The 60,948-nt window shown below is 37.6% G+C and overlaps 1 protein-coding gene across 1 annotated transcript; it reads right to left on the minus strand.

Moving 5' to 3' along the window:
- Window positions 1-36,045: 36,045 nt before the first annotated feature.
- TVP23C (trans-golgi network vesicle protein 23 homolog C) lies at window positions 36,046-60,541 on the minus strand. The gene is made up of 7 exons (XM_049776969.1): window positions 60,435-60,541; window positions 56,965-57,047; window positions 55,398-55,542; window positions 53,829-53,918; window positions 50,287-50,418; window positions 42,544-42,672; window positions 36,046-36,960 (listed from the first exon to the last, which is right to left on the minus strand). Exons 1-7 carry the CDS (start codon window positions 60,444-60,446, stop codon window positions 36,934-36,936), a joined length of 618 nt encoding a protein of 205 aa, XP_049632926.1. The 5' UTR covers window positions 60,447-60,541; the 3' UTR covers window positions 36,046-36,933.
- Window positions 60,542-60,948: the final 407 nt, after the last annotated feature.

Below are 60,948 nucleotides of genomic sequence, written 5' to 3' on the forward strand. Positions count from 1 at the left end.
TCCAGGTGAAAAATAATTTGTTTTATCACTGTAAGTAATATTTTTATTCATTAGAAGGGATTATGTAGAACCTAGGATCAGGGAAATGACCAAGACCACCAACTACAGAAGATACTGAAAGAACAGAACTTCTAGAACCACAAAGAAAGACTTCATAAGCTCCATTCCCTGACCAGCACAGATATAGAGATCTCTAGATATAGAGGTCTGATTTTATCACCCATGACGGAGCAGAAGTCTTCCATATACCACAAAAGCACCGAGGGGAGAGTAAATGAACATGCAAGGAGTCTATAATTCCATGACAGTATACTTCAAGGATGGAGAAACCCTATATCTCTTAGGCCAAGGGAATTCCCTTTATAATATCCCCAATATTTACTGTGCCTACGCAGGAAAAAAAAACACACATAAATAATCTTTCTTATTTATCTATTTATTTTTTTTGACTTCTTTGTTTTGGTGTGGATATTAAAGTTGTTGTCTCCAATTATTTTTCTTTTTTCTTTTTTTCTATTTGGGCTCTGTCATGTTTTTATTTCAGGACCGTGGCTATTATGTGGTGCTTGTCTTTATTAGTGCTCTTTGGATATTTTATTTGATATTTCTTTTTGTATTGTTGTGGTGTTTCACTTCCTTTTTTCCTTTCTTCTTTCAAACTGAGGATGAAAGCCTGCCTCTAGAAGGACTCTGCCCATTTTCGGCTTATTTGATTTTTACCCCATTTTATTGTTTTTCTTTTCTTCAGACAAAACCACATAACTTGAACTATCTAGTTCCATCTCTCAAATAGAGGGGGAAATAATGGAGGATACCAAGACCAAACAGATGTATGATGTAGTAGTAAGCTAACACAGAGGGGACCACTCATTCTAGAGTCCAGGGGGGGAGGGCAAGGGATATGAGATGCAAAATGGGAATGGGGATGGAGGGAGGAAAACTTTGGTGATGGGAATTCTCCTGATTCAATGTTAGTATGTACCTACCTGTAAAAGATATGTAAGCCACTATGATCAAAATAAAAATTATATATTAAAGAAGAAGTGATTATGTAGAAACATGGCTAAGAATAAATTCATTTGAAAAAAAGAGTTTCATGATTGACTAACAGTGTCTGACAAGAGCACCGAAAGGAGAGCAGCACTGAAGAACCCTTTCTCAGACCAAATATACTGAAGCATTGAGGAAACACTTGAAGGCCAGATGGTTTATTACTGGAGAGACATGAGACATTGGAAGAGGCATTTTCCCTTATCTATTTTTTTTATGGAATAGTGTTCTTCAGAGACTTTGAACTAACTCTCTTTGAGGGGGGGGGGGGGTTTGGAGATCCACACCTGGTGATGCTCAGGGGTTCTCCTGGCTATGGGCTCAGAAATCTCTCCTGGCTTGGGGGACCATATGTGGCACTGGGGTTCAAACTGAGGTCAATCTGCATGCAAGGCAAACACCATACCGCTGTGCTATCACTCCAGCCTCTGAACTATTTTAATTTTTTGCTACATCTAGCAGTGCTCAGGACTTCCTTTTCACTCTTTGATCAATGATCACTCCTGGCAGTGTTCAGAGGATATTATGAGTGCAGGGGTTAGAAACCTGTTTAGCCACATTCAAGACAAGAGCTATCTATACCTGCTGTACTATTTTTTAAGCCCAGTTTTCTCAATATATATTCAAATCAGATGCAGATGGTGTTACCTGCAGTATATAAAGGCAAATTTAAAAATCATTGAGAATTGACTTGAGTGTAATTTAACTCTGTCCAGTGTTTATTGCAGGGATATTTATGCTAACAAACAACACACTTGTTCAATCTGATGCCAGGCAACAGCCTGGCAAGTGAGACAGCCACTCCAACATCATTGATCATGATTACTAAAAGTTGTGTCTTGGAGCTTTATCCAAAACCTATTGAAATTTTTGTTTACCCATTCTTATTCTGTAATCCAAGGCCATGTAGAACACATATAACAACTGTTTATTCTGACTATTCTAATCTATGAATTCAGTTTGTGTCTTTCCACACTGATTTGAATGAAGATCCTAGGACCTGGAATTGTTTGCAAGTCATTCAGTGTCAGATCACCTAACCCAGCGTTTATCAACCACTGTGCTGCAGCACACTAGTGTACCGTGAGATATTGTCTGGTGTGCCATGGGAAAAAATCTAATTTCATCCGTAGTATGCAGTTTCAGCTAACAAATAGACCAATCATTTGTGAACCAAAGCCACATGTTACGGACTATAAATGGCTCCGGTGTCACTGTTACACTGACAGGAAGAGACATCACAGTAGATCGCTGATGCACAGAAGAGCACTGATGGATCTGGACTCTGGAGAATTATCACAGATGCAGCACAGAAGAGCGCTGAGTGATGGATCTGGATGGAGACATGAGCAGAAGAGTGCTGAGTGTGACAGGCAGTGGCTATCTGAAAGAGACAAGTGCAGTAAGTACTGAGTGACAGTGAGACAGATATTGCAGTGATGAACAAGTTTTTGAAAAGGAAAGAACTTTCTTTGAATAAAATTCAGAGCCAGATGAGAGCCCAAGTATGAGTGGGGATCATAAGAAAGCAAAGATGGTTAGCTCAAGCAAATTCTCTGGCACAAGGCAATATAGCAAAAATTATATTTTATTTGGATTTGCTTTCACCAGAGATGCAAAGAAACCAACTCCACTGTGCGTGGTGTGTGGTGAGAGAGAGAGAAGTAAAATGTCTTCCATAGAGGCAGGCAGGAAAGAGGCTGGGAAGTATGATAAATGGGCCTCAGATTCCAAAGCCAGGACAAGGGAGAGATGTGACTGGTAGCAAAAGTTGATGTAGGAAATAACACACACACACACACACACACACACACACACACACACACAGTGAGAAACTGGTTCAGGAATTCCAATACATAATCTTCAGCTCCTAAGAAGCTTGGTGGGAAGTCTGGAAACACAAGAGAGCTTTTACCTAAAACCCAGAGTATTTATTAGGAAGGAATAGACCACACCCAGAGGTGAGATTAGGTGGTACTACATTCAAAGATGTTTCCAACCAATGAGTAACAAGGCGTATACTGAGTGGGATGGGATCTGATTAATCCCACATCACGGAAACTGGTGGTATTGGTGGCAGAAAATGTGCACTGGTGAAGTATTGGGTGTTGGACATTGTATGACATGACTGAAATGCAATCATGAACTGTAACTGTAAATTTCATGGTAATTTAATTAAATTATCATAAATTTCTCTAAAGAATTCATTTTTATCTTTTTATTAATAATAATTCCTTTAAGCACAAGTGGTTACAAAAATGTTCATAGTCGGTTTCCATCATCGAATAATTATTGGTGATGGAAAAATTACACTAGCAAAAATTTGATTTTTTTTTAGAAAACTAACAAATGTATACAGATCAAAAATTAATCAATAAAAACTTAAAACTTGAATACAGTAACTAATAATAAAAGTAACTGAATCAGGATGAGAAGGATGATACTAAGTTCATTAGACAAATAAAATAAAATCTGAAGATAACAAAATCCTAGCAAATAAGATCCAACGTCTCATTACCATGTCCAAGTAGATTTCATTCCATATATGCAAGGATGGTTTAACATATGCAAATCAATCAACATCCTAATACACCATATCAACAAAAGAAAAAATCAATCAAACATCAAAATCAATCAACATCCTAATACACCATATCAACAAAAGAAAAAATAAAAATATGACCATATCAATAGATACAGAGAAAGAATTTCATAAGATCCAATACCCATTCATAATAAAAACTCTCATCAATATGGGAATGGAAAGAACTTTTCTCAATATAGTTAAGGTTATTTACCACAAATCCAACGGCAAATTAAAGTCAATGGAGATAAATTAAAAGCTTTTCCTCTAAAACCTGGTACAAAACAAGGCTGACCCTTCTTAGCACTTCTATTTCACATATTACTGGAAGTACTTGCCATAGTATTTAGGCAAGAAAAAGATATAAAGAGCATCCAGATAGAAAATGAAGAAGTCAAGCTCTCAGTATTTGCTGATGTGACATGATACTATATTTAGAAAACTCTAAAGACTCTACCAAAAGAAAGAAAAAATTTATATAGCAAATTGGCAGGCTACAAAATTAATATGCAAAAATCAATGGCCTTCTTATACACAAATAATGATAGAGAAGAAAAGGACGTTAAAAAAAAACAATCCCATTCACATTAGTGCTACACAAACTAAAATACTTTGGATTCAACTTAACTAAAGAGGTGGAGGACCTATACAAAGAAAATTACAAAAAACATTGCTTCAATAAATACAAGAGGACACAAGAAAATGGAAACACATATCCTATTCATAGATTGGGAGAATTAACATTATTACAATGGCAATAACCCCTAAACCATTGTACAGTTTTAATACAATTTCTCTAAGGATATCCATGACATTCTTCAAAGAAGTGGATCAAACACTTCTGAAATAATAAATGGAATAATAAATGCCCAAGAATAGCTAAAGCAACTCTTAGGAAAAAAGAAGATAGGAGCCATCACTTTCCCCAACTTTAAATTGTATTACAAAGAAATAGTCATTAAAACTGATACTGAAATAAAGACAGACTCTCAGATCAATGTAATAGACTTGAGTTTTTAGGGAATGTTCCCCAGACATATAATCAATTATCTTTGATAAAGGGTCAAGAAACACAAAATGAAGCAAGGAAATCCTCTTCAACAAGTGGTATTGGATAACTGGACAGCCACATGCAAAAGAGTGAATTTGGACCTCCATCTAACACCATGCACAAAGGTCAAATCCAAATGGATTAAAGACTTTGATATCAGACCTGGAACCATAAGTACATAGAAGAACGTGTAAAACATTCCATGACATTGAGACTAAAGGAGAAAACACCACTGTCCAAACAAGTGGAAGCAGAGATAAACAAATGGGACTACATTAAACTGAGAAGTTTATTCACCTCAGAGGAAACAGTGACTAGGATACAAAGGCCACCCATGGAATGGGAAAAACGAAATGGGAAAAACTAATGCTCCACATCACTAACCATCAGGGAGATGCAAATCAAAACAATGAGGTGGGGATTGGAGCACAGCAGTAGGCTGTTTGCCTTGCATGAGGTCACTTCAGGATGGACTCAGATTGATCCCCAGCATCCAAGCCTGCCAGGATTAATCCTTGTGTGGCACTGGGTGTGGCCAAAACACCAAAAATAAAAAAATACAATGAGGTACCAACTCATTCCACAGAGGCTAGCACACATCATAAAGATGTTGGTGGGGATGTGGAGTAAAAGGAATTCTCATCCACTGCTGAAAGAAATGCTGTCTGGTTCAGCCTTTATGAAAAACAATATGGATAGTCTTCATAAAACTGGAAATTGAGCTCCCATAAGATCCAGCAATACCACTCCTAGAGATATAGCCTAGGAATATAAAAACTAATACAAAAATTAGCTCTATTCATTGCAGCACTATTTATAATAGTCAGAATCTGAAAATATCCCAGATGCCCAGCAACATATGAATGGCTAAAGAAACTGTAGTACATATACACAATAGAATACTATGCAGCTACTAGAAAAAATGAAGTCATGAAATTTTCCTATACATGAATGGACATGGACACTATTATGCTGAGTGAAATAAATCAGATGAAGAGAGATAAACACAGAATAGTCTCACTCATCTGTGGGATTTAAGAAAAATTAAAGACAGTATGGTAATAATACCCAGAGACAATAGGATTGAGGGCTGGAAGGGCCAGCCCAAGATATGAAACTTATCACAAAGAGTGGTGAGTGCAGTTAGAGAAATAACTACACAAACAACTATCATGACCATGGTAGTGAGTGAGAGAAATAGAATGCCTGTCTCAAAGATAGGCAGAGGGTGGGAGAGGAAGGAGATGGGTAGCATTGGTGGTAGGAAAGTTGCACTGGTGAAGGGGAGGGGTGTGCTTTTATGACTGAAACTGAATTATAATCACATTTGTAACCATGGTGCTTAAATAAAGATATTATTACCAAAAAAGAATATGAGGATCAACCACACTCATAAAAAAAATTTTTTAGCTATATGTACAAAGAGCAAGGCCTATAACTACATTGGATGGATACCATGAATGTAAGATTTGCTTGGCATTATAAAATTATTGAATTAAGGAGCTATTATAAGACAGAAAAAAAGCATCACAATAAAAAGCAAAAAAAAAAAAAAACATTATCACCAGTTGTGAAACAATTTCTCAGTAATCTAGAAATAGTCAGTTTTGATTCAATAACTAATGTCTATGAAAATATTTTATATCATGGCTAATAAATGTTAAAAGCATTTCTTCTAATACTGAAACAATTTTTATTGCATATACTAGACTTCCTAGGAAATGAAAGATATTCAAAGAACTCAAACCATTCAATGGACAGCCAATAAAACTCAAAAGGATATGAGAGTAGAAATGTGTAGGGAGCCCCTTAGAACAGGCAGAAAACAGCTAAAATGAAGGGCCTTGTGACAGGCACAGAACTTTGAGCAGGCAGCCTTGAGAATAAATGTAAACTTTTAAGATTTAAGGCTTGTAAGGCACAGAAAGGTAACAAGCAGAGAGCTATGCTAAAAGCAGGCAGACTTAAGGAATAAATAAGCATTTAAGATTTAAGGGATGTACAGAAACAAAGAAAGCACAGAATTTTAGTCCTGGAAAAAAAACTGAGTTTAAATTCCTTGGTCTCTGTCATCTGTACATTCCGACCTGCCTGAGATGGGTTCCATTATCAGTACATCCCCGACCTGATGGAAACAGATCCCATTAGCTGTACATTCCATCCTACTTGCTGATGGGTTCTGCTATCTGGACAATATGGTCTGTTCTATGTATATATTTCCCATCTACATATTTACAAGCAGAACTGTGCCCACACAAAAAAGTATATAAGCCGAACCTTGAGTTTCAATAAATGGAATTGGATTCGGATTTGGCTTGAATCCTTTTCCCACTTTTGTCTGTCTCTGTGTTTGTGTCTTTGTGTTTGCATGATCTCCCTCGAAGAAAGAATAACCACATCTTAATTGGTGTCCCTGTAGAAAGGGGCACCCACAGAAATGAAAAAACTTAAAACATAAATAACAGATTGCAAAACTTAGTAGGCAAAATAAAAACTTCACTGGAAGTAACAACCAGCAGATTAAGAGCTGCTGAGAGAGAATTCATGAGTTGAAGATTAACTACATGACACCTCTAGACAACAGAAGTTGAAAGAGCTTTAGAATAAATGAACAAAAATAAATAAATAAATAAATAAATAAATAAGTGAATAAATAAATAAAAATGAATAAATGAATGAATAATCTGGATATACATTCTTCTACAATATACATGGGTCATTCACCAGGATACACCGCATGCTGGCACATAAAACATACCTCCCTAAAATCAAGAGAATAGAAATTTTGTATGTTCACTGACCACAAGGCTCTGAAATTAGATGTGAACTACAAAGGAACACAGAAGAAGAAGTTTAAAAATTGGAAATTAAATAGCCTTCTCCTAAACAACCAGTGGGTCTGAGATGAAATCAAAGAGGAAATCAAAACTTTTCTGGAAACAAATGGCAATGAAGACACAAACTACCAGAATCTATGGGACACAGCAAAAGCAGTACTGAGAGAAAAATTATAACTTTGCAAGCACATATCAAGAAGGAAGAAGGGGCATACCTAAACAGCTTAATAATACAGCTTATAAAATTAGAAAATGATCTGCAAAAGGAACCAAAAATAGGGAGACAGAAGGAAATAACAAAGCTTAGAGTAGAAATCAATGAAGTGGAAACCCAAAAATCAATCCAAAAGATCAATGAAAGCAGATGTTGGTTCTTTGAAAAAAAATAAACAAGTTTGATAGGCCATTGGAAAAACTCACAAAGAAAGAGAGAGAGAAACTTGATAACCCATATTAGAAATGAAAAGGTGGAGATCACTACAGCTATTGCAGAGATTCAAAGGATACTACTTTGAGAAATTCTATGCCACTAAACATGAGAACCTGGAAGAAATGGATAAATTATTGTACTCTTATAACGTTCCACAGTTCAATAAAGATGATGTAGCATATCTAAACACCCCCATCACTATTGAGGAAAATAAAATGATAACCAAATGGCTGCCCAAAAACAAAAGCCCAGGCCCAGATAGATTCACTAATGAATTCTTTCAAACCTTTCAAAAGGAACTACTAACAATCCTGGCTAGCTCTTTCAGGAAATTAAAAAAAAAAAAAAAAAAAAAAAAAACGGGAACACTTCCAAATAGCTTTTATAAAGCTAACATCATCTTGATACCAAAACCAGACGAAGATGCTCCCAAAAAAAAAAAAAATTACAGAGGCCGGAGAGATAGCATAGAGGTAGTGCATTTGCCTTGCATGGAAAAGTATAGTGGTTCAAATTCTGGCATCACATATGGTTCCCCGAGCTTGCGAGGAGCGATTTCTGAGCATAGAGCCAGGAATAACCCCTGAGCATTGTTGGGTGTGACCCAAAAACCAAAAACAAACAAAAAAAATACAAACCAATATCCCTGATGAATACAAATGCAAAGATCCTCAACAAAATCCAGGCAAATAGGATTCAATGCCTCATCAAGAGAATCATTCACTATGATCAAGTAGGTTTCATCCCAGGAATGCAAGGATGGTTTAACATCCATAAATCTATCAACAACAAGAAAAATAAAAATCACATGATCAGATCAATAGACACAGAGAAAGCATTTGATAAGGTCCAACAACCAATCTTTTTAAATTAATTTTTTATTTTTAATTATGAGAACAAAGATGCAAAGAAAGAGGACAAGGTAAAGTTACAGTGGAAGGACAATCACCCATAAACAGAATTCTCAGTAGTTCCATTGCTGATATCTTAACTTTGAGCTTTCAGCCAAAGAACATTAAGAAAAATAAAACAGAACCCATGTACAATTACTTTGTCCCTCAAGTCCCCAGATTGTAGTACATAATATTTCTTAGCAGCACACAAAGCAATCTAAAGACATAAAACTTATGTAACTCCTTAAAAATTGAAGGCAAAGTACTTTTTTACATTTCCATGCACATGCATATTAGTTTAAGATAACCTCAAAAGTTTAAGTGGATTGTTTTTCTTAAGGATTAGAATCAAAGGAGCACAGTAAAAACGCTGTTAGAGAGGCAATTATTGTTTGCATACGCCCACCAAAATATGAGGGACATGGAAAGAAAAAAACCTTGGCCTAAATACAAGGAGACCCTACCCCTGAAATTTCCTGGCATAAGACCAACTCTAGGCTCCAGGCAAACTAGTTTGTCCAATTCAGGTCATTGTCTGTAGTGCCAATACACTTTTATTTTTCACACAGTCTCTGTTGTTGGTATCATGTTTCTGTATTAAAGATCCTGGAATCTGCATATCCTATATTGCAGTCAGGATGGTGCAGAGTGTCCTCTCATTTCAGCTCACAATTAAAGGGCCATACAGAGAACCCTTTCCTGTAAGCAGGTTGTTGTGTCGTCAAGTATTCTTAGTGTTAAGGGAAGTCTCTTTTGAGCAGGTCAATGTCAGAGCCGTGGTAGGGTCTTCCCTAGTAGAGGATTGCTTCCAGGTGTTGTTATAAAAAACCTTGGATGTTTCGTAGATAGCTTCCCTGGTTCAGAGGTGAATGGAGGATGCCCATTCATCTGAGGCCTGTGCCAGGTCATTATATCAATGTTCAGGGTATAAGGTCCCATTGCACTACGAGATTTGTGTCAACAACCAATCTTGATTAAAAAAAAATTCTCAGCAAGATGGGAATGAACCTTTCTCAGTATAGTTAAGACCATCTACAACAAGCCAATGGCAAATATTATCTTCAATGGAGAAAAACTAAAAGCCTTCCCTCTCAATTCTGGTACAAGAGAAGGCTGTCCTCTCTCACCACTCCTATTCAACATTGCACTGTAAGTACTTGCCATAGGTATTAGGCAAGAAAAAGATATCAAGGGAATCCAGATAGGAAAGGAAGAAGTCAAGCTCTCACTGTTTGCAGATGGCATGATACTCTACTTAGAAAACCCTAAAGACTCTACCAAAAAGCTTCTAGAAACAATAGATTCATATAGCATTGTGGCAGGCTACAAAATTAACACACAAAAATCAATGGCCTTTTTATACACCAATAATGATAGGGAAGAAATGGATATTAAGAAAACAACCTCATTCACATTAGTGTCACACAAACTCAAATATCTTGGAGTCAACTTGACCAAAGACGTGAAGGACCTATACAAAGAAAATTATAAAACCCTGCTCCAATAAATAAGAGAGGACACTCGGAAATGAAAACACATACCTGGCTCGTGGATTGGCAGGATTAACATCATTAAAATGGCAATACTCCTCACAGCATTGTACAGACTTAAGGTGATCCCTCTAAAGATACCCATGACATTCTTCAAAGAAGTGGATCAAACGCTTCTGAAATTCATTTAGAACAATAAACACCGTCGAATAGCTAAAACAATCCTTGGGAAAAGGAATATGGGAGGCATTACTTTCCCAAACTTTCAACTGTATTACAAAGCAATAATTATCAAAACAGCATGGTATTGGAATAAAGACAGACCCTCAGGGCCCAGAGAAATAGCACATCGGCATTTGCCTTGCAAGCAGCCAATCCAGGACCTAAGGTAGTTGGTTCGAATCCCAGTGTCCCATATAGTCCCCCGTGCCTGCCAGGAGCTATTTCTGAGCAGACAGCCAGGAGTAACCCCTGAGCACCGCCGGGTGTGTCCCAAAAACCAAAAAAAAAAAAAAAAAAAAAAAGACAGACCCTCAGATGTGTGGAATAGGCTTGCGTATTCACAGAATGTTCCACAGACATACAATTACCTAATTTTTGATAAAGGAGCAATAAATCCTGAATGAAGCAAGAAAACTAGTTAGCCACTTGCAAAAGAGCAAACTCAGACCCTGAGCTAAAATCATACACAAAGGTAAAATCCAAATAGATTAAAGACCTTGGTATCAGACCTGATATAGGTATATAGAACCTGATAAGACCTGATAAAGTATATAGAACAACATGTAGGTAAAACACTCCATGATATTGAGACTAAATGCATCTTCAAGGTGCAATAGCACTCTCCAAACAAGTGGAAGCAGAAATAAACAGATGGGAATATATTAAGCTGAGAAGCTTCTGTATCTCAAAGGAAATAATTCCCAGGATACAAGAGCCACCCACTGAGTGGGAGAAATTATTCACCCAGTATCCATCAGATAAGGGGCTAATATCCAAAATATACAAGGCACTGATGGAACTTTACAAGAAAAAATAACATCTAATCCCATCAAAAAATGGGGAGAAGAAATGAATAGACACTTTCTCAAAGAATAAATACAAATGGCCTACAGGCACATGAAAAATGTTCCACATCACTAATCAGGGAGATGCAAATCAAAACAATTATGAGGCACCGGTGAAGGGGGTTGTTCTGTGCATGACTGAAACCCAGCTACAATCATATTTGTAATCACTGTGTTTAAATAAAGATATTAATAAAGAATTAAAAAAATAAATAGAAGATGGGAAAATCCTCAAAATAAACAAACAAACAACAATATAGATATTGGAATAAATTCAAGAGGAAAAACATAAAAATCATTGAGGTTCCAGAGAGCCAGGAATAAAACCCCTATGAAGAAGTGACAGTCAATCTGCTGAGATGTTCCCAGAGATAAAGATGTTCCCAGATGCTTGTACTGACATCTTGGACTAGCACAAAGTACTAGCTAAAAGAGATAAGATAAAACCACTCCAAGGCACATCCTAGTCACAATGATGAAAACCACAGATAGAGATAGTGAATACTGAATACTGAAAGCAGCAAGAATAAAAAGGAAATTATATACAAAGAGGCAAATTTGGGCCAGAGCAGTAGCGCTAGAGGTAAGGTGTCTGCCTTGCAAGCACTAGCCTAGAACAGACCACGGTTTGATCCCCCGGTGTCTCATATGATCTCCCCAAGCGAGGAATGATTTCTGAGTGCTTAGCCAGGAGTAACCTCTGAGCTTCAACAGGTGTGGCCCAAAAACAAACAAAAAAAGAGGCAAATTTAAGATTTATAGAAAATCTATCAGAAGCAACCCTCCAGACCTGAAGGCAGTAGCCATATTTGGTGGTGGTGGTAGTAGTAGTAGTAGTAGTAGTAGTAGTAGTAGTAGTAGTAGTAGTAGTAACCTCAATAAATGAATTCCTCATCAATAATATTTTATCCAGCCAGATTTTCATTCATTTTGAAGGAAGAATACACAGTTACTTGAATAAATAACCAATACCTTAGGAGTTTTACAAGACTCAAAAACAACATAAAAGAACTGAAGGGTCTACTTTAAGAAAAGACAAACAGAACAAATGTCTACAAAAAGATGGCACAAATCCCTTGACAATCATCTTCTCAGTGCCAAAAGACTTTTAGTCCTTTGTATTTTACACCAGTTAAGAGACAGGGTGGCATATAATGAAAGAGAAAAGAGATTAAGAAAACAAATTCATTAACAAATTTGTCTCAGAAAATCAAGTACATTGGAGTCAACTTAACTAAAGAGGTAAAAGACCAATACAAAGAAAACGACAAAACACTGCTTTAAGAAATAAAAGAGGACACAATCAAATGGAAAGACATACCCTCCTCATGGATTGGGAGGATTACCATCATTAAAAATAGCAATACTTCAAACTGGAGAGGGAGCTCGCAATTGGACCCAGCAGAGCATACATGCCAGGGAAGCCGTCCCTCTGTTTTTCTGGTATGTTAGGGTCGCTGGTTGGACAGCGGGCCACAGATCTCCTGGGCTGAACACTTGCGCTAGTCGGGTCTTCATGGCCGGCCCTGGCAACTCGGGCCCTGGGGGGCCGGCGGAGGAGGGAACCCTCTCCCCTATATATATTGGACCCCCTGTTTTGCTTGCTAGTAATATTATTTTTCAAAGCCTCGCGGGCGCATTTGCGCCCGCGCGACAAGTATACTTTTTAGTCATTACCCAAAAACGTTCCTGATCCTAGACTGCTCCTAGGAATAGAATCAGTATACTTTTTAGTCATTACCCAAAAACGTTCCTGATCCTAGACTGCTCCTAGGAATAGAATCAGGATGCTCAAGATTTTGACAAAACACTCAAATTGACCTTTATTGTCTAGTCTTTTATGTATTGCCTCTCCCCTCACCCCTTTGTCTCTCCTACCTCCTCATACCCAAACCCTGAACCATTATCTTCCCCTTATTCAAACCTCCTTATCCTCAGTTCCTAATTTGGTAGACACCAAGACTGACCTTCTGCCCACCACCACCATCCAGCTCCTCATTGAATGACACCCTCTCGGTCCCCAGCTCATGCCTACACAAACAATTACGACCAACACGCCTGTTGACCCATGCTTGGTGGCCCCTTATGTCCCCATCAAACTATGGACTGTTGCATGATACCGGAATCAGCTTCAGCATAACCCCTAGTTCAAGGACAATATAGGGTTCTGTAATGCCGCAAAACTTGTCACAAACTCAACTATCACCTGTTGTCTTCAAATACCCTTGTTTTCTTTTTTTTCCTTTTTAAAACATAAAAGGGTCACATGTATCTCTTTTGTATATCTCAGATGTATTCCCTTAACATCTATAACTCTTTTCGAACATCCTCATTTGTGACAATTTTTCCCACTAGATTAGTTATTTCATTGCTTGATTTTCCCCCTATGAGATCTGTTTTATAAGCAATACTGGTAGAAGAGTAACTCTGTGTAGATTTCATGTTTATACCAAGTTACGGGAAATGTTGGAATTTATTCGTTGGCCCCCAGATGCACCAACAATATCTTGTGGCATTGCTTCTTCTTTGCATAGGCACATTAAAATGGGAAAATAATACGTATACAAACAAGTTCTTATCTAATAGAGATGGGAACACCAATTTGGTAATGTAATTAGGCCTTTTATCCTGAACATTGGCATAATGATTTGGCTTAGGCCTCAGAAGAATGGGCATCACCCACACACACCTGAACTATGTAAACAACCACAATTGTCTTTAACATTCCCAGGATCCAAGCCTCTACCAGAGAAGACCTACCACTGCTTTGGCATTGACTGACTCCAAAGAGTACTCCCAACACCCAGGCGACTCAGCAACAGTCTGCATGCAGGGCAGATCGCTCTGCATTTAATGATATGCTGAAACTAGAGGATGCTCCACATCAGCCTGATATCAACAAAAGAAATGCACAGAATCCAGAGTCTTTAAATATAAAAGTCTGATACCAACTATAGCTAAAGTGTGAAAAAGTTTCACCGAGACCTTGAGAATGACTGGAGTTGGATAGACTGGTATGCCTGGAACCCAGAGTCTGTCTTATGCCAATAAACTTCTGGGGTGAGGCCTTTTTGTAATCAGGTCAAGGATTTTTTTTTCCCCATTTTCTCCATTTTTCTGGACCTATGCAAACATTGGCGATTGCCACTATCACACCTTTACTATATTTTTTTACTCTAAGGAAAATAATACAACTTACTGAACTTAAAAACAAATTACTGTAGTTGAATGCCTGTCTCAAAAACAGGCAGGGGATGGGAAGGGGGGAGGGGGTAATGTTGCACTGGTGAAGGGGAGTGTTCTGGTTATGACTGTAACCCAAATATGATCATGTTACTTAAATAAAAAATATATTTAATAATAAAAAAGAAATTAAAAAAAAGCAATACTTCCCAAAGGATACTTCCCTCATGAAGTTTCTCAAAGAAATGAATCAAAAACTGAAATTAATTTGGAAAAACAAAATTCTGCAAATCGCTAAATTAATCTTTGAGGAAACGTATAACTTCAACTGTACTGTAATCAATAGTCATTAAAACATTCTAGTATTGGAATAAAGACGGACCCTTAGATCAATGGAATAAGCTTGAATATTCTGAGACTGATACCCCCCCCATGTAAAATACATAGCCTTTAGCTTTCAGGACATTGAAGCTAAAGAAAAGCATCTTCAAAGATGAAAAGCCAATGGCCAAGCAAGTGGAAGCAAAGATAATTAAGTGAAACTATATCCACCTAAGAATTTTTGCTACCTGAAAGAAAATTATGTATAAAAAATTAATTACCAAATAAATAAACTAATTTTAAAGTGCAGAAAAAAGCAGAGAGGAAAAGCTAATTGTAAACAAAGAGTACAATTTACTATACAATCTACTTCATACTATATTTTAAAAAGTAAATAAATTCAAGTATGCTTCAAGTCATAAGTATAAAAGGCCAAGTTATGAAATAATTTAGAGATAAAATGGGAGGACATATTTAGGGTAATATATAGATTTTCTATATGATATTTTAAAAATAAATATTTTTAAGATTAATATTCTTGACTGAAGTATAGTGGGTATGGTCCTTGCCTTGCATGTTACCAACCCAGATTTGCTTTCCCAGAATGTCATCTGGGTATGTTTGAAGTCTCTTTATAAAAGAAAAACAATAATTGTAGAGGCATGGTCAGAGAGACCTCATTTAGTTGATGTGGTGAGGTGGGTAAGAGCTGGGTGAGCAGGGAGCACCCAGTAAAGGCTGATGGTGAAGCAACTTAAGCTGAGGCTGCAGCAATAATGGTGGTGTGCTTGGATAGACAGCATCTGCTCTGAGAGGCTTCTGGACAACCACAAGAGCCTGATCTTTGTCCTAAATGAATAAAGACAACCTCTGCTCCAAGATGGCAATCAAAAGTTGGGTATAAACTCCCTGAATAGCCAAAAAATATATACCAAGAAAACAAAGATGGGTACTGCATTTCCAAACTTTGAACTATACTGAAAAGATATAATAAGCAAAACTTCATCGTACTGGAATGAAGGTAGACCTGAAAACTAATGTAGCAAAACAGAATTCTGAGTGAAGTTCCCAATATGTATGTCCAGATAATACCTGACAAAGGAGTTGCACATATCAAATGAATCCAAAAAAAAAAAAAAAACTATTCAAAGAATAGTGTTGGTGAAAAAAAAAGTCCCGTAAAAAATAAATTAGACCACCCCCACACCTTTCAAAAAAAATAAGCTCAAAGTGGATTATCTATCTTGCGACTAAACCAAAATACTCAAAATATACTGATGAAAATATTTTAAAAATTCTCAAATTCTCAACATCATAAAACTCTCCAGGAAATTGACTGCAGAGAGCGTAGAAAAATGTTTACCCTGAAGGTGGGTTAGGGGCAGAAGGTAAACTGGGGACATTGGAAGAATTGGAAGTGGGAACATTAGAGATGCACTGGTGAAGGATTTGATGTTGTACCATTGTATCACTGAAACTATATTATGAACAACTTAGTAGCTATGTGTTTCATGGTGATTCAATTAAAAATTATTTATTTAAAAGTATAATTTTATTTGATGTGTTGAATACAAATGTTCTCCCATTGAATTAGCTGTCTTGTAACTTTAGCCCATGTTTCTTTTTCCATACAGAAATGTTTTAGTTTGATACAGTCCCATTTATTCAGGTTTGATGCTATAATATAAAAGTACTCACAAAAGTTAATTCCACAAAACCTAAAAATGAGTAGAGAAAATGAATAGACATTTCTCTGAGGAAGACCAATAGATGGCCCACAGATGGATGAAAAAATGCTCATCATTTCTTACCATGTCTGAAACCCAACTAGAAATGACTGTAATTCACAATGGTTTCAATAAAATTAATTTTTTATAAAAGCATAATTTTAAAATGTGAAAACAAAAGTGTTTACAAAAATACCAAAGAGGGGTTGTAAAAATTTTTCGGTAAATTTAACTGCATTTTAGAATATTGAATCTGTCAAAAAATAGCCAAAGTTAAAAGAGTTTTTGTTTGTTTTTGTTTATGGGTTTCATAGGTTTCCAATCTCTGAGCTCAGAAGTTACTCTTGACAGATTCAGGGGATCATCTGGGATGCCAGCGATAGAAACCGTGTTGGCCGCATGCAAGGCAAACACCCTACCAATGGTGCTATAACTTTGGCCTCAAAAGAAGGTATTCTTAGCACATGTTAAATGGGGCAAATGTCCACAATATTTAATAATGTCTTATACATTTCACAAAATGCTATCGAAGAAATCTAGGACATAGGGAGCAACCAGATAGCTTCATGTTTGTAGCACAGAGGGAGCTAGTGTATATGTTATTTGTTTGTTTGTGTGTGTGTGTATGTACATGTGTATGAATATATGAGAATGCTTCCTTTGACCTATTTGTTCCAAGAATTGGAAGACTATGAAAATTTGTATTCCCTTCTACTTTTCTGGCTTTATTGTCCATCCTCTATTTGACATGACTTAATATGTAATAGTTTATTATGGTTAGTATTTATCTACTTGGGCTACAAAATATCACAAACTTGGTTTGGCAGAAATTTATCACTTTGTGGAGGCTGGGGAATACAAGATCAAAGTGCTGGCCAATTCAGTTTCTAATGAAAGTTTTCTTCTCTGTTTGCTGATTACTGCCTTCTCTCTGTCCTCATAAGGCCTCTCTTTGGTATGTACACTTAGAAAACAACAGATCTCTCTTGCTCTCATCTCTCTCTCTCTGTTCTCTCTCTGTGTGTATGTGTGTATCCTGGTAAGGTATCCAATCCAATGAATTAGAACCCTGCTCTTAAGATTTATTTAACTTTAATTATCTCCTAAAAGTCCTTCATTCAACTGTAGTCACATTGAAAAATTAGGGAAAATATGCCTTTAGGAAATACAATTCAGTCCATAGTAAGAATGTTAGCTCCTCCATTCCTGCTTTATTTAACAGAGTTTTGAAATTTGTACAAGTCTATGTGTATGTCCATTTCTGTCTTAAGTTGTTTCAATATCTGAATTTGGATATTTTCTAATTATTTCTGCAGATAAGTCTAAAGACAAGCTGGTGGGGCAGAGGTTTGAAGAAGAGTAGGAAGAGAAAGAGAGTGTGATACTACTTGATATCAAAGGATATATTAAATTAATGCCCAGGAAGATCATTTTAACTTAATTTTTGGTAGACACTACCATAATTTGGATGGTATCTGCTATGCTATCTCTCTTTCCTCAGATGATCTCTGCAGAATCTTATGAGGATCCTGTCAGTTACACAGACCCTCATGGAGCCAGCTATTCATTCTTTCCTAAGCAGATACTGCTGATCGAAAATCTTCATGCTTTGATTTCAAGAGACAAAATTGCAATATCATCAGAAGTTTTTAAAATACATGCTAGAAGAAACCAAAAGAGGAGATAGTACAGACACAAAGTGCCCTTTAAGGTCTCCACTCAACTATTGGTGGTAATATTTCTGCTCGTTGCCTCAATTGGCAATGACCATTGGTGCTTTGTTATCTGAAAAGGAAAACTCCTGAGCTGATGAGGCTGAATTTCCAAGCATGATGTGCTTTTATGAAAAGCATTATGTGCTTTCTGTTTTGATATCCATCTCTGATTGCTCCAGTCAAGGATCCCCGTGTGATTCAAATAATTAAAATCTATAGCCCAGTTCAGCTCTGCTATTAAAAACATGTATTTCACTTTCACATCAGTTGTTATGGAGTGGGTACACAATAAAAATTTATAGCTTGCCACTGAGTGTCTAACGTTAGACTATGTATGGGAAACATAAAGGTGAACAAAAAAAGATAAGATTGCTTCCAGGTTAGCTGCATGCAAGACAAGGGCCTCTCTTCTGTATTATCTTTCCAGCCATAGTTATATCCAATTTGTCTAGATTATAATACTCAAATTATGGCTCAACCATAATTTAATTTAACTACTGAAAGATGAATTCAGTATTTTGTGATGTTGTTGACATCAACACTCTACCAATGGTCATTAAAATAGAATGCTGGGGCGGGAGAGATAGCATTTGCCTTGCATGTGGCCGACCCATCTCGGACTCGGTTTGATTCCTGGCAGCTCAGATGGTCCTTCAGCCTGCCACGGGATATTTCTGAGTGCAGATTCAGTAGTAACCCCTGAATGCCGCTGGGTGTGGCCCAAAAATCCATTAATCAGTCAATCTATAAATAAATAAAGTTTAAATTAAAAAAAAAAAGGAGAGGCCAGAGAGATAGAGATAGCACAGCGATAGTGTGTTTCCCTTGCATGCAAACCGTGGTTTGAATACCGGCATCCCATATGATCTCCAGAGCCTGCCAGGAGCGATTTCTGAGTGCAGAGCCAGGAGTAACTCCTGAGCACCGCCAGGTGTGATCCAAAAACCAAAATTAAAAAAAAAAAAAAAAAAAAAAAAGAGTAACTCCTGAGCATCGCCAGGTGTGGCCCAAATCCCAATCAATTAATAAATTAATAAACTGCTTCACTCACCACAAAGAGTGATGAGTTTAGTTAGGGAAATAACTACATTTTGAACTGTCCTAATAACGAGAATGTATGAGGAAAATGGAGAGCCTGTCTAGAGTACAGGCGGGGGTCGGGTGGGGAGAAGGGAGACTTGGGACATTGGTGATGGGAATGTTGCACTGGTGATGGGTGGTGTTCTTTACATGACTGAAACCCAAACACAATCATGTATGTAATTAAGGTGTTTAAATAAATTTAAAAAAATAAACTGCTTCAAAATTAGAATAGAATGACATTCATAATGTGTGTGTCATGTATAATTAATTAAATGGTCTTAAGGGCTAACTGAGAGTTCTCTGAAGAAATACATTGACCTCAAGGCTACAATATTTTCTCCTGACTGAGAACTCATGACCGCCGCTTGCACTGCAGATTGTAAGTTGTCAATTATATGTGGAAATTTTGAAACAAATGTGTGGCAATGCATAGAAATTTATTTCACAAAGTATATTCTATAGTGACATTACTATAGCAGGATAGTCCGAACTTCTGGTTTTATTTTTCTAGAGAACTCCAATACAAGGGGACTCACAATACATAAAGAATTAATAAGCAATATTCTAAGTTCTAGAGAGGGAAAGCATCACTCTAGAGTTTTAGTCAAACCCTAGACTTTAAGTCAAACTCAAACTTTAAGTCAAACTTTCTGGATTTTTAAATAATTGTGTACTACATGACATTGGGTCATTTTCTACATTTTCTCTTTTAGGTGGAAGAGGCAGTAATCAATGATGCTCAGGGGCTCTGTGCTCAGGAGTCATTCCTGGTGGTGCTCAGGTGACCATATGAAGTGCCAGGGGTCAAATTGTGATTGTGCTGCATGTAAGATAAATGCCTTAAACCCTTTATACTTTAGGGTCTAAGGATTTAAAGGGTTTAATTTTTAGGGTTATATTTTTGGCCCTAATTTTTTAAGTCTCAGTTCTCTCATCCATAAAATCGACGTGCTTCTCCTTCACATAAGCGACCTGGACTTAATCTCCAGCATCCCATATGTGCCCCTGAGCCTGCCAGACATAATCGCTGAACTGAGAGCCAAAAGTAAGCCCTGAGCACTGCAAAATGTGGCAAAAACAACAGCAACAAGCAAGCAAAAATAAAAAAATGAAAAACAAATAAATTTTGTGTTATTTATTTGTCTGCCTCCAAATATGTATGCCCTTAGTCCACTTATATCATCTTGCTTCTTGGGGAGCTTTTGCCATGACTATCTATCTATACATGTTATAGCCTCAATTTTGCTGAAGATATTACTAAATTTATATCTTTTACACATTACACAAAAAGTGAAATCCAGATTTACATTGAATTTGGTACCTGAATATGACCATTAGTTTCAAATATAGCACATCTAAGTTTCATTCTCTGCCATTCAAAAATTCTAGTGCACCTCTCTTAAGTTGTATGAATTTAGGAAAGTTGTTGATGTTGAATTCCCTTGAGTTCTCCTGCCTTACTGTGGGGCAGGAAATTGCCTCTCTCTATCTCTGTCTCTCTCTTATTTTCCCTCTCTCTCCATCTCTTCCTTTCATTTCTGACTGTGGTTTGCACTATTGTTAATGAAGGCATACCATGCATATCACTTTATCCCCTTTCAGCATCTAGTCATCAATTCCAACTATCATTGTCATAGTGGACCCTTCTCTACCCTAACTGTACTCAGAGCTCTTTATGGCAAGCTTCCTATCATACACTGACTCTCCTGGGCTTCATCTCTATTGGCTCTGGATATCATTGCCATACTTCCTTTTATTTTTCTTATAGCCCACAAATGAGTGAGTTTTTTATGTCTATTTATCTTTATCTGACTCATTTTGTTCAGCACAATAATCTCCACATCCATTCATGTATTAGCAAATTTTATTATTTCAATTTTCTAATGGCTGCGGTGTGAAGATGTACCACATTTTCATTAGCCACTCGTGTTCTCAGCACTTGGGTTGTTTCCAGATTCTAGCTATTAACAGTGCTGCAACGAACATAGGAATGCAAAGGCATGTGATTTTGGGTTCCTAGGTTATATACAGATTTAATGCAATCCCTGTAAGAAGAACCATTACATTTTTCAAAGAAGTGTATCAAACCTCCTGAAATTCATTTGGAACAATAAATACCCACAAATAGCTAAAGCAATTTTTTTCCTTAGGAAAAAGAAGATGGGAGGTATCACTTATCCAACTTTAAATGTACTATAAAGCAATAGTCTTTAAAACAGTATGGCACTGGAATAAAGGCAGCCCCTCAGATTAGTAGAATAGACTTGAATATTCTTAGACTGACCCCCAGGTATATGATCAATTTATCTTTTATAAAGGAGCAAGAAGTACAAAGTGAAGCAAAGAAAGCCTCTTCATGGAGTATGGGAAAATTGGCCAATCACATGAAAAAAGTGAATTCAGACCTCTCCTTAACCCAGTTCAAAAAAATCAAATCAAAGTTAACTACCTGGAAATCAGAACTGAAACCATAATATACATAGGGGAAAATGTAGGCAGAACTCTCCATGGCATTCCAGTTAAAACATCTCCAAAGATAAAGTATCACTGGCCAAGTAAGTGGAAGCAAAGATAAACAAATGGGACTATATGTGGGGCTGGAGAGATAGCATAGAGGTAAGGCGTTTGCCTCTCATGCAGAAGATCGGTGGTTCAAATCCCGGCATCCCATATGGTCCCCTGAGCCTGCCAGGAGCGATTTCTGAGCATAGAGCCAGGAGTATCCCCTGAGCACTGCTGGGTGTGACCCAAAAACAAACAAACAAACAAATGGGACTATATTATACTGAGAAGCTTCTGCACTTCAAGGAAAACAGTGACTAGTATACAAAAGTTACTCACAAAATGAGAGAAACTATTCACCCAATATTCTTCTAATACGGGGTTAATATCTAAGATATACAAAGCACTGATAGAACTTAGCAAGCAAAAATCATCTAACACCATCCAAAAATGGGGGGGGAGGGGATGAACAGATATTTCCTCAAAGAAGAAATCCAGATGGGCAAAGGGCACATGAAAAAAAAAATGCTCTACATCACTAATTATCAGAGAGATGCACACAAAACTACCATGAGATACCATCTCACACCACAAAGACCGGTACACATCACAGAAAACAAGAACAACCAGTGCTGGTAGGAATGTGGGGAGAAAGGAACTTCACAGCTGGTGAGAATGCTGACTAGTTCATCCTTTAGGGAAAACAATATAGATATTTCTCAAAAAAAAAAAAAAAAAAGGAATTGAGTTTTATATGAGTTCTCACCTGTAAAATGACCAAGGGGATTGGTTAGTGACATAATGAAAGGAAAAATGTATCTTGTCATATAGTTACCTGGTTTCTTCATCTACAATATCTGTCTCAATGTCTAATATATTTGAGGTACAATGTTATATTGTTAATTTACTCATCCAGCATTTATTCATCAAACAAATTAAATAAATTTCAAAAGAGATATAGTAAAAATATTAATTCACTACTTGCAAGCTAACTACAAGAAAACCATTTCCTGTGAAACCAAGCAAGTTAAGGAACCAGTCATTTCGTTTGCATTTATATGGTTGTATTGCCATCTAGTGGACAAAGGGAGGGGAAGTAGGCAGAGAAAAGGAATGGGTCATAGAAGAAATGTTTACAATTGATCCACAGCATTGTTGAAAACCAGAAATAAAAGGAGAGTTCATATAATAATTGTATAAATTATAAATATATCATATCTTTAATATATACTGGCATGTAATATAAAATAAATTATAAATTATACTAATAAATTATCCATAATAAGTTTATAATTTCTAACTTGTTTCATGAAATGTTAAAAAATAAAATTAAAAAAAGAATCAATGTTTTTTCCTGAAACTCACTGATTTTTCATTTGAATAATTGTCATGATTTTGTTGGGAATCTAGTTTAAAATTAAGTAATTGGCTAGCGATTTAATTTGCTAACTGTTGTACCTTTATGGTAATTAGCACAGAACTGTTGGTTTGTTTTTTCTGAGTAAGTTATGTCCTCTGTTCATCAGGATTTGTTTAGGTCTATACCGAAATTTTTTTTTTTTTTTTTTTTTTTTTTGGTTTTTGGGCCACACCCGGCGGTGCTCAGGAGTTACTCCTGGCTGTCTGCTCAGAAATAGCTCCTGGCAGGCACGGGAGGACCACATGGGACACCGGGATTCGAACCAACCACCTTTGGTCCTGGATCAGCTGCTTGCAAGGCAAACGCCGCTGTGCTATCTCTCCGGGCCCTATACCGAATGTTTAATATGGCTTATCTAACTGAATTTTTATAAACCAATCATCTACATTCGATGTATACAGGTCTTTGTCATGACTCTAAGTTTTCTAGTTTTCTAGAAAAATGAGGTAAGTGGTTGTTCAAAGTTAAGCCATTGAAATTGATTGATTAGGGTTTTATTAACCCCACAAATAAAAATAAAAAAGTATTTGGAGAATAAGGGGGATTGATCTTTAATCAAAGATCACTTCTACATGAGAGCACTTTCCTATAATACCTCCTTTCATCTTTTTGGGGGGAGGGGGCACACCCGATGATGATCAGGGGTTATTCCTGGCTATGCGCTCAGAAATTGCTCCTGGCTTGGGGGACCATATGGAACGCGGGGGGGGGGGGGGGAAATGGGGGAGAATCAAACCGTGGTCTGTCATGGGTCAGCAGCATACAAAGCAAACGCCCTGCTGCTGCGCAATCGCTCCAGCCCCCACCTCCTTTCATCTTAAGACTGTTGTGAGGTCACAATCATGGAAAGCATTGTTTGAGGAAAAGGCAGTATTGATTACAAAATAGAATGTTGACACCGTAGAATGCTTCATAGTCTTTTGGGATAATCGCACATTTTACTGTGAGGTAAAAGTTAAAAGAATCCTTTGCCATTCAGTACTGTTGGTTTCTTGCACTTGCTATTGTACCTTTAAAATTCCTCAGTGTCCCCCCTAATTTTATGTAAATATGTACCTAAAATATTATTGTCAACAATATGTAAGCCACTATGATCAAAATAAAAATTATATTTTAAAAAAAATTCCTCAGTATCTGGAGTCAGAGACAGTACAGGTTTAAAAGTGTTTGCCTTTTCACATGGTTTTTTTAATTTTTGTTGTTGTTGTGCCACACCCGGTGACACTCAGGGCTTACTCCTGGCAATGCGTTCAGAAATCGATCCTGGTTTGGGGGCACCATATGGGACACCGGAGATAGAACCAAGGTCCGTCCTGGGCAGTCGCATCAAGGCAAATCCCCTACCACTGTGCTACCGCTCCAGCCCCAGTTTTTAAATTTTTTATTAATTTATTTGAGAGGGTATTGTTTAATTTATAGATTCTAAATTTCCCATTTCCTTCCATTTTTGAGTACTAATTTAATTTCATAGAGAGCATATTATGTTCTTCTTTAAAAAGAATTTGGATGAGGTGATAGTATGCCTAGCTGGCGTCCAACCCATGTTTGATCCCCAGGACCCCAGGAGTGACATTTGGCAAAGAACAAAGAGTAAGTCCTGAACACCACTGAATATTGCTCAAATGTTTAATAACAGATATTAATTCTATTTTTAAAATATTTTGGCAATAGGTAGAATTGCTTTATGCTATGGTGTAGATTCTGTAGACATAGAATTATATAGAATCTGTCCATCTATATTCAATAAATATTTGAATCAAATGTATATTATGCTAATTTGGGAATGAATGTTACATAGGTGTCTATTATCTGGTGTTTTATAGTGCTGTTGATTCCTCTATAATATATCCTTGTTATCCCACTGAGTTCTCCTAATTATTAAAATGAGATTTGAAGGGGCCAGCAAGATAGCTGAGGGATCAAGGGTACATGCCTTGCATACATACGGCCTGAGTTCTAACTCCAGTACCAAATGCCCATCCAGTACTGTTGAGCACTGGAAGCTCCTGAGGACTATCTGCTATCGCTCTAGTCCAGAGATCTGTTTTTAATCTGCTTTCACACACTTTATACATCATCTCATCTCTTTACAAACAGCTGTGTCCTCTATTCTGCAAAGTTCCTCAGCCACACCCCGGCTCTCACTTACACCCCAGCATTCCGCCACTAAGGGCCAATTGCAAAAGTCCCCAGCGAGCATTGTGTCTTCAAGAGAGTCACTGTCTGTCCCTGCTTGGCTTCAAATTCTTCTCTCTTCTGTAGAGCCAGAGGTTCTACATACAGATGACAATCCAGCAAGCACCCCACATGGTCCTCCAAGCCCCAGCAGGAGCACAGTCAGGAGTCAGCCCTGAGCACTGTCTTGGTGGAACATCTAAAAAAAAGGATGTCAGACCACCAGAACTTTCCCCCAGGGAAGAGGGGATTCAGGAAACCCAGAGAACGGTGCAGAAGGAGATCATCCGGATCTACACTTAATTCCATCCTGCCCAAATGCTCTCAGGTGTATTCCCACTGGGGCCTGAGAGCTTGCTGTTTGCAAATAAATAAATAAACCTTAGATATAGGTACACCTCTTTTTATTTGTGGGGTTAATAAAATTCTACTATAGACTTAAATCTTTAGCTTATACATATGTTAAATACTTTGGAGGGAAGCAAACCTTTATTTTGTAAAAATTATTCTAATTATTTTTGACTTGTGAACCTCAAATGAACTGTGGTTACTTGCATTTCTGATGTTTTAGCAGAAAAACAGGTGATGTGAAAACAAATGGATAAGACTATGCTCCCTCAAAACTTTATTTATCAATAATAGGCAATGAGCCAGATTTGACAGGCATATTATTGTTTTCAGCTTAGAATATCTGAGATAGGAGCTGGAGAGATCATTCAGTTTGCCTTGCATGTGGCCAATTAGGATTCAATTCCTGGCCTCCCATTAGGTGCCTTGAAAACTTCCAGGAGTGATTCCTGAGTACAGAGCCAGATGTGAACCCTTAGTTTAACATCATATGTTTGGCTAAAAAAAAAAAATAGAACTTATAAACAATCATGGTCTATAATAATCGTTAGCCTTGTAATGGAGGTACAGAGTTTAATGTTATATAAAAATATTATTAATAAGTATATGATATAAAAACAAAGAACAATTATTTCTTAAGCTTACTAAAGCTCCAAGATTTCATTCTGAAGTTTAACAAAAGTATTTAAATGCTAGAATATTAATGTTCAGAGCATATATAAGATGAACTTTAGAGAGGGGTCTAGGTAATGTATAATGTCATCACTTCTACTTAAAGTAACTTTGGTATTGTTATTTCAGAAACCATATGAAAATGCTACATATAAAAATGTGCAATAAAAACTTTTAATGAGAAAAAGGGATTATCTCACGTAATCATTAGTAATTATAATGAATAATTAACAGTAATGATTGACTTGTTCTAGTTCTAATTGTTTTCCCTTCAGTTCTGTCACTTTTGCTTCATGCTGAGACTTTAGGACTGGTCAGGTTTTTCTTTTATAATTGTTGTCTTCCTTTTGAATTTACCCTCTATTGATACATAAGGTCTTTTCCTCTCTCCTCAGTAACCATTTCTTAAGGTTTTTTTTTTTTTGTGTGTGTGTGGTGGTTATTAGTAATCAGTATAGATCTCTTTCACTTAGTGATTGCATAATATATCTCTTTATAGAAAGTATGGAACTTTTACTTTCAATTTATTGTATATCTGAATCTAAGAATATCTATTTTAGGCACAAATTAGATCATTTCCCCTCCCTTCCTATCAATTTATGCCTTCTATACGTTTGTTGTTTTGGGTTTAGGGAGGCAAGCCCAGAGGCACTGGGGCTTACTCCTGGCTCTGCATTTAGAATCACTCCTGGAAGTGGGGGTGGAGGTAAGGGTCAGGGACTATATAGATTGCTGGGGAGCGAACCCACGTTGGCTGTGTATAAGGCACGTGCCCATTCACTGTACTATCACTCCAGCTCCAAGATATTTTACTTTTTAGTATTATTATTAAGCATAATAGAATTTTACATTTTAATATAATTTTTTATTTTGATCATAGTGGTTTACATGTTGTTGACAATAATATTTTACTTAAATATTTACATAACATCTGGGGGGGTTCCCATCACCAAATTTTCCTCCCTACACCTCCGTTTTTGTCCTATCTCCCGTATCCTCTTCCCTCACCCACAGGGCTGCTAGATTGTGTGGTCCCCTATGTACCTATCCTACTACATAGTAGTCTTGCATCTGATTGGTCTAGGTGCCTCCCTAATTTCCCCCTCTAACTGGGAGGCAGGCCTAGCTAGTTAAATATGCGTGGTTTGGTTTGAAGAAGAGAAAAGTAGTAAACTGGTGTAAAAGTCTAATACTCCGAAAGTGGGCAGAGTCCTTCTAGAGGCTCTTATCATCGATTTGAAGGGTGAAGGAGGAAAAAGAAAATGAAACATTCCATCAGTACACAAAAAAAAAAGAAAAAAAGAAAAAAAACAGAACAAACAAAAAAAACACAAAACAAAACAAAAACAAAAACAAAAAAAAAAAACAAAAAACAAAAACTGCCATGGTCTTGAGATAAGAAACATGACATAGCCCATAAAGAAAGAAAAGAAGAGAAAAAAATAGGTATATCTGGGGACAATAGCTTCAATAACCACACCCAAACAGAGAAATCGACCAAAAATAGTTAGGTAAGTAAAAATAATAATAATAATAATAATAATAATAATAATAATAATAATAATAATAAATGAAGGTAAAAAATAATATATAAAAAGTAAACCATGTTTTGTGCTATTTTTTTCCCTCCTGCCCTGGCACAGTAAATATTGGGGTCATTCGAGAAGGAATTCACTTAGCCTAAGAGTTATGGGTTTCTCCGTCCTTGGAGTATATTGTCATGGGATCAACTATAGACTCTGTTCAGGATCATTTACTCTCCCGGTGGTCTTTTGTCGTGTTTGGGAGACTTCTGTTCTGTTCTGGGTGTTACAATCAGACCTCTGTGTCTAGAGATCTCAGTGTCTGCACAGATTCAGGGTTGGGACTTATGATGACATCAGTCTTTGTGGTTCAGGAGTTCTGTTCCCACAGTGTCATTTTAATCCATCTTCTGTGGTTGGTGGTCTTGGTCTTTGCACTGTACCTAGGATGGCACTTAGGATAGCATCTTTCTTTGTGCTTCCAGAAAGAATTCTACATTTTTATCAGGGCAGGGGGACTCCCCACAGGGCAACCAGGAGACACTCCTAGTGTGATAGTTGGTCAAGTAAGTCAGACAAATCATGCTAAGGTCTGAAAATGTAAGGCTTCATGGCTTCATGAAAATGTAAGGCTCCAGGGAAAACCTGAAATTGTAATGGGCTTTGAGGCATATGGTCTACACTGTGTGCTGTTTGGGATGTGATGTGGTGCTGGGCATGTACCCTGATTCCCAGGCTATACCCAAGATCCCCTATATATTTCTCTATTACTACCTTCTTTTGTGTGATATGTTTTCTAGTGTATAAATTCAGTACCCTCATTTTTTATACTGTTTAGGAGGAACAGTTGCTTTTGCGTTTTTATTCTTAGTGATTGCCCTAGGTGAAACTTATATTTTTTTGTAACATATCTTAACACTCTTGTTTAGTTGGTGCCAATTGTAATAGTGTTCAAATATTTTATTCAAAAATAATCCCAATTCTCCTCCCCTCTTATCACCATACAAATTATCTTTGAATTATAAACCCATCAACATTATTTCATAAATAATGCTTTGTGTAACTGTCGTTTAAGACAGTTAAAGTATTATAAACAAAAATGTCTCTGGGCTCTTTTATATTTATGTATGTAGTTATCTTATTCTTATTTTCTGGGTTTAAATTACTGTCAGTGCCTTCCATTTGAGCCTGAAGGATTTCTTTTAGCATTTGCTGTAGGACAGTTCTCAATTTCTTTTTCTTGGTAATATTTGTATGGGGGTTTTGTTTTGTTTTTGAACCACACCAAGTGATAACTCGGGGCCTACTCTTAGCTTGCAGCTCAGGAGACACTCCTGGAAGTACGCAGGGAATCATGTGTAAAACTAGTAGTTGAACCAGGTCTCCTGCTGGTATGTATGCGCTCCAACCCACTGAGCCATCTCTCCACCATAAATTTCATATTTTAAAGTATAGTTTGCTGAACCAGATTCAATCTACAGCACCACATATAGTCCGCTGAGACCAACAGACCAACCAACCTGTTTACTGCTGATACAACCCCAAAACAAACCAAAATTTCTGATTAAATCTTTTTATGTTAGTACTTGGAATATGTCTTCCTAAAGCTTTCTGTTACTGTTTCTAATCAAGAGAAAGCTTTTCATCTTATTGACAATATCATACCATGATGAGTTGTCTTCCTTTGTTATTTTTTTATAAACTATCTTTATTTAAACACCGTAATTACAAATATAATTGTAGTTGTACGATTACAGTCATGTAAAGAACACCCCCCTTCACCAGTGCAGGATTCCCACCACCAATTTCCTGGGTCTACCTACTCCCCACCCCACCCACACCTGTACTCGAGACAGGCTTTCTTTTTCCCTCATTCATTCACATTGTTATGATAGTTTTCAGTGTAGTTATTTCTCTAACTGCACTTATCACTCTATGTGGTGAGCTTCATGTCATGAGCCACACCTACATGGGAAGATGGGGGAAATAAGGGTTGGGACTAAGGCAGTAAAATATTAGAAATGAGATTTGTAGGGCAGTATCAAGGTCACAATACAAGATGGATGTTCTGGATATATAAAATATATACATACAATACTATCAATAGAAAAACAAGAAGAAAAAAATTCCAGTAACTGTCCCAACATAAACCAGTGCTAGAATGGCCCGCCCTCCTCCCAAAGCACATTCCCATTAGTGTAGGGAAAGGTAGGGGGGAAGCCTGAGGACCACTAAGAGTCCACCTGAACCCACTTCTGGTCATCTGAGCTGGCACCCAGGGAAGGCCTAGAGTCAGGGGAAAAAGACAAGGACGGCTGGGGGCCTGCCAAGCCTCCCAGCACTCCCTAGGCCAGGGAGAAGGGCTCCGGTATGGGATCTCCCCAAACCCCATACCTGGCAAGAGCTGGTCTCCAGAATCAAGGAGGAAACTGGAAGCCAGAAGTCTGCCCACCCTCCTCCCCATGCACCTCCCCCCTGGAGTACGGAGGGAGGGGGGAAGCCTGAGTACCCTTAAGAATCCACCTGAACCCACTTCTGGCCACCTGAGCCGGCACCCAGGGAAGGCCTGGAGTCCAGGGGAAAAAGAGGGGTTAGGCTATGGAGACTGCTAAGCCTCCCAGCACTCCCCAGCCTAGGGAGAAAGCCTCCGGTATGGGGTCTCCCCAAACCCGTGCCTGGCAACAGTTGCATAAGCTCAGTTTTTCTGATGTTAGTTCAGTGTGAAATTTTCTAATTTCAGTTGACAAATCCTCATTATGCTTAATTGTGCTCCAGTCCCTGAACATTTTCTATAATTCTACTCTAAACTTCTTATTTAAGAGGATACCTGTTTCCTACTTTTTAGATTATTAGAGGAGCCATCTTGATTTCTGTAAATATGGGTGTTTACTGCAAAATTACTCCATTGGTAAGGATGTAGATTGCTTCTTACAATGTGCAGAAATGGAATTCAGGGGTGTGGGTCCTGGAGATATTAGTCCTTGGTGTGTCTAGGCTGGCTCAGCAGAAAAGAGGCAGAGAGCATGGCCGCTGTTCTTTATAAGTCTCCGGGTACCCAATCACACGGCAGGAATTGGCCCCACATTCGTTGGGTGGGGACATCTTACCAGGTCTGGGTACTGGAGAGATTAAGGTCCTTGGTATGTCTAGGCTGGCTCAGCAGGAAAAAGGCAGAGAGCATGGCTGCCATCCCTTTTAAGTCTCTGGGTGCCCAATCACCCGGCAGGAATCGGCCCCACATTCGTTGGGTGGGGACATCTTATCGGGTCTGGGTCCTGGAGAGATTATGGTCCTTGGTGTGTCTAAGCTGGCTCAGCAGAAAAAAAGCTCCTTTGTTATTCTTAATATCTTTAATATCTTAATATCCTTTCTAGCATGTGCAGGTATAAGAATATTTAACGAGAATATTTAATCCTTTGTTAGGTCTCTAGGATCTGAGTAGGTATATTATTGTGTCATGTTTTACTTAACTTAGTTCTGAAAAAAATGTGTGATTGGGCAATTTATAATAATATGAACATCACTTTGTATCATTCCTAAAGCAAGATGATACAACTTACCACACATGTAGACTATAATGATGTAGGCTACTGAACTACTGCTATGTATAGTTTGTCATCAAATTATTTCTTTATAGAATGAAATTCTATAGAATCTATAGGATGAATGTATTGCTTGACTTTCTAGGAGAGCACTAAATTTTTTACTTTGATTATAATGGGGGAAATTATAAATTACATTTTTCCTTTGCACTAAATTAGAACCTTTTTAAGAAATATACTCCCGGGGCCGGGCGGTGGCGCTAGAGGTAAGGTGCCTGCCTTGCCTGCGCTAGCCTTGGAAGGACTGCGGTTCGATCCCCCGGTGTCCCATATGGTCCCCCAAGCCAGGAGCAACTTCTGAGCGTATAGCCAGGAGTAACCCCTGAGCGTCACCGGGTGTGGCCCAAAAAAAAAAAAAAAAGAAATATACTCCCCTTGCGACCAGAAAGGAGGGTGGATTTGATCCTCAGCACATCAGCACCCTCAGCATACTCCAGCCATAGGAGTAAGTCCTGACTATTGTATATGTGTTCCAAAAACAAAATGAAAAAATATATGCCTTCTTTTTTTGTTTTGTTTTGTTGTGTTTTGAGACTATATCCTGCAATGCTCAGGTTACTCCTCGTACTGCACTCAGGAATTATTCCTGGTGAGAACAGGAGAACCAAATGAAATGCCAGGGAACAAACCCAGGTCAGCTGCATGCAAGGCAAACTATTTTTATTATTATCTTTATTTAAACACCTTGATTACAAATATGATTATAGTTCGGTTTTGGTCATTTAAAGAACACTCCCCACTTCACCAGTACATTCCCATCCCAAATCTCCCTCCTCCCCACCCCACCCCCACCTTTACTTTCCTCATTCATTCACATTGTTATGATAGTTCTCAATGTAGTTATTTCTCTAACTGCACTCATCACTCCTTGTGGTGAGCTTCATGTCGTGAGCTGGACCTTCCAGCCCTCTTCTCTTTAGTCTCTGAGAATTATTGCAAGAATGTCTTTCATTTTTCTTAAAACCCATAGATGAGTGAGACTATTCTGAATCTCTCTCCCTCTGACTTATTTCACTCAGCATAATAGATTCCATTTACAATTATGTATAGGAAAATTTCATGATTTCATCTCTCCTGGCGGCTGCATATTTTGTTGTGTATATGTACCGGTTTCTTTAGCCAGTCATCTATTAAAGGGCATCTTGGTTGTTTCCAGAGTTTAGCTATTGTAAATAGCGCTGCAATGAATATAGGTGTGAAGAAGGAATTTTTGTACTGTATTTTTGTGTTCCTAGGGTATATCCCTAGCTGGATTCTATGGAAACTCAATTTCCAGTTTTTGGAGGAATCTCCATATCGCTTTCCAGAAACATTGGACTAGACGGCATCCCATCAGCAGTGAATAAGAGATCCCTTCTCTCCATATCCCCGCCAGCACTGCTTGTTCTCATTCTTTGTTATGTGTGCCAATCTCTGTGGCGTGAGATGGTTTGCATTAGTGATGTGGAGCATTTTTTCATGTGCCTTTTGGCCATTTGTATTACTTCTTTGACAAAGTGTCTGTTCATTTCTTCTCCCCATTTTTTGATGGGATTAAATGGTTTTTTTTCTTGTAAAGTTCTGTCAGTGCCTTGTATATTTTGGAGATTAGCCCCTTATCTGATGGGTATTGGGTGAATAGTTTCTCCCACTCAGTGGGTGGCTCTTGTATCCTGGGCACTATTACCTTTGAGGTGCAGAAGCTTCTCAGCTTAATGTATTCCCATCTGTTAATCTCTGTCTTCACTTGCTTGGAGAGTGCAGTTTCCTCCTTGAAGATGCCTTTAGTCTCAATGTCATGAAGTGTTTTTACCTACGTGTTGTTCTATATACATTATGGTTTCAGGTCTGATATCAAGGTCTTTAATCCATTTGTATTTGACCTTCGTACATGACGTTAGCTGGGAGTCTGAGCTCGCTTTTTTGCAAGTGGCTAACCAGTTGTGCCAACACCACTTGTTGAAGAGGCTTTCCTTGCACCATTTAGGATTTCTTGCTTCTTTATCAAAAATTAGCTGCTTTTATGTCTGGGAACGTTCTCTGAGTACTCAAGCCTATTCCACTGATCTGAGGCTGCCTTTATTTCATGCTGTTCAATAACTATTGCTTTGTAATACAGTTGAAAGTTGGGGACAGTAATGCCTCCCATATTCCTTTTCCCAAGGACTGCTTTAGCTATCCAAGTGTGTTTACTGGTCCAAGTGAATTTCAGAAGTGTTTAATCCACTTCTATTGAAGAATGTCCTGGGTATCTTTAGAGTACTTGGCTTAAAATTTATGATTGTTCTAAGAATATTCCATGCACAATCTAACCCTAGAAGCCTTTCTTCAGCAAAGTTTACTCTCACCATTTATGATGTGCCTAGAAACTGGAAAGACTTTCCCCTGATTTGCCAGGCTCATATTTTTTAATGTACTCTGACCCCATTCCACATAGGTCAGCCTTCCAAATGCAAACTATGGATCAACCTTCAATGTGTGTGTGTATGGCAGACACCTCTGTCTAATCTGTATTGTACATAATGCCTGTGTATGTTGTATGTAGTCCCTGTTATATATAAAACCCTCCCTTTTCCAACTCCCATGCCTACCACTTTCCAAATCCTCTTCTATCCTCTCACACTCACCCCCATCCCCAATCTGTTATTTCTCTATATCTAACTCTCTTTGCCCTCAGGAGCTGGAGTCTCCCGCCTACCTGGCCAGCTGCCAGGTGGCTCCCAAAGCAAAAGGACAGTCTCACAGACTGTCTTGCCTCAGCCCAGAAAGAAGCTGCCACCACTGCTCCTGTGGATTCATTCTACGCAGCTCCTTTTCTGTAGTTCAACACTGGATTCAGCTCTGGAGGGTCCCTCAGCTCAAGGACACTACCTCGAGGGTCCTCAAGAAGACCACACTGATTCTGCGAACTATTTAAGAAGTCCTCGCTGATTCTGCAAACTATTTGTCACACTCCACAAGATCATGTAGCAGGATGAAACTGTGCTCTGGATCTTATCCCCTCCCACCTGGAGACGATTTCAAAAGACTTAAAAAGGATATGTACGTTTCCTTTGTATATCTCTTTAGGTGTATTTCCTTAATAGTTATAATTCTTAGTGTGGATTTCCACATGCAATGCAAACGCCCTACCACTACGCTATCACTCCAGCCCCTCAATAAAAGTTTTTTTTTTAAAAAAAGGGGCATTTGCCTTGCATACAGCTAATCCAGGTTCGATCCCCGGCATCCTATCCTGCGAGCACCACTAAGAGTAATTCCTGAGTGCAGAGCCAGGAGTGATATACTAGTACTGCCAGGTGTGGGCCAAAATACAAAACAAAAACTAAAAAAATAAATAAATAACAGCATAATTATCTCAAGGACTCTAACAATGCATTGTCTATTAAAATTCTCATTTCTAGAGATTGAAATTAGATCATTTGTATTAAACAAAACAATTCTTTATGCAGCATCAACTTTTCAAGACTATAATAGCACATTAGCAATTAATAAATTAATGATTATTAAGAAGAGATTTAGCTCTTTTACAAAAATATTTCCTATAAAAAAACAGCAATACATCCTGATAAGCCTTCCTATATTTCCTCTGGCAAGGAATAAACAACATAGATAAAACATAGTTGTTTTATCATCAGTAAATAAGCACAACATACAACAGGTTGTCACAAAGACTGAATGTAATTATACATGTCAAAGTGCTTTGTAAACAGAAATTTTATACAAATATAAAGTTATGCACCTTCAAAGTTATTACTCCAATAAAGACATCAATTCAATTAAACAAAAATCTTTAAAAAATTTTAACAATGTGTAAATACACAAAATAATCTATATTTAAGATTTCAACAGTTTATATACAGTTACAACAAAATTTAGATGCCTATAGCAGTTCTAGGTTGGTACATATGTTGCTTTTCTTAAAGAAATATAATACAAATGCATGATTTATATCCCCACTATAGCAAGAAAAACGATTTATAAAATGTTTCTGTGGCATTATGTAAAATATTAATATACTCGATCTGAAGTAAAAAAAATACTCGTCAGTGGTAAGAGATTTCATTAGGCCAAAATTCATCCAAGCAAGAATTTTTAGGAAGTTCAAAAGTAAAATCTGCCTTCCTTTCCAAAAAAAAAAAAAAAATACATCAAACAGCAGCAATCTCTAGGTATCCCTTCCAGGGGTCTCAAACTCAATTTACCTGGGGGCCACAGGAGGCAAAGTCGGGGGTGATCCTTGAGTGCAAAGTCAGTAGTAAGCCTTGAACATTGGGGGGTGTGACCCAAACAACTAAAACGAAACAAAACAAAAAAAGATTCCTCTAGGGCAGAGGAATGTTGTATGGAGGGCCGCAAACGTGGGCCGTGAGTTTGAGACCCCTGCTAAACATAACCTATGGAAAGTCCATTTATATTAATTGAACCTAAAGAACATGACTTTGTTACAAATAAAAATAACACTAACACAACTGAACTAGATTTTTTCACCTGCCTATGAATGATCAATGAGAACTTTTACCGATACAGATATTAAATTAGAAAGTTGGTGAAGGTGGGTGTTCTTTATATGACTGTAACCCAACTGCAATCATGTTGTAATCAAGGTGTTTAAATAAAGATATTAAAAAATAAAATAAAAAGTTAATAATTATTTCTAATTTATACATAAACTAAAGTGCTCGTTCTTACTATAAAAGCAAAACTTTCTTCTGAAAAGGTTCTACAGAAATAAAATGTGGGGCCAGAGTGATATAGACCAGCGATAGGTTGTTTGCTTTATACAAGGTCAACCCAGGTCAAACCTAGGTTTAATCCCTGGCACCCCATATGGTCTTGCAAGCCTGCCAGGAGCAATTTCTGAGCGTAGAACCAAGAATAACCCTTGAGCACTGCCAGGTGTGGCTCAAAAAACAAACCTTCCCCCCAAAAAAGACATAAAATGTAAACAGAAAGGCTTTTGATACAGCCTAAAAACACATTCTATATTCTAAGCATCAAAATACAGAAGTCATTATTATATATTACATAAATACACTTTCATTTGAAACTAGTTATTGTATGACTATATATACATATTTATGCCATGAATCAAACATGTTTTTAACTAAAACTATACTTTCAAACAAGGGAAGAAAGGAAAACTTTTTTTCTCATAAATTTTTGAAGTGGAAGAACAAATCAGCACACCTCTTCACATTTTACTAAGCTCTAAAAGGTTCAGTCAAGAATCTCTTCATTTATTTCCCCATGTAACAGAAAGGAAATTTTCTCTCAGTCTTCATGAACTCTGATCATCTCCAGTGTGCTGCAAAATAAAGAGAACTCATTATTGAAAACTAGGAAGGCATTCCATATTTGTAAGCAGAGATAACTACTGTTACCTTACATTTAAAGGCCCAACCATGTTATAAAGTAAACATACTGAAGAATATAAAAAAAAAAAAAATCCACAGGAGAGCTCCTTTTTTGAGGGTAAAGGAAGGTGCCCAATAATTCTCACTACTGACCCCTGACCAGGTTATTTCAGGTTCAAAATTCAAACCCACCAACATTCAACATCCCTCACCACTTTAGACATACTTTAAAAGAAACTATTAAGCATTAACATGACCGTTACATAAGATGGATGATAGAAAGGACAGAAATATGTCCCTACAAGAATATTCATATACTAGAAATCTAATTCTTTATACAAGACAAACAATACAGAAGAATAGCAGGGAGAAGGGGATAATAATGAATTTCAGGAGACTACTAGTTGGTTTAGCCCCAACTTATTAAATTCCAAATATTTCCATTTTAGAATATAATCATTTAGGGCCTTAGTTATATAATTGTGATCCTTGAACCAATAACATTAGCATCACTGGGAATTTGTTAGATAATTAAGAGATACCAACCCAAATCAGCTTGTAAGAAGCTCTGTGGTTAAAACCAACAATCTTGAAGCTGGAGTGGTCGCGCAAGGGGTAGAGCATTTGCCTTGCACGTGCTAACCTATGATGGACCGTGCTTTGATCCTGTGTGTCCCATATAGTCCCCCAAGCTAGGAGCAATTTCTGGGCATATAGCCAGGAGTAACCCCTGAGCATCCCCGTGTATGACCCAAAAGAATTAAAAAAAGAACCAACAATCTGTAATTTAGTTTTCTAGATGACTCTGATACATGTTCAAGTATAAAAACATCATCCTAATATTATTAGTCCAACCTACAACACAAAATAGTAAGATCTTAAATGTACAAACACTTGTCATTTTTCTCTAGAGATTTAATCAATAAAACCTATAAAAACCATTTGATCTTCATAGCAATAACAGGTATATATAAGAGGAAAAAGGTAAATTAAAACATCTAAATATCTGGAAAACCAATATCAAAGAAATCCAAACATGAGTAGAAAAATTAAAAAAATAAAACAAAGCAGAAAATAAGAAAACAATGCAAAGAATTCATGAAATCTGAGGCTAATTTTTCTAAAAAATAAACTAGATAGACAAATTATTGGCAACATTCACAAGGAAAACAAAGTTTAATTGCTCAAATAAAAAGGATCAGCAATGAAAGGGGAGAAATTATAATGGAACCCCAGATATCTAAGAAACCATGAGTGCTTACTATGAAAAAATGTACTCTGGTAAGCACACAACCTAGAAGAAATGAAAACATTTCTGAAAACAATCTCCCAAAACTGACTGAGGAATAAGTAGGCAGCTAAACAGGCCAATCACAAGCAAGGAAATTAAAACCATAATTAAGAATGTCCCCAAGAAAGAAGGCCAGGACCAGGTGGGTTTATCAGTGAGATTTATCAAACATACAGAGAAGAATTATTACCACTGATCCTTAAACTCCTCCAAAATATCAGGAGAGATTCCAGCCCCCCCCCCACAATACCTTCTATATATTTAACATTACACTGATTCCCAATGCTGACAAAAACACTACCGAGAGAAAACGACAGAACAATCTTACTACTGGTGCAAATACTGATGCAAATATTACACTGATGCAAATATCCTCAAGAAAATCTTAGCAAACAATACATCAAAAAATTACACCTCATGATTATGTGGGTTTCATCCACATAATGTAAGGATAGTTCTATGTATGCAAAGCAATTAACATCATATACCACATCAGTAAAAGTAAAGATAAAAATTAATTTGATCATTTCAATCAATGCAGAGAAAGCACTTGACAAGATTTAACATGCATTCATGATTAAAACCCTCAGCAAGGTGAAAGGAATCTTCATCAAGATAGAAGCAGACACCTATGAAAAGCCCATAGCCAATATTATTCTTAATGGTGAAAAACTGTAAGTATTTCCCTGTGGTCAGGCACAGGCAAAACAATATCCATTGTCTACACTCTTACTCAACATAGTACTAGAAGTCCTAGCAACATAAGTCAGGCAAAAAAAAAAAAAATCAAAGGATTATAAATTAGAAAAAAGGAAGTCACACTATCTCTATTTGCAGATGACATGATGATATACATTGAAAACCCTAGAGTTCTAAGAAAAAGCTCATAGAAATTAGCCGGTTACAGTCAATTGGTTGCATTCCTTTACACAAAAAAATGAGTAAGAGAAGAAAGAGATCAAAGACTTGTATCCCATTTAAAACTGTGTTAGAAAGTATCAAGTACCTAGAAATCAGAGGCCAGAAACCTACACCATGAAACTTCAAAACAATTTATTTTTTAAAAAAATTTGAAGAGGACCTAAGGAGATAGAAAAACTTTCCAGGGGCCGGGCGGTGGTGCTAGAGGTAAGGTGCCTGCCTTGCCTGCACTAGCCTTGGACGGACCACGGTTCGATCCCCCGGCGTCCCATATGGTCCCCCAAGCCAGGAGCAACTTCTGAGCGCATAGCCAGGAGTAACCCCTGAGCGTTACCGGGTGTGGCCCAAAAAAAAAAAAAAAAAAGAAAAACTTTCCATACTTATGGATCAGAAGAATCATTGTCATCAAAATGACCATCTTACCTGAACAGATTCATTGCAATCCCTATCCAAATTCAGACATTCTTCAAGGACTTAGAATACTCAATTATAAATTTTGTGTGGAAATATAAAAGACCCCGGATAGGGGCTGGAGAGATAGCACGGAGATAAAGCACTTGCCTTGCATGCAAAAGGATGGTGGTTCAAATCCCGGCATTCTATCAAATCCCCCGAGCCTACCAGGAGCGATTTCTGAGCGTAGAGCCAGGAGTAACCCCTCAGCGCTGCCGAGTGTGACCCCCCCTCAAGAAAAAAGACCTCGAATAGCCAAAACCATACTTAAAAGACTGGAGAGAATCTTACTACCTAGCTTGAAGCTATACTACAAAAATATAGTAATCAAAACAGCATGTTTTGTAACAAAGACCAAAGGACAAGAATAAAATATTCAATGTTAGACCCTCAAGTATATGGTCAATTAATTTTTATTTAATAATATTTTTATCTTAATCATAGTGGCTTACATATCATTGAAAATAATATTTTAGGTACATATTAATATAAAATCAGGAGAATTCCCATCACCGAATTGTCCTCCCTCCACCTCCGTTCCCATCCTGCCTCCCATATCCTCCTCCCTCACCCCCGGGGCTGCTAGCATGAGTGGTCCCCTCTGTACCTAGCTTACTACTTAGTGATTTTACACCTGTTTGGTCTTGGTACCTCCCTTATGTCCCCCTCTAATTGGGAGGAGGGACTAGATAGTTCAAGTTATGTGGTTTTGTCTGAAGAAAAAAAAAGTAATAAACTGGGGTAAAAATCAAAAATGTCGAAAAAGGGCGAAGTCCTTCTAGAGGCTCTCACCCTCGATTTGAGAGACAAAGGGGAAAAAGAAGGTGAAACACCACAATAATACAAAAAAGAAGTGTCAAATAAAATATCCAGTGAGCACTCCAACAATAAAGATAAACACCACATAAAAGCCTTGGTCTCTATCTTTTTTGGGGGTGTGACCGGTTTTTGTTTTCTTCTCTTTCCACCCCCAAATGCACCGGCAATATAATGTAGCACCATTTCTCCCTGCAAAGGCACACTAAGAAAGGGAGAAATCTTACTTATAAAAACGAGCTCCTATCTACTAGGAATAAGAACACATACTTGTTTACAATACAGGGGCATCTCCCACCTTGAAAATATGTCGCATGGACCCAACTTAGACCCCAGGTGATTAGACACCAACCGTCCAGCCTTGAATCCTGGATCCCAGACAAAGAAATGACACAGTTCTTTACAACAGCTACAGGAAACAAATCCCATCTGGGACATCCTTAATACTGCTCGGACAACAAGTGACAGCTCTAATATGATATCCTGACAACGAGGAAATTGGGAACAACTTGACCTAAGAGCAGGTTATCCTACCTCACCAGCTAACAATAAGACAAAATCAGAAGACTTGTCACTCTTTGGTCAGTGCAAAAGCCAAGATTGTGATCTACAGATGACTGGCTGATAGAACCATGACTGGACAGTATGTATCCTGGGACCAATAAAAAAAAAAAAAAAAAAAAAAAAAAGCCCTAGTCTAGGGTTTGATCTACGACCTGCACAACAACCATGATCTCTAATTCCGGAGGTCTGACTGAGACAATAGCAACTGAAAGGGTCTTCTGATAACATAATAAAAGAGGTCAATTAATTTTTTATAAAAAAAAATATGCCAAGAAAGAGAAATGGAATAAAGACAGCCTCTTCAACAAATGGTATTGGGACAATACCATGTCAGAAATTAAAAGCTGCATCCATATCACACCTTACACAAAAGTTAACACAAAGTATATCAAAGACCTTAAAATCAGATCTGAATCTATACACTGAGGAAAACATTGGCAAAAGGCTCCTAGTCCTAGACCTCTAAAAAAGTCTTCAACAATCAGGAGCCAGAGAGATAGCTTGGAGGTAAGGCATTTGCCTTGCATGCAGAAGGTCGGTGGTTTGAATCTCGACATCCCATATGGTCCTCCGAGCCTGCAAGGAGCGATTTCTGAGCATAGAACCAGGAGTAACCCCTGAGCGCTGCCGGGGATGACCCAAAAAACAAAAAAAAAGTCTTCAACAATCTGATGGCAAATGAATCAATCAGAAACCAATGGGACTATATCAAACTAATTTCTGTATTGCAAAATAAACACATGCTAACACTAAAAGACAGTTAAGTGGGTGAAAATATTTGCACTTAACACATCAGATAGAGTTGATATCTAGGATATAAAAAATTCTCACAAATATTTAGCAGATTTATGTTCTACTGTTCATTTAGAACCACCTTAATGTAAAGCAACTCAACTACGGATTACTTTGTACAGATAAGCTGTTACCAATAAGTTTATTCCTCTAATATTAAAATTACTTCAGGATAAAAACATTCTGGCTTCTTTCTTCCAGGAAAGCCTGGCATCTATAAACATACCCACACAGTTGCCATATTTGAGCTGGGTCTTTTTCAGGAGACCCTGCAGTTGAATATATGCCCCTAAAATTTCTAATATCATATCTTTGAATTTCTGCACAACTTGATTTGTTTGATGATGTCATCCCTAAAGACACACCCCAATTTAACAGACTGTACATAAAACAGTAAGAGCCTTCTGCACCTATTAATGGTTTCATTGGTGATACAATACTTTTCATAAATGAGCTTTCTACTGTACTTTTCCTTTTATCATTTTTTCTTATCTCTTCCATTTTTTCCTTTCTAGTTTCCCAATAACTGTGGAAACATGTTTGTGATCAACTATGTTATGCATTTTCTTTAAATAATAAAAATGTTAAGAAATCCTTTAAAATCATATTTTAAGTAATTCATAAAAAAATTACATAGTTAAAAAACATTAGTTCACTGACCACATTAAAATCACCCTCATATCAAGAAAACACTTACTTGTCTTAAAATTTGCTTTCCAAGGTAAGAAGTTGCCATACTGGCTAAATTCTTCTTGCTGCCAACTTTGCACCTGATGTAGCCATATAGATTGGCTCCCTGTAGTACCACACCCATAATAACCACTGCCTAGGACAGGGAAAATAAAAATTAAAGGTTAATGACTGAAAAGGCTTAACATTTCTTATACCAGACATGGTAATGATGGAAAAGGAAGTGCTACAAAGTGAAGACTGTATCAAGGAGAATCCCGAATTCTCTACGATATGCCTATCTAATCAATTTATGCTTTGCACAATACATGTAACTTACATGTTAAAATAACATGTAACTGTTGTATATACTACATGCCAGACACCATTTATTTCCTGGAAAAATATATGGAGGAGCCTATTCTATATTTTCCAGGGGTTTTCATGACTAAAGACATATATTTTAAAAATCAGCTTCATATGCTAAGATAAAGAAACCAAGATGCCCTTCAACAGACGAATGGCTAACGAAACTATGGTACATATACACAATGGAATATTATGCAGCCATCAGGAGAGATGAAGTCATAAAATTTTCCTATACATGGATGTACATGGAATCTATCATGCTGAGTGAAATAAGTCAGAGGGAGAGAGAGAGATGCAGAATAGTCTCACTCATCTATGGGTTTTAAGAAAAATAAAAGTCATTTTTGCAACAATCCTCAGAGACAATGAGAGGAGAGCTGGAACTTCCAGCTCACTTCATGAAGTTCACAACAAAGAATGGTGAGTGCAGTTATAGAAATAACTACACAGAGAACTACCATAATCATGTGAATGAATGAGGGAACTGGAAAGCCTGTCTAGAGTACAGGTAAGGGTGGGGTGGGATGGAGGAAGATTTGGGACATTGATGGTGGGAATGTTGCACTGGTGAAGGGGTGTTCTTGACATGACTGAAAGCTAATCACAATCATATATGTAATCAAAATGTTTAAATAAAGAAAAAAATTTCAAATAAAAAAAAAGAATTAAAAGAGGAGCCAGAGCATTAATACAGTGGACAGTGTGTTGGTCTTACGTATGACTAACCAGTTTCCCCAAAACTCCATATGCTCCCCAAGTCTGCAAGGAAAAATTCTTGAATGCAAAGCCAGAGCAATCCCTGAATACTACTGGGAGCAATTAAAAAAAATAAAAATAATTACAGAAGGAACACTAGCATGGGACATAGAATACATCACACTACAACCATGACAATGGGGACACAATGCAGGACTCCACCATGCATAGATAACGAAGATGGTAGCTCAGATGACCTGAAAATTATCAACCACCTACTTAGCTCTCAGATAAGGATTTTAGTAAAGAAATATAGAGGTTATTCATAGAAATCAAAGAAAGCATGGAACAAACTGAACATGCCAAAAATAAGAATCAAGAGCACATGAGAGTAGAAATAAGAAGACTTCAAACTGAAATAACTGTTCTGAAAAACTTGGTAGGCTAAATGACAATCTCACAGGAAAGCCTATCCAAGAGAATAAAAGTAACTAAAGATAACAGAATCAGTGAGCTGGAAGATGAGATGCATAACAACTCCGTACAACTGAAGATGTTGGAAAACAGCCTCAAAACAAATGATCAGACAATGGAAAAAGTCCTCAAAGAATGTGAACAGAAGAAAATAGAAATCTTTGATAAGCTCTCAGAAACAATATAAGAATCATTAGAATCACAGAAGTACAAAGGAAAACCCTATTGAAGTATCAACAATCAATGACATCATTACAGAGAAACTCCCAAAGCTAAAGTGTGCATGCAACCAAATCCTACATACCAAAAGAGTACAGCCAAAACACATTCAAATGAAGCACCCCAAGAAACATCCTAGTCACAATAACGAACCCCGTACACAGGAATGGAATACTGCAAGCAGCAAGATCAAAAAGGGAAATTACATTCAAAGGAGGACCCCTAAAATGCACCACAGATTTGGCACAAAAACCTTCAAGGCCCAAAGGCAATGGTGGAATAAAGTCACAAAAAAAAAAAGAAATTAATGTATTGCTAAGAGTACTTCACCCAACAAAACATACTGAAGGAAGGATAGCTTCATGGATTAAACAACAGTTAAGAAACTTTACAGACTCAAAACCAGCCTTAAAGGATGAATTGGAAGAGCTATTTATATAAGAAAGACCACAAGACACACCTAACTCCTACTAAAAGGTAACACTAAATCCCATGACAAGCATTTCTCTCAGTGTCAATGGAAAAAAGCACCAGTTAAGAGACACAGAGTAGCAAAATACATCAAAAATTGAATCAAGGGGCCCGAGAGCTAGCACAATGCTAAGGCCTTGGACGGCCAATACAGGATGGACCCTGGTTCGCATCGTAGGGTGTATGCCTTGCATGCAACTGATTCAGAAGGAACCGGGTTCGATCCCCGGCATCCCATATGGTCCCCTGAGAGAGGAGCTATTTCTGAGTGCATAGCCAGGAGTAACCCTTGAGCATCACCCGGCCACATAAATCAAATGTTTTGCTGCCCACAAGAAACACAATGAAAAGTCAGAACTTGGGGTTGGAGCAATAGCTCAGTGTTAGGGCCTTGGATGTGGCTGATCCAGGACAGACCTAGGTTGATCCCCGGCATCCATATGGTCCCCCAAAGCCTGCCAGGAGTGATTTCTGAGTGCAGAGCCAGGAGTAACACGAGTGCTACCCGGTGTAGCCCATAAAATAAAATAAAATAAAATAAAATAAAATAAAATAAAATAAAATAAAATAAAATGTCAGAACATAGACTCAAACTCAAAGTTTAGAGGAAAACCATTCAAGCAAACAACTCCTTTAAATTCCTCCCAAGTGGGGCCTGAGCAAAAGCACAGCAGTAGGATGTTTGCCTGGCACACAGCCGACCTGAGAGAGACCCGGGTTCAATCCCTGACATCCCAGATGGTCTCCCAAGCCAAGAGCGATTACTGAGCACAGAGAGCCAGGAGTGATCTCTGAGCAACTCCCATTGTGGCTCTAAAAACAAAATAATAACAAAGAATTCATTTTTTAAGGGGCCGGAGCTATAGCACAGCAACAGGGCATTTGCCTCGCATGCGGCTGACATAGGATGGACCAGGGTTTGAATCCCAGTGTCCCATATGGTTCCCAGAGCCAGGATCGATTTCTGAGTGCATAGCCAGGAGTAATCTCCCGAATGCCACCAGGTGTGGCCCAAAAACAAAAACAAAAACAAAAACAAAAACAGAAGAATTTCTATTTTTTTTTAAATGGCCGAATGGACATACTAATTTCAGATGACACAGACTTTAGACTTAAAAAGTTATAAGGCACAGAGATGTACATTTATTAATATGTACAAGAAGAAATCACACTCCTAAACATACAGGCAACCAATTAGGGAATCAGAAAAATATTTAAAACTTTTGACAAATTTGAAGGAAGATATCAATAACAACACAATCATAGTGGGCGACTTCAACACTCCCTTGTCATCACTTGATAGGTAAACCAGGCTGAAACCTAACAAGAATATACTAGCACTGAAAGGAGCAATGGAGGAAACTGGCCTAGTAGATAGTAAGGCTCTTCATCCCCAGAAAACAGGATACATTTCTCTCTAATGCACAGAGTTCATTCTCCAAAGTAGACCACATAGTAGCCCATAATACATACCTACATAAAATCAAGAGGATAGCAATTGTACACACTAACTTCTCAGATCATAATGCACTAAAATTAGCAGTAGGAAACAAAGGGACACAGAAGAAAAATTTTAACACCTGGAAATTAAACAGCTCACTACAGAACAAACAGTGAGTAAGAGATAAAATTAAAGAGGAAATCAAAAGATTCCTGGAAACAAAGAAGAAAACACAAATTATCAGAATCTGTGGGACACAGCAAAAGTGGTACCTAATGACACAGCTTAGAAAATTGAAATTTGGGCCTGGAGAGATAGCACAGTGGCATTTGCTTTGCAAGCAGCCAATCCAGGACCAAAGGTGGTTGGTTCGAATCCCGGTGTCTCATATAATCCCCCGTGCCTGTCAGGAGCTATTTCTGAGCAGACAGCCAGGAGTAACCCTGAGCAACGCCGGGTGTGGCCCAAAAACAAAAAAAAAAAATTGAAATTTGATCAACAAAATCAGTCAATAATTGGAAGACGGAAGGAAATAATAAAGTTAGAGCGCAAATTAATGAAGTGGAAATCCAAAAAACAAACCAAAATAGATCAATGAAAGCAAGAGTTGGTTCTTTGAAAAAATAAGCAAAATCAATAAAACCACTAGCAAACCTTACAAAGGGAGAGAGAGAAACTTAATAAACTGGATTATAAATGAAAAAGGGAAAGATTAATACAGATAAAACAGAAATTCGAAGGGTAATCAGATATTACTTTGTGAAACTCTAGCCACCAGCATGAGAACCTGGAAGAAATAGATAAATTCTTGGACTCTCATAACCTCCAAAGGTCGAACCAAAATCTGGCATATTAGAACAGACCCATCACTATTGAAGAAATTTAAATGGTAATTAAAAGTCTTCCCAAAAACAAAAGTCCAGGTTGTTCTTTGTTATGTGTATCAATTTTTGTAGCATGAGATGATCTCTCGTTATTGTTTTGATTTGCTTCTCTCTGATTAATGATGTTCCTTTTCAGATCACAATGTTAGGAAGATATAACAGCTTATAAAAAAACAAACAAAAACTGGGGAAAATTCAAACATTTAGGAACAACCACATATTACTGAACAATCTTTGAGTCTAAGAGGAAAGGAAAAAAGAAAGGAAAAAAGAGGTGGTTTGTTTTTTTTTTTTTGTATCATGGAGCAATTCTACAGTGGAATCCCATGTACCACTGGGAGTAGTTCCTGAGTGCAAAACCAGGAGTAAGCCTGAAGCACAATAATGAGGAGAGGAGGGGTGGGAAAAGGAGAGTAGAGAACAGAGAAGAAAGGGGATGGAGAAAGGAGAAGAGGGATGGAGAGGGGAGGGGCTGAGAGGGGAGTGGAGAAGGAATGAGAAAGAAAGAAGGGGAAAAGATTCATCAAACAAAAATGAAGAGTCAGTGATCAGAATATATAAGACAAAACAAAAAGCATACTAAAAAAGTTCTGAGCAATACAAGGCTCCACAGAAAATAAGAAAGGGCTCAAGTAAATAACCTAACTTTTTATCTGTGTGTGTTGCAGGGAAGGGGAAGAGCTGAAGAAAGGTTCCTATTGACCAAACCCAGGCTCTCACATATGCAAAGCCCAGCCCCTAATCTCACATTTTAAGAAAACAGAAAAAGAATAATAAATGAAGCCAAGTAAATAATACTTGAGCAAAAATAGATGATATAGAAACTTTAGATATTTTTATGAAATTCTCAACATATAATTTTGTTAATTCTTAAAAATAAAATAATACAAATCGGGGTCGGAGTGATAACACAGCAGTAGGGCATTTGCCTTGCACACAATTGACCCAGGACCGTCCTGGGTTCGATCCCCAGCATCCCATACGGTCCCCCGAGCCTGCCAGGAGTAGCCCAAATGTCACCAGATGTGCCCCAAAAACCAAAAATAAAAAATACAAAAATTGCTCTTTGAAGAAATAATAAGCCTAAACTTCCCTTAGGTAGACACAAAAAAATAAATAAAATAACATATTCCATCAGAAATGGAATGGAAGTTACGATACCTTTTGAACACACAAAAAAAAAAATACCAAAGGGATTATTATGAGCACCTCTATGACACTAAATTGAAGAAATAGATAAAATCCTAGAATAATACAAATTTTCTAGATTGGATAAGGAGGAAGTAGAAAATATGAATAGACCAATTATTAGTAGAAATCCAAGTAATAACTATCTCTCCCACAAGAGAAGTCCAGAAGTGAGATCTGATGCAGAGAATACATTACTTACACATTTCAACATCCATAAAATTCTGCAAAAATGGGGATAAATATGACCTTTAATAAAGGTCATAACAACAAACTCACAACAAATACCATGATGAAAAAAAATTCAGTCTTTCCTCAAAGATTAGGTACATGATAAGAATGTTCACTTCCACCACAATTATTCAACATGAGATTACAGCTACTAACCACAAAAATTAGACAAGAAAAATAAGGAAATTCAACTGGAAAAGAAGAGAGGCCACCACTATTCGCAGATTACAAGATATACTGTACTATATATAAATTGCAAAATTTGGGGCTAGAGCGGTGGCGTCTAACTTGCGCACGCTAGCCTAGGACAGACTGCAATTCTATCCCCCCAGAGCCACATATGGTCCCCCAAGTCAGGAGCAATTTCTGAGCGTATAGCCAGGAGTATCCCCTGAGAGTCACCAGATGTGACCAAAAAACAAAACAAAAAAATTGCAAAATTTCTACCAAATAAACTTTTACAAATAAGAAATCCATTAAAGTAGCAGGCTACAGATCAATACACAAAAATCTATTTTACTTTTATATACAAGAAGAGGAATCAGGAAATAAAAAAAACCTTATAAGAACTATGTTTTTAAAAAAAAATCAAGTGTCGGCCCGGAGAGATAGCACAGCAGCATTTGCCTTGCAGCCAATCCAGGACCTAAGGTGGTTGGTTCGAAACCCGGTGTCCCATATGGTCCCCCGTGCCTGCCAGGAGCTATTTCTGAGCAGACAGCCAGGAGTAACCCCTGAGCAACGCCGGGTGTGGCCCAAAAACCAAAAAAAAAAAAAAATCAAGTGTCTAGAAAGCAACTTAACAAGTGAAAGACACATATAAAAAGCTGTCACTATAAAAAAAATAAATAAAAGACACAAGGAAACTGAAAAATAGTCCACGTCATAGATTAGAAGAATCTGTTTAAAAGTCCATCCTACCCAAAATTTTCTAGATTTAGTATAATCTCAATGAATCTTCAAGGACAAAATAAATCCTACCAAAATTTTATGGAAACAAAAATACTCCCCAAATAGTAAGGCGATTCTTAGGTAAAAGAAGATGGGATATAACATATTCTCTGGCTTTAAAATAATAATCAAAATAGTGTGGTGCTGAAAATAAAACACAGCATTGGAATAAAACTGAAAGACCAAAAGTAAACTCTCAGACATATGAAATAAATTTATGATAAAAGTAAACTCCCAGACATATTAAATAAATTTATGATAAAAGAATCAAGAACAAAAAGTTGAAGGAAAGCCTCTTCAAAAAATGAAACTGGGCCACCATCACATACCATACCAAAAAACTTAACTCAAAATGGATTAAAGACATGAACATTCCCATCAAAAATAATTAAGTGTTGTAAATATGGTCATCTTTGAATGAGGTGAGCAGAATAAAAATTTTAATGCTAGAGACTTAGACAATTAGTGAAATGTTATTGATAACAAGACTTGTACAGGAGCAAGAGCAATGGTGCTGTGGTATGGTGTTTGCCTTGCACACAGTCAACCCAGGATAGACCTCACATCAATCCCCAGCTTCCCAGGCCAGGAGTGATTTCTGAGTGCAAAGCCAAGAGTACAACTCTTGAGCATCACAGGGTGTGTCCCAAAAAATAAAAAAAATTAAAAAAAGATTACATACTCATTAAGTATAGAAAAGTAGAGTTGGGGGAAGAGTACTCAGGAAACACATGATGAAGTTGTCTTTTCAAAATGGATTGCAATGTTAACGTTATTGCAATCATTTAAATTACAACTATCCATCAGACATTCTAGTGAATTAGTCAAAATCCACCTTGATACTCACCAACCACTTTACTTTGAAAGAGAATAGAGCACTAAAGGCAAATACCACCCACAGCACTGGACAGACAATAAGTCCTAACCAAAAGATTCTTGATTCCGCCTCTGAAACAGTTTTACTCTCTTGAGAAGATGCCTATAAAAGAACATGAATTTAACCATTATTTTTATGGTATCTGCCAGTAAAATGTTTAAAACACAAAGAAAACATCTTGCCCTCAACTCAAATCAATTAATAAAAAAAAAAAAACTAAATCCTAACTTAAAACCTTTTACTTATATTTTAAATAATTTTGGGGGGCAGTTGGGCCAAGGAGATAGTTCAAGTAGTTGACTCCATCCCTAGCACTGCATAGAATCCTATCACTGTTAGGTGTAACCCTGTGGCTCTTACACTCAGATTCTAAGCATGAAGCCATAAAGCCCACACCACTGCTCCAATACAACTCAACACTGGGAGTGACCCCTATATTATAAATGTACTTTCTAAAGAATTTTGCATTTTCAAGACAAATAGTTTGTCATGACTTAAAACAATAGGGGTGTTTTCTGATAAACTTCTATTTTTATGGTATTTATACAATTTACTCTTAAAATAGATTTGAATCAAAAATCAAAGACTATCATTAGCCCAGAGATTAGCTGGCCAATCAGAAATTAAAGGAAAATGGAATCAAGGAATTCCACACCAATAGACACTATGTTCAACACCAGAAATTCTAAAGATTCGTAAGTCACTTCAAGGTAGATTTTAACAGAAAAGGATATGAGTTCACTATCCATAATGTCTCTTTAATTGTCAGGGCAGAGCGATAGTACACAGAGCAGGGCATTTGCTTTGCACACCACAGACCCTGGTTCACACCCTGGCATCCCATTCAAACCCCAGCCCATCAGGAGCTATTTCTGAGTGCAGAGCCAAGAGCACCACTACCCTCCAGGTGTAGCCCAAAAACCAAAAACAAACAAGTAATTGTCAAGGCCTTTCCAAAAACAAAGGCAAGCAATTCACTGGCTTCATCTGCAAGAATTAGCTTTCTCCCTCTCAGTGATTCCCATTAAGAAACTTGAATGTTCATGATAGAGAAGTAGGCTAACACAAAAGAAGTTAGAATCCCTTAGAAAACAAACAAAAAAAATTTTGTAAGGCTCTTCCAAAAACAAAGGCAAACAATTTCCTGGCAACATCTGCAAGAATTAGCCTTCTCCCTCTCAAAGTGATTCCCATTAGGAAACTTGAATGTTCTTGATAGAGAAATAGGCTAACCCCAAAAATGCCAGAATCTCTTAGGATACCTAAAAAAAAAAAAAAAAAGACTGCTTTGATAAACTGAAATTTTCTATCCAGTTGCAATTATTCTTTTTTATTTTTTAATAACATACCTACTAGGAAGTAAACCTCTACCAGGGAAGACCATACCACTGCTCTGGCACTGACTTACTCCAAAAAGTGCTCTCTTAACACCCAGACAACTTATCAACAGCAACAACCTGCTTTCAGGGCAGGTGTCTTCTCATCTAATGGTGAAGTGAAACTAGAAAATACTCTACATCAACCTGACACGATGACGGAAATGCGTAGAAACCAGAATCTTTAACTACAGGAACCTAGCACCAGTAACAGCTAATGTGCGAAAAAGTTTCGCTGGGGCCACGGAGAATGACTCGGGGGTTGGGCATGCCTGGAGCCCAGAGTCAGTCTTATGCCAGAAAACTTCAGGGGTGAGGCCTCCTTGTAATTAGGCCAAGGCGTTTTTTCTGTTTTCCCCATATTTTGCTGGGCCTATGCAAGCAATGGCGATTGCCACTCTCACACCGTTACTACTGTTTTTTTTTTTAAGACTTATCCTTTAAGAAATAAAAACAACTTACTAAACTTAAATATATATATAATTTAGTTATTATATATAATATATAATATTTATAATATATAACAGTGTAATATATAATAATAATATAATATATAATTTATAATGTAGTAAAATGCCTGTCTCAACTTCAGGCAGGGGATGGGAAAAAGGGAGAGGGGCATTGGTGGTGGAAAGGTTGCACTGGTGAAGGAGGGTATTCTGTTTATGACTGAAATCCAAGTACAATCATGTTTGTAATCATGGTGCTTAAATAATTTATATTAAAAAATGAATATCTACAAATATAAGAAATAAAAGACAAAATTAATACTTAAAAAATAATAATACAACTATATTTAAGTATATGCACAAATTCTGTGCCAAAAAACTCGAACTCAGTTTATACTCGGGTCATACAGATTATTTGATTTGGTGCACATACACCAAATCAAATGCACGTAGTCTCCAGTCATCATCTGCCATCTGCTGGAGGGGGCGATGCTTCACTCAGTCCATAAGTCGAGGCTGAGCTAAAGGGGTAGGCAGCTGAACTAATGGATGATGCCATTGAACTATTTAACCCACAATATTCTGCGCTTTGTATGAGACTGACAGCAGTGATGATATCTGCAAACTCAGTAATGATGGCAATGTCTATGCTATTACCCTCACATCAGATACAGTTGTATCTGTATATTTGGACATACAGATGAGGAGGAAGAGGAATCCAGTTTTGAAGGATTTTAACCTTTGTGATTTAGCTTGGTTACCAGTTAAGCTATGGTTTTCTGCACTTTAAAGTTTTAAACTTATTGTTGCTAGTTTACAATTTTTCTTTATCAATAAATATTGAAAAACATTTAACCTACCATTCCTCAATTATTGTAAGTTGTTTTGGGTATATATTTTTATTTTTGAAATTTACCAGGGGCAGCTGCAATTTCCACCTTGGCTTATACTCAAGTCACTAAGTTTTCCCAGTTTTTAGGGTAAAATTAAGGGGGTTGGCTTATACTCGGGTAGGCTTAAAGTCGAGTATATAGAGCATTTATTTAAGCACTTTGGTTACAAACATGTTTGTAGTTGGGTTTCAGTAATAAAATGTACAATTATTCTTAAGAGAATCATAAAACCAAAAACAGAAGAGTTACTGGAAACAATTATCTGCTGGACACAGAAAAGAGATTCCTGAACATAATTATCTGGCCTACAACCCCCTTTTCAGAGAAATAAATAAGTTAATAAAACACTTAGTGCCCTCTTGGATTATCTACCTACTTGATATAAACAAAGAGTACTAGTCAACTGCATCCAAGACTACTGTTTGCTTCCTATCCACAACAGGTAGTAGTATCCCCCACTATAAAAAACACTGAATAAAGAAATCTCTGGAGACACAAGACAAGGCAACATAAAGCTACGGGTCCTAAGAAAGAGATGCTTTCTCAGACACAATTTCTGATCTATAGCTTCACATGCTGTATAAAATCTGACCCAACAATCCTCTCAACATATACCTTATATTCAGTCTAAATTAGAAAACCAGTGTTTCAAGAAAGCCATCTAATTTAGTGCACAGCACATATGCTCATTGATGTGGGCCAGTACTATTAATCTTAAATATGTACACCTTAAATATCCAAATATGATTTACATTTTACTGAATGAAGCTAATGAGAACAAAAAAGCAACTTACCTTCCTGGACTCAAATACCCAATGGCTTTTTCCATCTTCATCAATATGATTCCACCAACGAAGGCCAACCATTAATCTACCTGTGACATTCTGTAAAGATTAACATACATATACAAATTTTAAAAGCATTACTTGAAGGCTGATTTTATACCTTAATGTTTCACAAACAAAAATCTTCAGTTCTACTTCCATAATATTTGGACATTGATCACTACATACCAGGCCTGAACATCAGATTAAAAGCCAGCTGTAAATTCAGCAGGGGTGCTAGTGACAAGTATATTCATAAACATGATCCTTCACTTTTTTCTGATAAAATCTTACTGTTTTTCTAATTCCTTGTGGTTTCTGATCCCTTAAACTCCTTGCTCTTTTATTACTAGGAATTACTTCTACCTTTATATCCTGTGACTGCATCCTGACTGTCTCTAAAAAGGGTTGTTATAAACTGAGTATTTGTGTCACCTTTAAACTCACGTTGAAACTCTACAATAGCTCCAAATTATACAATTATTAAGAGGTACAGTATGGAACTGGAGAGATATTGCAGTGGATAAGGCACTTGCTTGTACACAATAACCAACACCCTATACAGTCCCCTGAACTGACAAGAAGTGATTCTTAAGCACAGAGCCAAGAGTTAGCCCTGAGCTCCACTGAACGTGCCCCCTCAAATAATAAAAGAACTGAGGTTTTAGAGGGATGATTAGGATTACATGAGGTCATGTGTGTGGCCCCCTCAGTGGAATTAGAGCTCTTCCCTAGAAGAGTCAAGAAAGAGCCTGTTTCATTTCTACTCCCTACCCCACTACCATTTAAGTAAATAAGAAGTTAGTGATCTGAAATTACTAAGGCCTTTAGGGCAGCTGACCTAGGATGAACTGCAGTTCGATTCCTCCAATGTCCCATATGGTCCCCCAAGCCAGGAGCAATTTTTGAGCTCATAGCCAGGAGTAACCACATACCAGGTATGGACCAAAAACAACAAAAAATAATAATAAATATAAAAGTTGTTATAGAGTTGGGACAAGAAAACAGGGGGTAAGGGCCTGGAGGCAATTATGACTACCAAAAACATTAACAAAAGTTCCCTGGGTGGAGGCAAAATAGGCCCAGTTGAGAATCACTTCCCTATACCATAAAAAGAAGCCTTTGCAAATGAACTCTTTTAAGTAAATTGGTGGATAAAGTATCCCACATCATCTAGAAATTTTCCAAGGCGTATCCAGAAGTGATTCTAAAGTAATATACAGTGGTTCAACTAGAAACACTACCAGTGTTAGACAATCACCATGTGATTTAGGTAAAGACCCATGGTTTTAGCTAAAAACCAGTTAAACTGCTAATCACCATTTACTGACACAGATTGACAAAAGGCATAGACAACTCAGTGGTGTAGTAACTATCAAAATAATTTGATATTCTGGACACTTAACAGGTACCTACACACAGATGAAACCTACAGAAAAAAAGGAGAACACTAATCCAAAATACTATGGCATATTATTTCACTATTTGTATGTTAATTTTATCATATTATATATCATTTTGAAATAAAAATAAACCTACCTTGACAGTCCAAAAGTCACATGACAATAATAAGATAATTGCCACCATACAAGCAATAAAGCTGCTGCTGAACAATTCACTGAGAAGGTAGACTATAATTGCACTGATGCGAAAGAATAAATGGAAAAATGATGCCACGGGGTGTCTGAAAACAAAAACATAAGATATGCAATTACATTTGCTACAGGCACTGCAGATGTAGATGAAAAAATGTTTCAGGCACAGCATAACCATGCAGAAATTTTTCAAAATTTTTTCAAAAGGTAGGATTCGAGAAAGAAAGAAATTGCCTACTTCTCTTTCTCCAAGTCACAATATTTAAGTAAGCCCTGTTGTCACAAAAAAATACACTAAGGAAATATAAATTAACTCCTATAAAAATTTCATAAAATGTACACAAGAAACTTTAACAAGTTTGGAAACAAAGAAACAATACTCTTAGAATTTTAATCCTACTTCCATGTGTCCAAAATTCACCCCAATATAATGTGTAGGTCCTCAGAAATCACTTCAAACATCAACAAACAGCAGTGAGTTTGGTTTAGGTGAAGTTTGGTTTAGAGGATTGGGGTTTGTTTGTTGTGAGACCACAACCATCAGACTCAGGACTTATTCCTGGCCCTAGGCTAAGGGATCACTCCTAGCAGGTCTTGATCCCAGAGATTAAACATACTTTATATACTTTATGCATCTATAGATTTGCTAATTTGATCCCTTCACATAAATGTAATCAAAGAATATGTGGTCTTTTGTGATTAGCAGCCTTCATTTAACATAATGTCTTCAAGTTCAGATAGAACTTTATTTCATTAACCAAATTTCTTCAAAAACAATTAAATTTGGAATAGAAATATACTTTGCCTGATGCTTTTGTATTAATTTATACAAAATATGCAGTTTTGGGGCCACAGAGATAGAACTAGGATTAAGGGTTTGTCCCTAGTACTGCTTATAGTCTCACAAGGCCCACCACAAGTGATCCCTAAGCACAGAACCAGGGGTAAGTTCTGTGCACCATCCAATATGACCCAAAAACAAACATGATAAAATTTGGAAATCTGTAATATAAATCAAATGTAATACCCACAGAAACTAAAAATATATATTCTTGGCAAACAGTAACTAGAATTAAAACCATCGCTGTACAAATAATTGGATTAACATATTTGAACAATACTGACCAAAATTCCTTACGCCTAAGATAACCTTATGTGACATCAAGTTAGAGAGACAGAACAACAGGCATGTGGTGCCTGGATTCGATCCCTGGCATCTCATTTGGTCCATAAGCAGAGCCAGGAGTGATCCTTGAGTATGGAACCAGGAGTAAGCCCTGAGTACTGCTGAGTAGAATCAAAAAAGCCAAAATAGGTCAAAATAAAAATTATTATAAAAAAGTATTTAAAAAAGCCAAAAAAATGAAATGTTATCTTTATTTCAGACAAAAGATCAAACTAGTAACAATGAACATTTACACAGACATCACAATCACTATATTTTGAATCCCACTTATGTACAGACAGAAGAGCACTGGATGCTAACACAACTTCATAAACTACCTTCCTACCTGACTTTGGGTTTTTTTCGCCTATCAGTTGTCTCCTCTTCAGCATCAAACAGTGAAACATCTTCAGTGTCATCATTACTGTCCTAATAGGAAAATTAAAATCCATAAACCAAAATTAAATCCATTATTTGCCTGCCCAATTCATACAAATTAAAATAGAGCATGCTAATCAAAATGGAGGAGAAAAAAAGGAAGACAAGATTAAAGGCATCTGAAGAAATTCATCACCTCTGGAAGTGCCTTTGCGATTCCTTCACCACCCCCACCCCCAATCACCTGGCAAATCACTCACAAAAATCAAAGTATCTGCTGCCTCAGCCTTTATCCTAGCAGTTGAGTCTTACAAGAAAACCACCTAGAGTGCCAATCCTACAAATTGCTTCAGTTCTCAAGCACTCTCAGAGGTGTTTGAGTCTATCAGAAAATATTCGACTCACTGTTCTCTATTTCCCTGCCTAATTTCACACACCTTCTCTTTTTACCCAATGCTACATTAACTGTTTACACTAGTATTTCAAATCCCTTCTTTTTTCTGCCTTCTTAGTGGTGTCTTAAAGCAATTTTACCTTTATTCACATTTTCCTGTATCATTAAGTCTTTCTACTGCATCTTTCTTAGTCAGTATATAAGACATATCTGGGTGTCATTTATTGCTTCAAATGATTATTTTTGCATATAAACTTTTTAGATAACATTTATTACTGTAAAACAGCTTATCTCCCTGACTAATATTTTAAGCAATGACCTCCTTCTACCATTTACTTTCACTCCCACCACATTCTTTCCTTTTAAGACCTTACACTCTTGAGGGTAAACTCACTACATTCAGACAACAAAACCATAACAAACTCTTTATACCTTTACTACTTCTAATTACCAACCAGCCTCCTACCTTTTATCTCTAATCTCACCCCAGTCCTACTCAACCTTATCAATGTGCAGTGTAATGTTCCTAACATGAAAATCATACCATTCCACTCTACTGCTCAAATTTTTCAATGGTTTTCCTACAAATACAGTATAAAACTACTTTCACTTATAGCAACTTTGGAGCTCTCATGAGAGCTGCTTACTAATTTCTTACTAATTTCTGACTGCTTACTAATTTCTGACTGCTTACTAATTTCCTTCTGCCACTCTTCAAACCTGTCTGTCTCATGGGGTACAGTGACAGTATTACTAGTATCTCTGAAACACGAGTTCTCCCAAATTCCTTCCTTTTGTGTATTTTTTCCTCCCAGTATGCTCTTCCACACCAATCCACTACACAGCTTTTCATCAAGCAATTGCTATATCCCCTTCAAATTTTAGCTCAAATACTAAAATAAGTGATTAACTTTCCCTGAAATCCCTAATCAATGTTCCCATACTTGGAGAAATGTTCATTTGAAAAGTTATTCCTAGGAATTCTGAAGGTAAGTCTATTTCATTGCATTGTACAAGTCTTAGTATCTAGTAAAATACATATCAGGAAGTACAATATTATTTGAAGGCATGAATGTATAACAGGCAATCCCTTATAATTTAGGACAGTCTATGATAGGTGCCAGGAGAATTTTTAAGGCAATGAGAACACAGGAAAATATGAGAATCATTTCCTAGATAAGTTTATCAACTTGGTCTTTTCTACAATTAGGCCTCCAGATCACTTCACTCCCTAGGTTAGGTCTATTTTTCTAAAGCAAAGTCGGAATAAACTGTAAACAAAAGGAACACAAATACACACTGTAAGCAAAGGGCTGGAGAAGGGCAAGAATTAAAGGGAGGAGTTGAAAACAGATTTTACATTTAAAAGGTAAAATAAACTGATTTATTTATTTAAAAATATAAAATCAGTTCCAATATTATTTTAAAAATTTTAAATAAATTTAAAATTAGTTCCACTTTAGATCCAAATAGTTCATCTATCAGTAAAAATGACTTTTTTAACATCAAATATAATTTCATATTTAAAACCCATAGACTTCTCACAGCCCTGGTTCTGTCTACCTCTAAGATCTTATGTCAGGTCACTACCCCTTCATTAAGTGCTGAAAAATGCTATTTTTCACTCTGCCCAAGATGTACAGGTTCTAATCCTAGAACCTATGAATATGTAAACCCAGCAAAAAAGAATTTTACTGTTGTGATTAAATTAGGATCTTGAGATACTGTATTTGTAGGAAAACCATTGAAAAATTTGAGCAGTAGAGTGGAATGGTATGATTTTCATGTTAGGAACATTACACTGGACATTGATAAGCCTGTGGGGAGGAGTTTCAGTAACTGTTTCAAATGCCTGCAGCATTAAAGGCTCATTTCAGGTTCCAATGGAAATGGTCATCAGGGTTTTATGTTCTTCTCTAGTCTCCCTCAGCCTGTTCAGAAGACTGTTTTAACAGTCAATAGGTTTTCTCCACTTAGGTCATCAACCCAGAGTGATTTGTGATTAAAAGTCCTAAGATTACCCTGTGCTTAGTAGCCATTTGCATTACATCGGGTTGCCATTATTCTCATTATCTGTAAAGATCTTTATTCCTGTAATGTATTAGTTCTCCCACCCCCAAAATCACTGACAAACTCCCAACCGTTAAGCCCTCTCTAACTCAACTATAAAAGGCAAGCAGTCTGTCTTGTAGAGTTAACAGCCCTGTCCTAGGACTTAGAACTACAGTAAGAAAAAAAAAAAAAGTAAATAAAAACTTAGGATAAATTAAGTGGAAAATGGACTGTAAAGGTTTTCGTTTAAAACGTTTCTTTTTAAAGTTTTTATTAAGTCACCAGAAATTACAAAGTTGCTCAGGACTACTCAGAAATACAATATTTCAACGCCAATCCGTTCCCCTATGTCCACTTGCCCGCCATCCAAGACTCCCGCTTTCCACGGCAGGCACTTTTTTTCCTAACTTGGACCCTGCTGCAAACAGAGTTGTAGTCTCCCTTTCAAGACAGAATTCTTCCTTCCACCCCCGCAGGGTGTCAACCCTTCCATCCTTCGAGGGTCAACCAGCTTCCTAGAGAAGGCCCAGTTCTCAGATTCAGGTTGCAGTTGCGAATTTGGAACGTGGGGTTGAAAGAGACAGAGAGCAGAAAGGCAAATGAATTAAAAGTTTAAGGAAAAGCTTTAACCGCGCATACTGATACTCCCTGAACTCTAAGGGTGCAAAGTGGCCTTTAAGGTTAACTAAGCGCAAAGCCGAAAGGCTAGGTCTGCGCTCAGACACCATCAGGGTCGAGAAGGGGGACAAGCCAAGCCCCAGCGACCCGTCAGCGCCGCACAATGAGTCGAAGTTTGGCGTCAGCTGCTCCGCACCCGGAAGCTGTTCCGCCCCCCGCCCCGAGCAGCCCAGGCGCCCGACCCCTCCCAGGCCCGCCGCCCGGGTCCGGCAGCGGGCGCCCGGGTGTGACGCACCGGCCCCCGGACGCCGGGTTCGCACGGCTCCCACACGGGAGACCAGGCCCAGCCACCGCCGCCTTCCGCAGCCCCTCACCTGCTGCAACATGACGGACCCGTGCAGTCGCACTTCCGGGAGCCACGTCAGCCTAGCAGCCGCCGGGCGGGGGACTGACGCGACTCCGAGGAGCCACGCTGCAGGAGGCCGGCCCCGTTCCCACTTCCGCTTCCGGGCCCAGGCGGAAGACGTCGCTCCGGGGGCGGGGAAGAGGGCGGGGCTTCATGCTAGGTTGCACGGAATAGGAGGAGAACGGCAGTACCGATTGGGTGTCAAGTGTGAGGGACGGGGCGGGGCTACGGGAACGGGGTGTGTCTAAATAGACGGGGGCGGGGCCAACAAGAGAGAGAAGCCGGCCTGGAAAGAGCTCGGCGTGATCTCCAGGGGCGTGGGCCTTGGCTAGGACTGGATTGCGGCTTTTTTACAGGAGGGTAAAAGGTCAAGAAGAACAAGTAGGACTCCAAGAAACAGTTGAAGACTTGGACACCTAGAGAATAGAATGAATGGGAAGTTTGAGGATTTGAGTTTGAGAGTTTCTGGAGTTGGAAAGTCT

Source organism: Suncus etruscus, chromosome 7 (assembly GCF_024139225.1).
Source record: "Suncus etruscus isolate mSunEtr1 chromosome 7, mSunEtr1.pri.cur, whole genome shotgun sequence".
NCBI lineage: Eukaryota > Metazoa > Chordata > Mammalia > Eulipotyphla > Soricidae > Suncus > Suncus etruscus.

Coding starts and splice junctions, on each gene's coding strand:
- TVP23C (XM_049776969.1), bottom strand. Junction 50,419..53,828: donor GGGTATTTGAGTCCAGGAAG/GTAAGTTGCTTT, acceptor GTTCTTTTATAG/GCATCTTCTCAAGAGAGTAA. Junction 36,961..42,543: donor GAAAGCAAATTTTAAGACAA/GTAAGTGTTTTC, acceptor TTTATTTTGCAG/CACACTGGAGATGATCAGAG.